The sequence below is a fragment of the Apaloderma vittatum genome, unplaced genomic scaffold, assembly GCF_000703405.1.
Source record: "Apaloderma vittatum isolate BGI_N311 unplaced genomic scaffold, ASM70340v1 scaffold3953, whole genome shotgun sequence".
Lineage (NCBI taxonomy): Eukaryota > Metazoa > Chordata > Aves > Trogoniformes > Trogonidae > Apaloderma > Apaloderma vittatum.
In genome coordinates this window covers 3,317-75,405 of record NW_009706247.1, presented here as the reverse complement: position 1 = coordinate 75,405, position 72,089 = coordinate 3,317, and the positions used below count along the sequence as shown (strand labels likewise).

The window sequence follows — 72,089 nt, the reverse complement described above, 5'->3', positions numbered from 1 at the left end:
CGTGAATGTTGTAAGAAACCCTGCTAGAATGTTCACAGCTAAAGTGCTTTTATTTGTTTAATTTTATAGCGGATGGCACCATTTAAAATATTTTAAATTCAGTTAATCAAATAAGACTGGACCAAGTTGAGGGCTTAGTTGTATTCTTTTCTAAAATCTGATCTTGTGGCGATGTATCCGTGGGCACAGTTTGATCTGTTGTGTTTAAGTAGGATGCCTGTCAATAGAAATGAACATTTATGGAAATCTTGAGCTTCTATTTTTACATTTAATGTCTTTTATAATGAAATTATATTTAGAAATTCACTACTACCTTACTTCAGTATATAATATACTCTATCTTATTTATAGTAGTGAGAAGGGTTTAAATCAGAAAGAAGCAGACCTGTTAGTAGCAGAGAATAAATAAAGCTGTGTTTCTAGAGATAGAGGTTGCAGTTCACAAGTTGGGTGTTTATTTGATCTTCTGCGGTTTAAGAACGACACTGCAATAGGATCTTATGCATGAAAATGCATGTGGTGATAGCTGCCTTGTATTAATATAGTTGTTTTCAAGATGAACATGTTCCAAATGTGACTCTTCATTCTCCTCTTCTTCGCTGTTCTCATGAACATCATCATCATTGGTATGAGTCCTGCAGATGCGTTCTGGAGGGACTGTCCTGTGACATTGTGGGAAGAATTGTATTTTAATTATTCAAGGTAACTCATAACTTTGTAATTTATTTTAGAGATGCTGTGTATTTATAGATTTGAAAATGTTTATTTAGCCAGCACTTTGCATTCTCCCAATAATATACTGAGGACTTTTGGACGTCATTCTTTTTAAAATTCTCTCCTTGTGTTGTTTTCTCATTTATATCATATACCTATTTTTTTCTGAGGAAAGTATCGCCACATGTTGCTGAATGAAAACTTCCTGTATAACACCCACAAGATCCTCTGTTGGTCATTCCTTCGCTCTGTGAACAAACTAGTGAGGAACTAGAGAGTGTGCCGGACTGCAACTGAGGCTGGCCAAAACCTGCTGAAAAGCCACTTGGAGCGGTCAGCAGCAGCTGATGACTCCTTCAGGTTGTTTTGTAATCAGTTTGGGCTCTGCTCCAAGAGCAGAAAAAGCTGGTACTTGGCTGTGCCTCTCAAATTGTAGCTGCCCCTGCAGGCAGTGTGGCCCAAGCAGTATTAGAGGTTAATGTCCCAGAGAGAACTGGTGCTCAGCATCTTTGTGAGCATTTTCAAGAGAGGACGGGTGAAATCTCACTTTTCACTTAGCATACGCAGGAATACTACAGTAGAAAACTGAGGATTTAGATGCTCTTTAGGAAGTTTTAAAAAAATATTTACTTAAAAGTAAAAAGTTCTTGAAATAAAGCATGTCTGTCACATTTATTTTAATGCCATTAATGTAACAAAGAGCTTGGAAATTACCTTATCTTATTGTTGTTCAGTCTTAGAAAACGTAATTTTCTCATTTCGTCAATTCCAAATGGTACAGATTTTAATTCATTGTGATCCAGAAATAACTCTCTCAGAGAGTGATATGCTCCGAAAAATGATACTGGATCTATTCCATCATCAGCCAGTTTGTTGAAGGACAGGTAGAGATACTCCAGCCCTGGCTTCATGTGACCAAAGACATATCCTGGAATTCTTTCAATCTGATTTCCAATAAGTATCAGATGTAGTAAAGATTTTGGCAGATAGGAGGGTACATGATATAACTTATTGTAAGAGAGATCTATTGATTCCAAGTTCCTGCATTAAAAGAGAAAAACAAAGGGGGAGGGGTGAGAACATCACAGTGTGCTGCATTGTTAATGCTACATTCAGTACAAAATAGTGCTTAACAACGTGGTTCCAAGAACCCTGAATTGCAAAGGGAGGTTTGTTTCTGTTAATGGAACTGAATGCATTTCATGGAACATGGTCATGGATAATTGCTCTGGGAATAGAAAGCATTGAAGTCATTAATTATCAATCAAGCCCAGTGATTCAGTTGATGGGAAGAAATCTACTGTAATGAGCACAGAGAGAACGTTGACTCGGGGAAACCCAAGGGATTAATTTGTGATCGATAAGCATTTCTGAACTGCAGTAACGAGTTACAGTGGAAAACACATGAACTTGGGACTTCAGCAGTTATCCCATTGACATGGAGCTTAAAATTTTGTTCTAAAACCCATTTGAAAATAATTGTTTTGTGAATGGCTCCTTTAGTTTCATTTCAATGCGCGTCACTTCCCGAGATGAGAGAAGCCGTTAGTAACAGTGGGATGGATGGTTTACAAGTCCAGAAGTCATCTGATAACCTACATAGCTTAGCAGATCATTTACGAGAAGAATCAAAAGCAGTATCGTCTTCTGCTTCCTTCATTCTCACTGCTTGCTCTTATATTCTACTCTTACACAATGTGGCGGCACAGTCTTCAACTTATTTTTTTTAATTTTAATCTAATGGGAAATTAGACTAGGACAATATTAAATTAGTTTTAAATTACCTCTGAGATAATTATATATTAATACCAAATTATTGTATCATTGAGTTGTATGGCATATTATTGATAATTAGTGTTCATATTTTTATTGGATGGTCAGAAAAATATTTAGACTTACGGTAATATGGTACAGATTTGAGGTATAAGACTTTTGTTTGAAAGCTGACTCGGAATACTTCCAAGATTATATAATTTAAGTAAAGGAAATTAAGACTAATTAGCTAAGGAAAACAAGAAAATTAAAAGATAAATACAATTTCAAGTTAAAAGTAATGAAGTGCAAATATTTCTTTCATTATTTGATTCACTAACAATGAAGAAAACCAATTGTATTTTAAATGATTTGTACTTACTCTTGGTTTATCCAAGCCAAAGGTGCTATTCTGTGCTCTTCTAGTTTGTTATGCTTTAGCACAATGACATTTATGTTTCTTGTGTGGTTAAAACAAATTTCTGACACTTCTTCAATTAGATTATTTTCAAGGTATAACTCCTGTAAGTGCATTGGGAAAGAAAGTTTGTGAGAGCAAAAAATGCTGTCCTTTCTTACAGCAAGTTCAAATATAGCTGTTGCCTGTCCTCCGCATTACCTGACATATCTGTTAGTATCTGAATCAGAGTCAGTTCGTAGCTCTAGTGTGACTTTAGGAAACATAATTTTTCAGAGCAGTTGTTTTGTTTTCTCAGTTGTGAGAATATAGATTGCTTTAAAAGATCAAAGAAAAAAAGAACTGTATCTTTTGTCTTCCCTGAAATTATACAGTGTAACAGTATATAATATGACAGTGATAAGATTGACAAGGAACACTTGCAAGCTTTGAAATTTTCACATTTGTAGGATATAAAATGTTAATGTTTTACAAAACTTTGTTATGAGTCTGCAATATATCAAAGCTGTGTATTTTATACAGTTTAAGTTCCTGATAATGGCTTGTAACGTAGGATAAATAGGACAACAAGTGAAACTGGAGCTATGACTGAAATATATATGTAGGACCCGAAATAGAAATCAGGACCTGTAGAGGAAGACTTTGGCAAAAGAGAAAAACAGCTTTGTAGCCTGAAAATAATTGTGAATTTGTTAGATGTTGGTTTAAAATTAAATGTTGCTAAAGCATATGAAGTATAGAAAAATGTAACATAAGAGTGGATGGATGATGGAGAACATCACGCTGAAATAAAGTTCCAGGCAGTAGATGCAGAAGAAGCTAAGGTTAGGTTTTCTTTCTTTTTTCTTTCGCCTTCTCACATTTCAGATTATGGAAGATCCCAGGGATAAAAGGAAAACAATACGAGAACACTGAAATGAGAGAGCAAGAGGAGAGATAAAATCAAGAGAGATGCTGAAGTAAATAGGCATTGAGAATTATCTTTGAAGTAGATACTGAGGTAAGCAGAGCATGAAACTGGACAGAGATTTAAAAGCAGGAATAGAATCCCTTCCAGATAACACCCCTGAAAAAAACATACCAAACTACTGTAAGAAATCCCATTCAAATTCTGGGCAGAGGAATGGGATGGGATACTACCAAAAGAAGAATTTGCCTCATTCCTCAACTTTTAACTGAGAAACTATTCAGCAAAGAGAAATAAACCTCCTGTTCAAACATTGCCTCCCACCCCAAATGAGGTAGAATTAAGCAAGGGCTTTGAGAACCAGGGAAACTGAGACTTAGACTAGCCAAAAAAAGAGGAAGAGGATGGTTAGAAATTGCCATCATAAGAGCACTTGTCTCTCTTTCAGACTAGACAGTCTTTGTTCCTTTAGTCTTTCCTTATAAACTACTTTTTTAGATCTCTCATTATCCTTGTTGCCGTCGCGTGAACTTTGCTCTGTGTGGTAACCCGAAGTTTACAATGCTTCTGCACTTAGACATTATCTACATTAAGAATATTTTGTGAATGATGTGTAACTGAACAGATAGAATTGTCAGGATGCACTGTTTTATAAGACAGTACTAGATAAATTCACGCTTAAAAGATACCTTTTGGGATAGACATTAGTATACAAGTTTCTAGAAATAATGATTTAGGAATAATAATTACTAGTATATCTAGAAGCAAATTTATGATATTTGTCTTTATCTGATGATAGTAAGGCAGTAAGCAGAAAAAAAAAGATAAAAACACCTGGAAAAATTAAGATGCTTTCTTTTGGTTTGGGTTTTGAGTTTTGTTTCGGGTTATTTTTTGCTTTCTGGTTATTTTGGTTTGGTTTTACCTCAAGAGTTGCGGGAAGGCCTTGTGGGATAATTCTAAATTTGTTTCTTCCCAGTCGCAAATAAGAGAGGCTTTTCAAAGGGTAAAAGGCCAAAGGGCTGACATTTGCTTCGCTAAGTTTATTTCCTTCTAGTTCCAGGGTGACCAAGTTCTTTAAATCTAGGGAGAACAAGTTGGGATTTCTGTTAGTTGATGCCATCTCATAGCTTGTTAAAATGCGTGAAATGCATGTTTAAAATTTAAACTGTCTTAAACATTACTCGGATCAGTTCAGAACAACGAAGAAATGCAGTGGAAGGTTTTTCATTTATTAACTCATAATCATAGAATTATATTGTTTATTAGTTTGTAAAATTTACGAGATTGACTAGAAGTTTATTTACAGCTTTCTCCCACTTGGAAATGAGAAGGCGGTGGCTGTAAGGTTTGTGGATAGTGCTGCCATTTAGGTCTTATTACTTCATGGTGATGTGCAGGTGATGTTTGGATCCCTTCAGCCATCCATGAGAGTGGTGAAGCACTGGCACGGGCTGCCCAAAGAGGTTGTGGATGCCCCATCCCTGGAATTTTTCAGGATCGACAGGGCTTTTGAGCAACCTGGTCTGGTGGGAGAGAGATGATCCTGCCCAGAGCAGGGAGGTTGGAACTGGATGATCTTCAAGGTCCCTTCCAACCTTCACCATGCCATGATTCTATGAAACCAGTGTTGATCAACATATGTAAGCAGGAAATAGTGTTTCATAACAGTAAGTTCCTTGTTCACACATAATCCAAATAACTTTTTTTGTTTGTTTGCAGTTTGTTGGTTTATTTTTTTCTAATGCAGAAGCTTTGCATAGCTCTTCCTAACAGTTTAGTCTGATTTTAAGCTAAAAGGCTTTTGTAGCCCTTACCCTATGTTACCTTTGTCTTAGCTCAAGCATTTTTATTGCTCCATAGTGAGCTGTATTGCTAAACTGCTGCAGTTTTGATGGGGACCCTTTTGGCAGGAGAGGAACAAGAGTGAAAAAGTCAGTCAAATTATTACTTGAATGGCCTTTTTTTGATCAGCTTGCACATTTAGCTTGGCTTAAAATGATCACAGTTGACTCTAATTATATTCTGCCTTATTTTTCATGTACATCAAATTCAGTTCACTTTTATGCAATTTCAAAAGTAATTAATATGGTTTCACCATAGGTAAAGCAGTCAGGTTATGGGTCAGGAGAGTAGGTATCTTCAGCACACTTCAAATCCATCTCTACTTAATAACCTTAAATATAAGCTTCTTTGGGAGAATGGCAGTTACGAGAAGGGAAAAAACAATTAAAAAAAAATCGTTCAAATTTTTACAGTTTTGTTTCCTTTTGAAAACATGACATTTAGCTAGCAACAATTTTTCAAACCAGATGCATTTAGTTGAACGTTCTGTTTTTCAAATTTATTTTAATCTTTTAATGCCATTGATATTAGTTTTCTAAATACCTTTTAAACCATCTTCGTCAATGGCATGAAGGTGGTTGTCATTTATTTTTATTTCTTCCAAAGTTGATGGCAGTTCAGCGGGAATATGTACCAGCATATTTCCATCCAGATACAAACGTTTTAGCTTTTTCAGCATCTGAATCATAGGGACAAAGAGAGTTTAGATTATCAAGGTGTTAAATACATGATTAAACATGTAGTATAGACATAGTTAACATTTTCTTAAATACACACGTTTTGTATTTTTTCAGCAGCAGTGCACTACTACCCAGTGTTTTGAATTTAAAAAAATGTTTCTCTCTTACCAGTCTAATTAAATCGGTTTCTTTATACTACCTGTTAACAAAGGTGGCAGTTAATGTTGTGTGTAACCACAAGAGCTTGATTTGCCCGCATCAGCTTTTTCTGTGGTCATCCTGCATCTATCCAGTCATAACGGTTTGTATTAATGCTAGTGTGCTCGAGTCACATAGATATTACCTTACTGCATTACTGCAGGACTTAGGAGTTCAAAGTACATGCATTTATAGATTATGCATTTATACTCTTCATTTGTGAGCAAATAGATAGTTTTCTGTAGGCCGGCAAATTTACTTTACTCAACATAGCAGCAGCAAATTTTTCAATGACCTAGGATTTTTATAACTTCAAGGCACCTTAAAAACTTGTCATGAAAAATTATCATAGCTTAATTTTGATAAATGTGTATCAGTAGTCATGCAGTAGTGAGCGTTTCTTGAAAAGATGGAGTTGTTTTAGCAGTGGATCCACTGAAGCCTGCTTTCTTAACTGCCTGGTGTGATATAAACTTCACTAAAACTTATGTCGTGATTGAGACACTTTCCTGGTCTGTCTTTTCCATCCACTTTGATTTCATAGCAATTGAATCATAGAATGGCCTAGGCTGGAAGGGACCTTAGAGATCATCTAGTCCAACCTCCCTGTCATGGGCAGGGACGCCACCTCTCGACTAGACCAGGCAACACATGGGGACCGAGCGGGAAATTGTAGGAACGGAAGTTCTTTTGGAGTCAGCCAAAGCTGTTCATGTTATATGGAGAGAGGCAGTAAACAAAGAGGACTGATTGCATATGGCAGGAAACAAAATAAAACCATACTGTGGTTATTCAATTTGTTGTTCATTTGATTTTTGTATTCATCTTGCCAGAAAAAGCAAGACCTTGATGCCTTCCACACTTGAATTACTCCCTGTACATACCTTGCCTGCATGAGAAATTATTATGGGACGAATCAGTTTTCAAGTGAGGAATATGCAGATGCACTTGAACAGCCTGTTACACATGTAAATTACACTTGTGAAGAAAATACTGAATATAGAAAGATTCTTGGGCTATTTTATGAGAAAGCTGTTCTTTTAGTGAGCACTCTGCTTGAAATTTTCTCATTAAAGATAGTCGACAAAAAGCATACAGCTGGTTACATGAATTGTTACTGAATGGATTTTTATACCAAGACCTGGCACTGGCAGATCTTTTTGGGAACCTAAGAGCATAACCTTTACAGAGCTAATGTAGTGAGAAGGATGATACATAAATTTACAAATGTTGAGCCTGAGTATCCAAGGTGTCATTAATGGAATATGAGCTCTTCATTTGTGAAATCTCTCAACTGCAGCTGAAAAAAATATCAGAAAATTTTCTCTGTTTTAATGTTTAATACTTGGTGAATGTCATTCAGAAATTTCTAGATATTTGTGATTATAACAAGAGATTTCTTGAAATAACCAGGTTTAACTTTATTATAATTATACAGTGGTTACTCATACTAGGTGCAAACTGGTTTAGATCCATAGACTGAAAAGCAGGAAAAATTATAATTTGCAATAATTAGTCATAAGACAGTAGAAGAGTTAGGCTTTCTTACTTTGAATGCTTGTGGACCTATGCCAGGAGAGGTAATATTGTTTTTACTCAGGTCAATCCATTCCAAATTAGGTATCCCATTGAATGCTTCATCTGAGATAGAAGTGATACTGTTTCCTAGAACAGAATGGAAGAAAATAGCATGAGTTATGAATTACAGTATGTGTCTGAGTTGTGCAGTATTGTACGTGAAAAATATTACAAAAATAGGTATGAACAATAATTGTGTGTAGATGTATTCGTATTAGTATTTAAATACTAACTAATAAGCAAATATAACACTTTTAGTTTATTGTTTTAGAGGCTTTGCTGTAAAATTAATTTTAATACATTTCTATGATAAGGAAGAGCAAAGTATTAACACTACTGTTGCCTGCATTTGAGAATGGATAATGTTACTTCTTGAGAAAAATTGTGCAGCATAGACCCATTGTTTACCTGTAAGGTCTAGACTTGTTAGGTCTGGATCTGAGATTGGTGGTATTTGTTTAAGTTTGGCATTAGTGCAGCTTACTGTGGTGTCCGAGGTGGAACATCCAGATGGCAAAGGAGGAGCTTCTATGGGTGGAACAGGAATTGGGAAATGAGATGGCATTCTGAAAGTGCCATCATCTTCATCACTTTCATATTCTATTTCTTCTTCTGCAGCTCCCTTTCTTGTGGCAGGCTGCTTTTCTCTGCGATAGGCTTTGTACTTCCGTCGATTTTTTTTGCCTTTCCTTTTTCTTTTCTTTTCATCCTTTTTACGATGCTGTTTAATCTCTACCACTTCTGTTCCAAGCAGTTCATCTTTTTCAGTTTGAGTACGTGCTGATGACAGTACATTGGCAGTGTCAAGGTCTTTGGATTTTGGAGAATCACCAGAGAACTCGATTGTGTCATCCAGTGAAATAATACTTGAATCCAAGGAGACGGCTAACCAGAGGCAGTGAAAACAAACAAAAAAATAATTGCCCAATAAGAGGATATGAAACTAAAGTTTTAGTAAGCATTGTTCCCCTCATATAGTAAAAATACAGTAAATAGTTAAATAGTATTCCCCTTAGAATATGACTTTTGCTTGACAGAAGAAACATACTTTGACTGAGAAGTGATTGAGCCAACCGTACAGAGTAGTTTATAGACAGGTATGATTCATTGCAACTCCAGAAAAAGGGGAGAAGAAAATTACATGGCCTACATTATCTATATTTTTAGCTAATATATCAATTAATTTTTTGTTTTCATAGTGATCCTTAAAGAGGAAATAGAATGTGTCTGGGAGCGAGAGGAAGGTAATTTGACTAAAATTCACAGCGGTTAAGACTTGTTGTCCCATGCAAGAGACTGTCAGTTGCAGAGATGGCTAGAGGTGGGGAGCTCACCAGGGAAATGTGTTAACTCTACTACCAAAGTGCTGGTTTTACATGTGTAACAGGGCAATTCAAGTAACAGGGGTTTAATTGTTTCAATCAACATAACTTCTAGTTCTGAAGTTAATTTTTATGATGTCTCTCAGTGCATTACTGTGTCCATGCACACATGCACAAAGCTAAATAATATTTTTACAGTACAAGAAGGTAAAGTCCAGTACTTTACAGGCTTAGGGTATTGGATGTGGGGGAAGGAAATCACATTTCATCTTTATAGCCTCCATTCCTTTTCTTTTTAAAGAAAACTGATTTTATTTATATTTTTATGAAGAAGCATGATTGTAGTTCTGTTGTTCCTCTTGTGAGTTGACTTTCTTATCTCAATTTATATCAAATAGCTGCATGGTTTTACACTCTTAACAAAGATCTAACAGTCAGTAAACTGTATGATTTTTATTATCTATGTCTAATATATTAGTAACGGCCGGTAGTTATTGATTCAGCCTTTGTAAATGGTAATAGAATACAAAACTTAACCAGGTATTCTCTCCTTGTACATTTAATAAAACTTTGTAAAGGTAGTAGGGAAGAAGCAGAAAGGGTAAAATAAAAAAGAAATGTAATTATGCTTAATGTTGCATACTTAACATCTTTTCTTAAAATATATCAAATTCCATGTGTACCCTAGGAGACTGAAGCCAGCTTGGATAGAAATTACAAAGAACTGCTCTTATCGTGTAATTCGGGACTTGTTTTTTCTATAAAAGGGTAATGTGTAACTTGCGATCCTTGGTATCATTAAGTGTAGTGTCTATGTTAGATTTTGCATGAGGTAGTTTTAAAATAGTAAAAGTATGATGTACTGTACCAGTATCAGAACAAACTGGGCAGCATTCTCCTGCAGGTATAATAGTTCTGGGACATCGCAGAGGGTGGCACATGGTTGTATCACATATCACTTCTCCTTGTGAACAGAGACAGGTGACACAGGGCTTGGGAGACCAGACGGCCTTATCATACATAATCATCCCATTAGCTGTGCAGTGCCCCTTCTTTCCTAGGAAAAAAAAAAACCAAACAGAAAATCAGAGTTAAATATCTTAAACTGAAATAAACCTAATGACGTTTATTTAAAACTTTGGAAAGAAGTACTACCTTTTTTTTTTTCATTTGGAAAATATGTAAAATACACCCTATTCTCTCTTTCACTTACTCCTTTGTTTTCATAGCTGTATTTTCTTCAGCTTAGTAGTAGTCTCCAGTCCCTGTTTGGTTCTCGGCGTCTCCACAATGAAGGCGATCAAGGGGGAGGCACACAGCTCATGGGTATGTAGCTGTTACCCGCTTACAGCATCCTGGGGAAAAGAGGACAGGTTCTCTGTCCCTCTGATTGTCTGCTCCTTGATTTCAGGCAGTTATCATAATAGTTCATTTTCCCCCTCTTCCTAGCCTGCTGATGAGGACCCTTACCAGCTTTGTCTTCTGGAAAAATGCTTGGATTATTCAAGTTCAGAGATATTCCTAAAATGGGAAAATTAAAACTAGATGGTGAGTTTCTGAGGGTCTTTTGCATGCAAGCTCCTATTTCCTTTCCATCCTTAAGAAAAGGAAAGCAGAAATCACAGATCTCAATCCAAGTTGTGTGTAGATACAGCTGAGAAAGAAGCAAAAGTTTTCTTCATCACAGTGGAATTAAAATAAATCACGCAGAGCTTGAGAATGTTTTTTTCAACATCACTTTCTGTTTCTCTGTTGTGCACTAGACATCTTTTCTAATACCTTGCAAATGAAATGAAAACGTTTTGTTAAGGCTTTGTGAAACTGGGAGGGTAATAGTATTCACTTTATAGTTGACTCTTCATAGGCTTAATGGAAGTAAAGTCCATTCTGTAATGACTGGTAAGATGGCAAACATCTCCTCTTCCCTGTAACTTCCCTTATCCAAAAAAAATCTTTGCCAGGAAAGTAGAAAGCTTGAACAACTTGTGCTAGTAAATATTTTGTTTCTGAAGTTTCTGGACATGAATCTATATAAAAATTGAGATCTCCCCAGATTGCCAGTTGAAATTTTCAGACAGGAATATAGAAGAGATTTATTTTGTAAGCTATACTCAGATATTCAGTAGGCAAGTTGGAGAGCATAAAGACTTGGGAAGGAAACTATTCCGAGTCTCTTTTTCCTTCCAGTGATGGAGTCTACCTCAGCAAAAGTTTCCCTGGGCATTTTTCATCCAGGATAAACATTGCATTTTAGCATGATGCTTGTTTTTGGTCATCTGAGAGAAGGAAAGCCAAGGTTGATATTCTTCATCCCATGCAAATCTTTTAGTATTTTTGAGTGTACCTTTGTGTCTGGTGAGAACCCATGCTACCTACCCACTTTCCTTTTCCTCTTTAACGTAAGAATGTGTTGCTGAAATGTCAATTTCAAGCTGAAAATCCATTTTGAAGTTAGTTTGTACTCTCCTGTGTATAAATACTAAAAAAAAAATTAAATCCTCTTTTCCTATTTGGTTCGACTCCCTCCTTGAGATGAAGATTGTCTGATACATTGGAAAAGTCTTATCTCAGCTGAATTTACACACAAGAGACTTTCATCCAAGACAGATAAATTGTCTTTGGAGGGATTATTTGCAGCGTTTGTTTTCCCACACTCCGCCCTAATCCATGCTTGGTTGTTCAGTTTTAAAGGGAAGAATATTCAGGATAGCCTGACAAGACTTCTGTAAATATTTGGTCTGAAATGTCTCTGGAATTAGTATTTGACTGAAAATCAGGCATTTTGCAAAGTGCTTCAAGGCAGCCCTACTCTCAGCTTCATAACAAAGGTATTCCTTTGCCCTTCTATTTAAAGACCTTTGGATACAAACGTGTTTTCTAGAATATAAGTTAATTATCAGAATCACCCTAACTGGATGCTCCTCTATATTCCTTATATTTTAAAAATGCTTTTTTGATTTAAGTTACTCTCGGGATGGAAAGGTGGAGAAATTAATTTTTTGAACTGTTATGTCTTGGTTTTTGAGGTCCAGGATATGTATGCAGCATTTCAGCCACATAACATTGTCCTCTAATCAACTCAAGCCGTGTTAACTGAAGGAGGAAATGAGTTCGCCCAGGCCAAATGTTACTTGACTCTAACTCCCGTGTCATTCTACCCAGGTATCTGTAATCCAGCTGTTTGCTGGATCCTGGCTTCTGGTTTTTATGGGCTTGCCAGGAAGCCACAATATTTCTTTTAAATAATCTCCAAAGGAAACACAAAAAGAACACTACATTTTCTCATGTTCAACAATAAAATGTCAGCTGTTCCAGAGGAACACATCTGACTTGGGATGGGAATTCTTTTATGCTTCCTTAAATTCTTTATTTTGTTTTATCTACTAGACCGTCTCTGAAGTTGCTAAAAATCTTGGCTGAAGAAGCATAAAGACACAGGTTACCAGGCCTTGACCTCTAACAGATTATCTTGATTTTGTGTACATGAGTTACTGGGAAAAAAAAGGATGAGCGTGTGTGCTCAGAGGCAAAGAGGTACCTTTTGGTGTGTTGCAGAACTGCAATTTGGTGCTCTGTTGGCATTCACATAACCCCTCTGAGACAGAGCAAAGACTGTGTTGAGGTGCTTCTTAAACTTCCGGTCCACTCAATAACTTTGGGACGGTGGGCCAAGCAGGGAGAAGTGAGGTTTAGGAGATAATAGAAATAGTGCGAGTGCGCGTCCTATTCCGCACGGCTTAATAGGCAGCCTGTAGTTTGCAAAGGACAAACAACTGCGAACTCTCTTGTGTTGTGGATTTAACTTAAATGGTTCATAGGATTTTTATATGGAGGAAGGAGATATGTCTGGTTACTGTTAAACTTTTAATTAACTGATAATTTTCATCTTGTATGTGATATCTGTAAATTGTTTTTTAGGCTACTTAACAGCAAAGTAAGTAGCTAGAAAATGAAAATTAGTATTAGATTGCATTTTCTTCTGTTCTGAAGCATGATTAATAATAGTGTTCTATTATTTAATAGACTGTTTTTTCCAAATCTGACATTAACTTGAAAAAATTTTGAACTTTAAAAGCTAGACTAAAAAAATACCCTGTGGTTGAAGTTTTTGGCAGATGACCACAGGACTTTTAACCTTTGGAAATATGGTGTAAATTCAGCGTGAAGTTCCAAATAAAATGAGTTCAGTGGTTTTAACTCAGCTTTTGGATGCAAATCCAGATAGAAAGAAACAAATGGGGTGGGGAGAGGGGAAGAACCATGCATTATTTCAGCATGACTGATGGTTTCTGACAGAGAGACTGGAATATCTTACATGACATGTATGCTATTTATGTGGTATTTTCTTCTGTTTTAATTTAAAAAATATTTTTAAATTAAAGGTTTGACATTAGTAGTAGGTATTATAAGAATAATATTGTAGTACAAGCTGGAAATGCTGTAGTCAAGACTTTTGCTAGTTTTCCCATTAAAATTCCTTACTTAAAAACATTTGATTTGCAATGGTAAAGCCTTTCTGAAAGTAAGGACTCACAACAAATATGGTAATTGTTAAGGAAATGTGACCAAAATATGTTTTGCCATTTGAGACCTGTTAACCTAGTGATTGTGTCTTGTTTGACACACTCAGAGGCTTGGCTTTTTGCTTACAAAGGCATATTATTACTGGTTTATGTAGAACAGGGGTAATCAGGGCATTCTTATTTTTTTCATGAAATTGCATATGATGCTTTTACACAGTATTTTGTCTTGGTGCTGGAATGGAACAGCTTTATATTTATTAGCTGTAGAGTGGGCATGACCCTGTATTGGTTCTTCACAATATCCTAATGTCTTTACTTCAATCTTTGAACCTCTTTTTTATGAAAAAAAATAAAAATGAGGCATTATAACTTCTCAATAATTTTCAGTTGGTTAATAACTGGGATTTCAAAACTGAAGAATACTGATAGTAGTATTCAGAAGTTCTTATCTTCATAATGGATGTCTGATTTTTAGCCCCTTGTGAATTGTAATTTCCTGATTTGTGAGTCATCATTTCCCATCCCCCTAGAGCTTGGATATTGGGCAGAATTTGTTTACTGAGAGGGCTGTCAGCCATTGGAACAGGCTGCCCGGGGAAGGGGTTGAGTTCCCATCCCTGACGGTGTTTAAGAGACGGGCGGATGTTGTGCTGAGGAACATGGGTTGGTGGTGTTGGTAGGGCTAGGACAAAGGCTGGACTCAGTGATCCTGAAGGTCTCTTCCAATCATTCTAAGAGTTCTCTCTTTGCTGCACTAAGGACCAAGGAGATAAATAACAACTATCAGTTCTCAATCTGTGTCTGATCTTGCATTCTTTGAGGAGCCTGTAGAGGCCTGTTAAAATTACTAAGGCAGGTTTCAGTAAAGATCAATGAAATTATGGTTTTCGGTTTTTTGCTTCTTAAGATGTCAAATCCTTTTCCTTACATCTCCTTCAAAAACTATGAAATACATATTATTGCAGTAATGTGATCCCCCAAAAGTCAAATTTTATATAAATCATACTATTGAACTTCTTCTAAATAAATCTGAGTTATCAATGTAGATGGAGCATAAGTGATCTTGTGTGGAATGAGTGGGTTTTTTTGCTCTTACCTTCGTTTTCCCATCATAAAGACCTTGTTTGTAATGTATGTTTCACTTTGCAATTATTACTATGTTATTATTTTATTTACAAAATTAAAAAATATTCCTGAAATATTACATGCAGACGTAATTCAAATGCCACTTTTCAAAAATACAGCCAAAAAACCCACAAAATTTTGATCCATTTTAAATAAAATTGGTGGGTTTGACATTAATGTCTCAGTGAAATGTTAATTGACTTAGGAGATAAATTGAGCAAGAAATTATTCAAGATGGCCTTCAAATTTGCTACACATTTGAAGTTATGAAAATATGCCCCCTAAATTTTTTTAACAAGATGGAAATGCAGAAAAATTACAGAAAATACTACTGTGCTTCGCAAAGCAGGATTCTCTGTTAGGCTTAAGCTTACATGTTCAAAAAGCTTCATATGCTAACCACAAAGTTATAATAAAAGACAACAGAAGTAGGCTGGCAAAAAGGTCATTGCATTTCCTGTTGGTATGTTTTGCAAGTAGAGCTAAAATAAAGCTTTCATGAGTTTACATGTTTCATTTGAAATCAAGAGAAAAATCAGCCAGCTCTAAGTGGTAGAGGGGCTTTACTCTTACCTGGTAAGACACTGTAACTGGATTCGTGTCCACCCAAACCTATGAGAGAGTCAAATACTCCCATAACGCCGTCGTCAATGTTAATAAGGGGTATGCTGGGTGCTACAGCAGCAGGAGCTGGAAGCTTCATCCTTGGCTCTCTTGGGGACCTGTGCCGTGCCAAGCTGCTCCTCCTGAATCCCCTGGAGAGCATTCTTCTCCTTTGCCTCTTGAGAGGCACACTAGGTTCATTCTGAGAAAAATCAATGCACAGAGAGACAAGCAGGAAATAATAGACTAAGGATGTAGCCTGCATGCTTTTTTCGTGTGACCTCTGAAAGTATCCTGGAACAGGGAAAAAAAAAAAAAAGACAATTAGATACATAGAGATCTTTTAGGATTATGTCAGGGGTATGGTGAACTTTTCAAAGCAGGTGGACCAATACATGGTAGGTCAATATAAACAAGCTTCCTCTTGGAAAGAAATTGCCTTATGAGAGCTAAAGTAAGCAGTTTTAGGTCAGTGGTTCTCTGCCTTTACAGGCAATAGTTACGCTCGAAAGGTGCTAGCTTTGTATTTGTTGTTGTGTTTAAAGAGGTAGTTTAGATTTGCAGTGCCACCAGGCATTTTAAGTTTAGTAATTGGTACTGCTTCCAGCAAGCGCTTTTCCAGAGGTGTAAAGTGTTTCTTCGCAAATCAAAAGATTGCTAATATTTCTTCCAGGTTGTTGTAACTTCTGTACATTGGAATGACAAAATAACAGAAAAATGCCCAATTAATTTCTGATATGCTTCCTCATGGTTTGTCATTTCTGTGCAAGTATTTTTCACCATAGGTGAACAGAGATGTTGCTTTTGCTTCACTTCCTAGCCATCCTCTTCATTAACAGAATCTTTTTGGCTCTGCAGTACAGGACACCTTTTGGAAGTTTGAGCTGAATAGCACTGTTTGCGACATTGCACATCTGCTTTTCTAGTGGAAGTTTTTATTAAGCGTAGGTAGTCTCAAAACGTTGATCTATAATGGGTTGTGTTCTGCATTTACTTTCTAATAAATCCGAAATCACTATATATCTTCAGCCTTCTTATGCCTTTGACAGAAAAATTACATTTACAGTCACCAATAGATGGCATTCCAAAACAGAATACTCAGGAGTATGCATAGAAAAGCATATTCAGCAATGGCTACAACAGGGTAGAAATAAGACTTTGCAGAGGCAAAAGTTATTAATGATTTGTCATAGCTCTCTTGGCATAATTCTTTCTGAAAGGAAGTGCTCTTCTCCTGTGGCCTATTTTAAGTGAAGTCTGAAGACCCGATTATTCTTGTGATGTTGAGAATTAGTGAAGAACTTCAGAAATAGAGAGTTTAGTCTTTGTGTCCAAGACAAGGCTTAGAGTATGTCCATGTTTTTTCTCTAAGGAAGTCTTGAGGGAATTAAAAAATGCTTCTCCTTAATATTCATCATTCTGGCTTTATATGTAGTCTTTCACTTGGGAGTTAATTTTATTATAATTACTTATAGTGTATAAATACGGGATAGTATTATTTCAGGAACTTGAACTGTGGTTTTGCCTGAATCTGATTTTATTTTTTTTTAAAATCTGGGAATCTTGATATTTTCTGATGTTATACAATAGATCAAGTTTTTGGTACAAGCTGCTTAATTGTTCTTTAACATGAGGCAAGTGGCTGATTACATATTTGTCATGCCTTCCACAGCATAATTATTATATTCTGTTTTTAAATGGGAAGCTGTATGCTTTTGTATGCTTTTGCTTCTTTCTAATATTGTAGTTTCTGTGATTGACTCTTTTAATTTGAAAATGTTGTAGCAAACATTTGTGTTGAATTGCAGAATTTTGTTAAGCTAAGCTAATGTATTTCCATATGAAGAGAATTGGAGATGCAAGCATCTCATGCGAATCCACATCAATTGCCATGTAATTAATAGCCGTGGTCTGAAATTGATCCAGACTTTAGCTTATTGCTTTCTGCCCATCAGAAATCAGTTATTCCAAAATGCTGTATAAACTTCATACTGGCCTTTTATTTACAGAAATTACTGTTAGTTAACATATCGAAGAGATACAGAAGCTCGCACTCTGCCTTGAGGATAGCTGCTCTTTTTCAGAAAGTGCTTGTTCCCTAGGACCTCGGCTTGCAGGACAAATGACCTCATGTGTTTAGTTTCCAACTTGCTCACATGGTAATGACTGGCTATAAAATTACGCAGTAAACTTCTGTTCTGTAAATTTGAATGAAACACACAAAGAGCCCTTAGGGAAAAAGTCTTGAACGTGTGTATTCATTCTGTTGAGTTAGTGACATCTTAATTATGGTCACATTTTTATAGTATACTTTATAATAACGCCTTAGCTATGTAGTTCCAGTGCTGCTATGTTACATGTGCACTTTTTTTAGCATTTAACCATTTCTTCCTGTGACCAGAGGCATATAATGGCATGACTGAAATACTTTTCCATTCTCTATGCATATATTTTTGAAAGTAAGGAATAATATGGGGTGAATTGCATTACATTTACTGTAGAAATGATGTTTCAGGGTTTTGCTGTTAACTTCAGTAGAGAGTGAATAGAATTACTTGAAAGTGAAACTTGTTTCCATCAAATACTTAATACTTTAAATTTTTAAAATAAAAGCCAACAGAAAACAACACTCTCCAAATACTATGTCTCTATAAGTGAATCCTGTTCATATGTGTGAGTCTATATGCTATATTTTCACACCAAGTTAACTCTTCCATACTGAAAGCTTAATACTGCTGCTACTTCTAACCAAATGGTGTTCCTTGCATGCACAATACTGAGCTACATATCTAAGTTTCTTTCTTTGGCTTATTTAATAAGTGCTGTCTCACAGTTTAGGCCCAGACTGTGAATGCCATATAAGCAAAAGGCCTTAAATGCATTGGGCCTTTACTGCTCATGGCTGGAATCCTCAGATTATCTATCAGGAAGTTATCCTTAGTACAGTGCTGACCCACTTTTAATTTGGGGATAATTCAGCCTGTTCAATATACTTGACTTTTATAATAAGTGATTACATATCAAAATAAAATCATAGGTAGCTGATATAATGAAGTTAGATCTTTGTGTTGCCAAATACTCTCAACATGGCTGCATTGCTATTCCTTTTTTAATTTTACCCATAAATGTTTAGAGCATGCACAGTATGTGTAAACATCTTTATTAGCTTTACTTTTATTATGTAATGTGTTTGGTAGTTTGTAGCTTTAAAAATTTTATCTTCAGTAAGATCATTGTCTGTCATCTTGCTATTATGCTAATAGAAATGGTTAATTTTTAAAATAGTGACCCTTTAGAATACCAGTGTATCAGAATGTCTTAAATAATCTATCTTCATCTATTCAGTTTGAATTTAAACATGTTTCTAAGACGTCAAGGTTATTTCTCATTATATGCAGGGGTTAAAGTAATTTACCAAGATTTATCACATGCTCTTCTTTAAATTTATTACATAGAAATGAGTTACATTTAGCCACACCAGCAAAACTAATTGCACTTTCAGTTAGTTTAAGCTTGAAGTGCATGGCAAACATTCACACCAAACAAAAAGCAGATCAACTGGTATTGCATACTTCGTCTAGAAAAGCATTTATGTTCAGTATTGCTAAATATAGGTAATATTATTTCATACATATTTGCAAAGTTAACATGTAGTTTAAGCCATTCAACACCATGCTTCAAGCAGTAATTTAAAATTTAAAACATTTTACCTTGTAATCTAACCTAACAGCAGATTCTGCCTGGTGTCATTTAGCCTCCAGTTGCAAATGAAACAAAATCACAGTGATATCTTTAAAACAAACAGAGAAAGAGTAGGGATTGTTGAAACATGTTAGACGATTCCTTAGTTAAGTCTGAAATAGCTTCTTTCCCTGGGGACAAAGCGCTGTTCTGTGTGCAGAGAACCGGCTAATACTGTTACGCGGAGAACTAAAAAGCTCACTTAAGGAAAAGGAAAAGCAGCACAATATGCTCGGTCCGTAGGCTGACAAGGCACAGCTGGAAATTCTCTTTCAGTACTTACATAAGGAAAGGGAAAATGGAGTCTTTTCAAAACACACAAAATGTGTATTTTACTTAGTTCTGGTTTATTTATTTAGAAATTTAGTGGCATGATTTTAATGTAGATTTATTATTTTACAGAGATAATGCATTCTAGCAAGCATAACCTTAACATAAAAACATTTACAAAAATTAGAACTTTTTTCTTCAATTCGTATTTTCTTAATCCACTCCTGCCCTTATAGCCTATAATCTATAAGCAGCAACTCTTTTTGATGCAGTTTTATCATGGATTTTTTTTCCTTTGTCCATTTACAGCAATGATTTCACCATAAGTTTGTAACTTATGCATGGAAAATAAAACAACAGACGCATTTTCCCTTCATTTTTTGTGAGGCTAATTACATCCTGAAACATGATCCCGAAGCACAGCTATGCAGAAGCTGCAGTGAAGTTAGTAATCCAAATATGAGAAGCGAAGAGGGGGGGAAGGGAGGGAATAACGGTACGTTACCACAAGTCCTTTGTGTGCCAGGAGAGCCTTTTCCTTCCTCCCCAGATAGGGCTTCTGCAGAGTGTCAGTGTTTGATGAGGTGGTGGGTCTGCTAAGCTTCAGAAATGACAAATTTACCTGCTAGATGGAGTTCTTTGAGTTCTTCTGACATTAAAAATTTGTTGTTTGGTTGAATTCATACTCGGAGGAATGCTTAGACAGATAGTCATGGAGTGGTATAACCATTGAGCTAACCATAATTGTTAGCCGGTGTGTGGTGGAAAGATACTGGGAAAACACATTGTGTCTGAAAATAGCAATTCAGTTTCTACTGTGCTTTGCAGTCAAAAGAAGAAATATTAAAGTACTGTAGTTTATCTGGAGCTGTTTGAAAAGGATGGAGATAGTTATACTTTATAAATGGAGCTAGCATCTGAAATCAGATAGCGTGGTTCAGCACCTGTGTTAAAAGCATTGATTTGTAAGGGGTGAATCAAACAACAGGACAGCAGCTCAAGCTGAAGTGGGGAAAAGAATAGCAAATTAGATCATCTTCTCATGGTTGTGCATGTATTTAAATGATAGTGTATTTATTAGAGAGAAAAGTGACAGCGTTCACTTCATTATGTATTTAAATATGATTTCTTAAGCTCCTGGTCTCTGTTGCAGAATTATCTTCTGATAGTTTTCAGGCACAGGTCTCCAGAAAAGCTGCCTGGTTGTGACACAAGGTTGCCTGCTTGCAGGCCGTGAGGTGGACCTGGCCAGCCTTTGCTCACGTGAAGCTCTGGTTTAATGCATCTGCTTTGGATGTGGCATCTCTGATTGCTGAATGCTAGTAAATCCTTAAAGCTGGACTTCTTAGGTGATGTCATATCTGTATTTTTCGAAAGGTCAACATCTTCCAGCAGTTCTGCAGAACTGAGTGGGACCCAGTCTTGCCTCCTCTGTTAGATCGTACAGTAAAAATCTTACATGCTTTAAGCAAACTGAAAGACCTCTTATGGACCCCTTATGGAATCAATATAGAGACTTCTCTAAAATAGGTACTATAATACAAGTTGTGAAGCACAAAGGGTTGCTAATTTTAAGGATCTGAGATGATCTATTAATCTTAGAGGTGTATTCCATAGTCTGAGTTACTCACAGAAAGCAATTGCTGGTAAGCAAATGCTTGTTCTGATGACGTTACTGCTTCTAATATGTGAGGAGAAGTCCTCAAGGCATCATAGTTACAGTGGTATCAGTGTTTAGCCTTGCCTGAGGCCACCTTCAAATCACCGTCCTCATTTAATATGCATGCCAAAATGAAGTTTCTCCTTCTGCCATCTGGCATTTCTGTTACGCACATTCAAGTTAAAATATCCTCACAAAAGCCTGTTGTACTAAAAAAATAATCTAGTTTGTTCTCCTTCATACCTCTTGTGCCCTGGCACAGGAGCGTGGCTTTGTGATCTTGGGAGTACCTGCCATTAGTATGAAACAGAATGTTTATGAGGCCCTTGAATTTTCTCAGCTTGTGTTAAGGAAAAAATAAAGACAATCTGCAAAGACATAGTTCCCTCTTCATGGAATGACATTGTGCTTTCCTACAATGAATGATAATGTTTGAAAATCATACGAGCTGTTAAATGGAGTGTCCCATGATTACTTGATATCTGGATGGTTTGGTGTTTTAAACGTTTCTAAAAGTAGTATCTGAAAATGGACATAATCTGCTGCCCTCCAATAAGATATAAATGTTTGTAAGATGAATAATATTGTTTTAATATTATTTGCATTAAAATTTTTCATGCAAACTTGCCTGTCATAGTAGCTAATGATAAAATACTGTATATTCAGCTAAAACCTTAGACTAGGATACGCGTGAAGGTTATTCCAGACATACTCAGTTCAGGTAATTAGTGTTTGAGTGAAAATCATTGCAGTATCCTCACGGACCTGACATTTAATGTAGTAGCTGCTTTGTGTGTAAGTGCTGTCTATCCCACGTGCATGGCTAGTCATTCAAATGAGTTGCGCAATATGAATGTTATTGACTTTTAAGATGCCTTGATTCTGAACGGTCTCCTAAGAAAACAGACAGAGAGTAAACACCAGTGACTAATAATTAAAGTAACTTTTTTATATCATATGGCAAACCGGCCTCAGAGCACTGTTGCTTAGTATCTTGAACAAGAGCCATACGATGTGTGAAATGAGTGTGGAAGCCTGAAGCCTCTAGCATGGACTCTGTAAAATCTAGGCTGATCTCTTCCTTACATCTTGTTATTTGTAGAGGCACAAGGCTTTCCCTCTTACTTTGCTAAAATTGTACAGTGGAAATTATTTAAGGAAATCTTCTTTAGTGAAGAAGAAGGCTTAGTTAGCATTTAGGTTGGCATCAGGCTTGTTTATAGTGGTTGCAACAGATTTTTAGAATATCTCTAACTGTACCTTTTAGATGAGAACCAATAGTGGAAAGAGGCTTTTAAGCAATTTGATACAGTTCAGATAAAATTGTTTTCTATTTCTTCCTCGGAAGAACTTCCTTTCAGACAGTGATCTCAATCTCATTTCTGTGAACATGAAGGAACCCCTGAGTTCAGGCAGTAGCACTCCTGAACTCCTCCACTGGTATAAAGTATATTTTGAAAATTGAGGTATTTCTAATCATTCTAATTGATTCATTATTTCTGCTTGAGTTTTCTGATCTGTTGCCACACCAAGCAGAAATTAAATGTGGAATTAGAGTCTTTTAGAAACTATACTAGGGAAATGTGTAAGAGCAAGTGTGCTTTTTAAGATAGCCATGTCATATGAGCATACCTTATCTCCATATTGTGAAGGTAGTCCTGGCAATATGGAGCAATGGTAGAATACTTTCCTCTGGTATCCCAACAGAACTTGTTCACCTCAAGAGGGTAATGTAACTGTTGCCTTTTGTACCAAAAAGATGGATTCTTTTAAGTATCGGTGTTCTTGGCACAGGATGAATTGAAGCACAAGCTTTAGCTGATAGATATACTCAACAGATTCCCACAGATATTTATGTTTGGAACTACGTATAACATTGATGCTCTCCCCTGCATGACTATGTTTTCAGTCATTTTCTTAGACAGTAGTAACAGATAAAACTCCTCTGCTTGTGGTATCTGCTCCTATACTATGAGGGAATACAAGAAAATTTATGGACTAGACGATAGTGTTTTGTGGTCTTACAGAGTTACTGCCAAAGTGTGACTGGCAAAAGGAATCTTTTTTTGCCACTACTTCTTCTATGTCCTCTAACCATAACTTTCTACATTGCTTTTCCCCAGCATCAAATTCTAATTTTTCTGAGTTTCCTCAGGGCATCAGTAGCCTATTTTCCTTTCACAGCAAGCAGAAGTATTAGTCGGTGTACAATAGTACTATTGTTAATTTTCTTTTTACCGATTTTCCTTCTTCCTGCAGGAATGAGTGGTGGGAGGAAAAAATCAGGTTCCCTACTGTGGCTGTGTTCTAAATCTCAGAGGGGGGTAACATTAATGTATAAGTTAATATAGTAGAATCTGCGATGTTGAAAACAGCTTATAGATTTTCAAATTCTGTCTGAAAAGACACTTAAAGACATGGAGCATGCTGAAACAGAGAAGAAACAGCATCAGTTTCTTAATCGTCTTGAAAATGCCTGAAGTGTAATACTTTAGTCATCAAAGAAAGCCATCAGGCTGAAAGAATATGAGGAGGACATCTTAAATCAATAAATTAAAATAAACATTCTTAGGCAAAGCAAAGGAGTCAAGTGTCTGGGATTGGTCAGTTTAAGAGTGGAAATTTGAGAGATGAGATACGAGTATAGAAAGAAGAGCTGAAGTAACTTTCTATGATCAGAGCCAATCACAGAGACCATGAACCCTCAGTCCTACATCATACCTTTTAAAAATGTAATCTAGCTGCATAATGGCCAAAGAAAACACATGACTAGAACAGGAGTAGCCTTCACTGAGCTAATTCAGTGCTAGGTATAACCTAGCTTATCAGAGGAAAGAATGCATTTATTTTAGACAGCTGCTGATAACTTACGGTATTGCTTAAATTACCTTCTTAACTTACTGTGTGAGTGTACTCAGGAGGTCATATGGGTCATCTAGTCCAACCTGCTGCACAAAGCAGGCTGAAGATTGAATTCACACCAGGTTTTTGTTCAGTTGGTTTTGAAAGGTATCAAGGACAGAGTTTACACAAGTTCTCTTGGCTGCCAGTTTCAGTGCCTGACTGCTGTTGCAAAACATGTTTTCTTTATTTCTCAGCCTTCTGAGGATGCAGCTCCATGAAGAGCTGTGCTTTGGATTCTCTTTGGTATTGCAAAGCCACTCATAGAACTTCCTAAGCCATCTTTTTTCCAGGCAATACCAATCTCTTATTTCTTCCAGTAGTTAGGAAACTCTAAGGAATTTGCAGCAGGGGTATATAGCGTACTTGATTCTAAAATATGATTGAAGATGATATTCAAACAGGCCTTAAAAAAAGGAAAATCAATGCTGCTTCAAATGAGTGTATGCAATTTTTTCATTCTCTTGTTCCGTATGTTCTAAACAAGATTAGAGAAAAGGCAAGTGTTTTCATGCCGACTTTGTTGACTCTTTGGGTGCCCTCGGCTCTGAGATCTCCCTAAGTAGAGCTTAGCGTGAGGATTATTTGTAGGGCTGACTCCTGACTAGTGATGAGATGCTAAGTTATGGTTGTTCAGACAACATACACAGCAGCTATGCAGTACCTCTCCATCTCCTTATTTTGTTAGGATATTTTGCTGCTTTGCATTTCCTTTTACAGATGGAATTTTCTCCTGTCTTCCACATTGCAGCGCCATCACTGAAGGCTTCTTTTAGTTACCTGTTGGTCATGTCTTATGCTGCTGAGCATTTTCTTTAAATTGTAGTGAAGGTGTCAATAATCATAGGTACCTGCAGCAGAACTAGTGAGGTTTTATCTTGTAGGGCGTGCTCTCCAAAATATCCTAACAAGGAAAGGGGCACTGGCCTCTTGGGTCTTAGAAAATCCTCTCCTTACTGTCACTGATTAAACCTTACGTGAAGCCCCTCCAAAAGTGGCATGACTTTCCTGGTATTATGGTCTTCCTCCCTCGTCTTTAAATAGGGCTTGCAAATGAAAATCTCAGCTCAGTGCTCAGTACCAGCCAAAGCAGCATGTACAACGTTAGTAGTTATTAGGAAAATACTAGAGAACAGAACTGAATACATTATTATGGCATGGTTAGGTACTTGACTCTAGAATGGTATTCATGCTGTGTTTCATATCTAGACTCTCCACCTTTTTTTGGTGTTAGGATTTCAGGATACCCTGTTCCACCCATTCTGGTAGTTCTTCATTAATTCCAGAACAAGCGCCCCAAGTCCTTCTGACTGGCGATGGCAGTCGGGCATAAGTGTGGTCAGAACAGATCCAGCCTTCTTCTCCAGGCTTTATGATCAGATGCAGGGCTGTGCCCTAGGGTGTCCCTGAACAGCCCTGATCACATTCTTTTCTTTACCTTTTATTCCTTTATCCCTTTTCCTTCCCCTTCTCCCCTCACAAGTTCTTTTCTCAGCCGCTTCAAACTATGTAGCCTGCCAAGGTTTATAGCTTCCTGATGATGCAGTTTGGCAGACTTCTAATTCTGCGATATTCTGCCTTTTCGCATTGTAGTCTCCATTAGTGGGACAGGTCAGGGTGAGCCACCTGCATATACAGTCCCCTCCTTTTGTTCCCTCTAGTGTCCTCAAATCCTTCTATCCTATCTTTCTAATGGGGCTGCAGGCGAGCAGTAGCCACAGGCGTGCACGCCTTAGCATGCATTTATCAGTTTTCATATGGGGGTGGGGGACAGGAGGGAGCCCAACTCTGTACCCTCTCACCTGGTACCATGTCTTACCTAGTACCAAGAAAAGAGTGCATTCTGTAGCTTGAAATGTTCCACAGACATCCTTGGTTTTAGAAGCTTTCTCTCATGTTATCATTAATACACATTTCCTTACGCCTCCTGTTTTACGATGTTATTAAGAGAAGGGCTGTGTTGAAGTTGGATCTGTTATTTAATTTCTCCCTAAAATGCTGATAAAAATACTGTTTCAGTGAGTCAAAAAACATCCACATTTAGGAATATAAAGCTATTTCCGTTTTGTTTGGGAATTCAAAACAAATGACAGTACTGAAAATAACAGCAGCATTTTTTTAGACATTTCAATGAAAGAAAATAATGCAATGAATTTTTAAAGTTGCTTTACTCTCAGTTGTCATGATGAATCTTTGCAGTTTTTACTGGCTGGTTGGATCAGAGAAAAAGATGGGATCATAAACTTTGCAATTACTCATGTGTTGATTTTTTTTTTTAATGTAGGACATAAGTTTATAGTTAGAAGAAATAGCAATGGGGAAAAAACCCCAAAATTTATAACTGTTAAACTCAGCACAAATCATGAGATGGGGAATTTGGGACTGGCAGTACACTGCACTTCTAAAACCTATAGCAGTTACTGCATTCCTTTTTGTAATCAGTGGTCACCAATATCCTTGAGGAAGAAAACATGTGAGAAGGAAAAAATGTTACTGGGAAACCTTAAGAGATATTAAAAGCAGATTTTCCTCATGTATTTAAAAATATTAACAATGCATTGCAAAAAGCACTGAGTTCTTTACATGGGAATAAACCTAAAACTGCAATGTGAGATGTATGTGGCTAGAATCTATTTACATAAAAAAGGGGTTTTTGAAATGTAACTGTATCCTAATTCCAGTTCTTCACTGATGTGAGAGGGTTATATAAAATATTCATGTTCATTAGTATTAACTTTCTCAAGACACTAGTGCCACTACTCAATGCCTCTTGGTTATGTTTCCATTCAACCTCTCAGCACTATATTTAGTTTGAGATGTGTTTTTTCCCACTTTGTATCTGAAATACCAATGAACAGACACATGGAAGTAATTTGTAAAACCTTCCTTCAGCAACTACCTGAAATTTGAGGCCAGGATGTTTCACATCCTGCCTCTAACCATGTGCATCAGTGAAGAAATTTAGTATAACTTTTATTATTTCATTGTCTGGAGCCTGTTCTGTGGTGTTCCAAAACAAGTTTTCCACCTAGCTTGAAAAATACAACTTTAAAACCCTGACTGTTTTAAGTAAACGTGTGAAATTTGCACTGTCCCTCTGTCTTTCCTTTCAAATTGTATCGATTGTTTTTTCAGGTTCAAATGTTGACACTTCCCTGTGTATTGGGTGATTGTACTTCAGCTATTTGCTGACTTGGATTTTTCCAAAGTACTCAGTGCCTGAGCATGGCTTCGGTGTGTCTGAAATAGCACAATGAGCTTGGTTTGGGGTTTGGTTTTTCTCGTGGGTCAGTACTGAGTATTGTTACTCATCAATATAATTTTGAGGTTTCTAACTTTCTTCTAAGATAATCATATTTTGCAGCATAAATACAAAAGATGGACTAATTTTTTTTTTGTCCTTGCCATAGCTCACGTAAAATTATCTCTAATTGCTCTGGACTCTAACTTTATATAAACCAAAACCTATTTATACAGATATTTTTGCATTCATTGTAGTTAGTAGTCTCTGACCTTAATTTTGGCAAGTGCCCATTTAATTATGGGAATGTAAATCTATATCGAAGATGTTGCTCTAGTATTTTCAGACATTATAAGCTTTTCTTTTCTGAGGAAGCCCCATCATGTTACTAGTATTATTCTGACCAATTTAAAGTGCTCTTTTCAGTTCTTGTGGCTCAGAAATGCCCCCTAAGAGATTGTATCTGTTTTTTTCTTTCATAAAGATAGTTTTCTCCGGTAACTTATGAAGGTTTTGGAATAGCTTAGAAGAGGCTTTTAAAGGCCGTAGCAACCTAAACAGTTGCTGAGTTGCTGGCAGACAGGCGAGTCTGCTACAGGCTTTCATTCATGTCCTGCAATCACTTCTTATATACAATTCCATTTTCTTCAACAACTGTGTACATTGTACCCAGACTAAAGAAACAATGCTTTTCTTAATCTGCTTAAATAAAGATTGGACTAAAATGAACATACAGAAGAAATTTGTAAATTAAATATAGAATATTAGTATGACTTTATGTGTAAATGCTGAAAATAGATTGTTCAGAATACATTGAAAATAAGAATATATAATTATTGTAATGGTCTTTCTCTAATTTCCTTTCCATTTGTTATTCTTGGTTGCACTTTCCATTTGTAGGCCAAATGGCAAAAAGAAGCATCCATGTAGAATGCTGTATACTTCTCTAAAAAGTGAATGCAATTTTTTATGAACTTGTTTTGTGTAGTGTTGCCATCTTAAATTGTATTAGAAATGAAATGAGAAAATTAATACTTGATCTTCCAGATGAACGCGTTGGTTGGAGATTCATCTGGTAGATGATGTTGGGTTCCTGTGGCTTGCTTCTTACGTCACTTTTGTTTGTTGCCCGAGATGTTTTCACATGGGTTTTAATATTAAGTAGAAATTAGTAATAGGATGCCTCTCCACTGAGAGACTGTCTAAGGAAGAAGATGTAAACCAAGAACACAAATATTTTGAAGCTTTTTGAATATTTTGAAGGATTTGTTGGCAGCTACTACAAGAAGACACTTGAAGGAAAATAACAAAGTTTGCTTGTGGTTTCCTTTTAAATCTAAAAATTAGTTGTCTTTGCCTGTTGATTCTTGTTTTCCCCATTACAAATAGCGGCACCAAAACGGTTTGTTTGGGTAAATTAGTGGACAATGGCTAAAATTATTTGTACAGAGATTCTGCAGTGTGCTACTGTGAGACTTTGAAGGGAAATAATGTCAGGCACATATATGTGTGTGTGTGTTTATGTACACATATCTGGTTTTTAAATTTAAGTTTTAATACCACATTGGAATTTTTATTATTATTGCATTTCTAGAGATTTATAATACCCCAGTGCGCAAAATTTAGGATTGAATGCAAGTTGAATGTTCGCTTTATGATCTGACTAACATTTGTGGCCAAACTTGAGCAAAATGAGAATTTTTTCCTGAACATTTCCTGAAACTCCAGGACAATTCCCCCAGTGCCATCTTGATGAGGGAAAAATGCTAAAACTGAAAAAAAATCATCCGTTTCAACAGAATAAGTTATTCTAGAGGACTCTGTGTATAAACATGACTTGTTCAAGGGGAGAACCATAGTGTTCTTTGGGTTTTTCCCAGAGCTCAGGGAGATTTTGCCAGTTTACCTCTTCATTGTTAATTTCTATCTATTCTTGCATTCTCTTTCATCTCTTAATTGTCGGACTCCTCAGATGACTGAAGAACAAGCAGAGTCATTTCTGAAACACCAAATGTTCACAATAAAGGTCATTAGGAAAGCTTGCAGCTGAGGAGGGGACTGGTGAGACAGTGGGAGGAGGTTCCCTCTTAATTGATAGTTTACTGCTACGTCAACACGTCCTATCTACTGAGCCTGCAAACCTAGCTTAGGTCTTGCACTACCCTGTGTCTAAATACTTGCACAGGATGGGGCTTTTTGTTTCAAAATCAAGAGCGCTTCTGGAAAACGGCAATCTGGCTAAAAATCAAACATTTCAGAACCGAAATGTTCAGCTGCAGTAGCAGGAACATCAAAGGTTTTCTGTTAACGTTGTATCCAAACACTGGCTGTGTCTGGATGGCAGCTTTCACAGAGAGATCGGGCACTGGTCCTACCCAGAGCTCCTTTCTTCATAAAGGTATTTTGTCTTTTGGCAGTACTGATTAGAGAGCAGTTCCATATAGGTGTTGAGCAGAGTTTTTGACCTAAGAGTGTTTGAGTTTCAATGCTCAAGTGGTTTGAGAAGCACTTGAGCTATTCTTTCATCCTGCTTGCTCACTGTATGGCAGCTGTTGGGGTGGAATAGCCCTGTGAGGAGATGAAGTCTTCAGCGGCAGTGTTACGCATTCCTGTCAGAGTGCTGGGCTGTGCTGTCTACAGATTGTTGTCCTGCTACTGGTTTTGTGGCTGTGCTATTAGTCATACTGAGAGAACTAATGCCAGTTTTTTGCACATTTTGCTTTCTGCTCAGACACCTGGTGTTGCCAGCAGGACTGCTCGGGTGGCTGAGATGAGCAGGCAGTAGCTACCTGGTGGAGAGAATATGGAGGAAGGCAGGGAGGGCAGGAATAGCTTAAGCTGTTCCTGGATACTTGTTTTATGAAACCATACTTTAAAACAATGCATCTCCATGCGGAAATAACCTGAGAGGTAACTGCCTGTTCTGTGAGAAACCAACTGCAACAAGCTATTTCTTTTTGCACTAAATGAGAAATAAGGTACAATCTCCCAGTTACTTGAAGGGAACTTGATTTGAATCATCCTACATGCTTTGAATCATCCTAATAGCTTTTAATGACTCAGCAGTTTTATTTTATTATACTTACCTTCATTCCTTTCTTGGAACGATCTGTACTCTATACAGAACTGTGCCTCTAGTCCAGCTTCATCCCAGACGTGGGAGGATTGGATGACCTGTAATGTTTTGCATTAGGGCAGCCTTTAAAGGTCTCCACTGACACAGGGACACCATGTACTGATCTTCTATACTGAGACACGACATGCTCAAGAGCTTTTCAGAGTTTTCTTGTACATATTAGCCACAACCTGTCTAACCAGTTTGTTCCAATCTATCTTACTGTGACGGATAAGTATTTTTTGCTTTTTCCAAAAATTGTTAAATTTTTATAAAAATCTTTGGAGTTCATTTACTTGAAGTTTTGCTTCAAGTAGAATGCTTTTCGTTGATGTAATTTGTCTCTTGTACAAGTGGAATTTGGCTGTTTTCCTCAGCTTCTGTAGTCTAAAGAGTTTTGAAAACCATAGAAATACATTCCACACGTAGCAGACCAATTCAAATTGCTGTTAACCTGCCTTGTAATTTTACTAGTTATAATTTTAATATGACACAGTTATCTATGTCATGAATATGAGAGCAAGAGAGTTTTTGTAAATCACTTGTCTCCAAAGAGTAATAGTTGTCTGATTATGATATACCACATGTGGAACAAAGCTACGTTATCTAGTGCGTTGACATGAGATTTTACTCCATCACCTACAGGTTTAAATTATAAGTAATTCTGTTTATATTAATGCAAGCAATGTAGAGTGAAACCAATGTGTGGAAGGAACCAGTTCATGGATATTCGTTACATGAAGAGCCTCTTTATTCAGTTCCACTGAATGTAAAGCGTACATTTCTTCAGCCACGTTGTCCTACAAAGTACTGTTAACCTAAAAGTAGTATTTTTTTTAATAATTCTAAATTATCTGAAATATTGAAATTTTTTTTTTTTTTTAATATGTAATTCAGTGAGGCGAAGACTGAGCTGAGCTACTTCTGCCTAGTGGTTAGAGCAGCAACTCTCAGCCAAGATAAAACCTGTTTTTCTCATGAAATATGCAAGATGTTTTTTCTGTCTGTCTTCTGGACTGCAAAATGAAATGATTGTCATTAATGTCTGTACTTTGCTCTTACGGGATGAAAAACAATTCATAAAGGGAGCAAGTATTCACCTGCATCAAAGAACTGGTGCTTTTAACACTAATTTAAGGTGTGGAAATGCTCCAACATGTTCCCTATGATAGCGCACCATAAGCTTGTTCCCAGCAGTACAGCTGTGCAAAGTGCTAGAATAAGGGTAGCATTCGTTTTGTTCTGCAGGCATGCATGAACTTTACTTTTCAATAATCAAGATAAACAAATGGGAAGAAATGGCAACTGTTGCCTCCAAAGTTATGTCTACATTAAAAAAATGAAGATGTAATTGCATCCAGTGCTGAATTTTTACAACTAGCTTAAAGAAAGTTAGCATGACTGACAATAGTGTGAAAATAAATGAAAATATACAGTATTGCAACTGTATGACTGACTCAATGGAAAAGGCTTTTTTTTTTCCTACATATTGCACTGGTTATAAGAAATTGGGAAGACGGACTATCTGTGTGTGATTTTTAAACTGTACTTTGAAGCAAGCATTGGCATCTAATTCTTTATACACTACTTTTTCTATATTTCATGGCCTTTGCTCGTATTGCACACTGTGGTGTTGTACAAGGTGGAATAAACTGGTTTTGTCAGAAGCATTTGCTAATTTTGTTTCAGTGAGTTGGGAGATTTTATAAAGTACGTTCACAGCGAGTACTTCAGTAATGGAATGTTTTGACATCTTGGTCTCGTAGAAATTAGCAGGAAAGATCATCTGAGTTAATAACTGTTTAATTGTTGGAGAGATGGTATTTCTGAATCCGTAGGGCAACAGGATATGTTAGAAATGAGAAATGTGATTTTGGAGTTATAAGAGCTATAGAGCTATCATTGGGATTATTTTTAAGAGGCATAAATACGTATGGAGTCTAGACAGTGCTACTTTTGCACTGGCAGGGGCAGCAGCAAGTAAATGCTAATATGAGAGCTGGTTCCAGGAGAGCTGATTCCAGAAGAGCGAGGGGAAAAAGTAGAAAAAGCCAAAGATGAAGAATATGCTGGAGGCCTCAAATGTTAGTTTGCCATGTGTTTCGGAAGAGTCATCCAGAGGTCTTTCTACAGGGGAAAAAATGAATATTGAATTAATCCAGACCTAGTTTTTCAGCATTTTAGTGCTTGCCTTTCTTCTCAATCCTTTCTTACCAAACAACTGGATTATCTGTGTATACCTTACAGTTCTGTTATGAGACTCAGCTTGGGTTTGGAAATGTAGCCTGTCTTTGAGAGCGCAGAGAGGGACTGGGGGGCTGGTGCTCCGGTACCTGCCCTGCAAATGTGTGTTACTCGATAGCTCTATGTCAGTGTTAGGGCTAACCTTGTTAGTACACAGCTGCAAAAAGGAAAGTTTTAAACACATGCTAGGTTTATATGCCTGAATATTTGTGCTACTTTACTTCCTTAGAGCTTTAAAAACACAGGAGAATTAAACTGGTTGTTTGAAGAACAAAAAAAGAGAAAGTTAAGTGTAATATTATCTACTTTTCTTTCAACTGGACTTCTACAAGAACAGAATTTATTGTTACTAACAGTTTTTTGAGTTGTTTCTTCAATGGCAGCCATTTAAATTCAGATTAAAAAATGCCTCGGGGTTGCATTGAAAGTGAACGAATTATACTGGCAGCTAGTATTAGCATTGCTGTTACTACTTTGTGTTGTAGCAGTACCTAGCAATAAAACAAATATTTATACACACACATCACCATACATTCTTGGTGACTGCAACTTTGGCTTTTAAATACCAAATAAGGTGGAGCATAAGAATATATTTTTGCCTGGCAGCTGCATGTGATTTCTTTTGGTATCTACACTAAAGGATTCTCATCACTGCCCTAAATTCTTTTGTACTTGGCAGTATGCAAATGTTTCAGTCAAAATCAGCCTTGTTCTGAGAGACTTAAAGTATGCTTTGAAGTTACAGAGTGAATAGTGTTACTGTTTTTCTGTGTAATGATAGATCCTTCTATTTTGTTATTTGGTTTTTTGCTGCTTTCTTCCTGAAGTAATTTAGAAGATCAGTTTGAGGATAGTTGACCATATTATAGCCATGCACATACAACAAATATAAATTGTTAAATGCTTTTGTGTACTGTAAATCTCTTCTTGTAGAGGCTTGGGTCTCTTTTTTTTACAAAAAATGCATTTGATAAACTGAAATATCATGCTTTTGACAGCCAGATTTGAAGAACGATCTTTGCGTATTACATGAAAGGAATTCAGTGAGTTTAAAGCTTTCAGGGGCTTTTCAACTCATCTTTCTCCTCCTGTTGTTGAGACCCACAGGCAGAGTCTCATGTAAATATTTATTTTCACATAAGCAGAATATTTGAGGCAACTGATTAAGCATTAATAACCAGACCAATTAAAGCAACCAGTTGGCAAATTTTTGCTGGCACTGACCTACACATAATGCTTTGCAGAACCGTGACAAGAGGACACTTTGTGGCATATGTTTTTTTAGAAAGCTTCACTTTTCACCTAATGCAGATCGTAGAACAGTATTATTTGGAAGAGACCTTCAAGATCATCAAGCCCAACCTTCCTCCTATCCCTATCAACACAGGAATAATTGTAATAAGCACAATGCTGTTTGTGAAAATAAGCAGTGAGAATTCATTTTACATGCATATCTGCACATATTTAAGGAAAAGTCTGTTCACTAGATAAATGATTATTATTGTACCACAGGCCATAGGGTATTATGCTGTGGACATTGGCATTAATCCACTGATATCAAATCTGGGTGGAACTAAAAAGGGAATGTGTCTTTTTTCTGGACTGCAAGTCACACAAGAAGTTTTTTGTTTGTTTCTGTTCAAACTCAGATTGTACCTCTGACATTGGTGTCCAGTAAAGATTACAGTTACTTCCTTAAGATATGAAGGTGACAGTGCAAGCAGAATTGAAGGCTGCTAATTGACCAAAGGCCTCTCTGCTGTTGGACGGTTTGCTCTAAGTGACAAGAGATTGATCTCTTAAACAGTTCATTTATATCTCTTGGTGAGAAATGAAAACTGCTATTTCAGATGTTCCAGGTAGGTCTATGGACATAGGTGTCTCTATCAGGTAAGATAAATGTTTGCCCACATAGAAGCAAGTAACTCTTCAGACTCTTTCAGAAAGGCAGTTCTCTAAGCTTTATTCAAACAAGACTGAAAATAACTTCCCTAAACATGATCTATTAATTGCCAGTCAGTGTTAATATGTAAGCAGCAGTAACTGAAGTTCATTAGATTATTTTATTCTGTCCTCTTCTGGGTGACATCTTTCTCGCTTTGAGTTTCCCTCTGCAGAGTCTGTAGTATAAAAAAAGAAAAACCTTGAGGAAGGGATGAAAGGGATGCCACACAACAGCTGGTAATACATATTTTGAGAGTGTTGTGTTTATGGTGATTCCTGGCTGGTTACGTGAATTGATTCACTGGCTAACGAAGTCAAAGGAAAAATTCTCTCATCTTTATAGATATAAAATGTCTCAAAGAACTCCAGTTATTGTACTGATGGGCAGCTGTTCTTTTAATTGTAGAAATTACTGAGGGTTTGATTAACAGTAGTCCACTGACTCTTGGCCTTAACTGTGCACTTTTCTACCAGATCCATAGTCAAGATGGAATAACCACAACAGTAAATGATCAACGTAAGCTGAATATCTTTTCTGAAAACTTTGAGTCATGCTTTTAAGAAAGTAAATGCCTAACTGAGCATTTAGATGAACTTGATCATTTTTGTTGTGTCCTTTGATTTTATTTTTTTTTAAATTAATCAGAGTACTTGGAAAAAAACTAACACAGCTTCAGAGCCAAGTCATTAATTAAGTTCAGATGCTGTTATTTATATTATGTTTAAAATGTGCTGTCTGGACAAGCTTGATAATGTAAACTGTACAAAACCAAGTTGGGTCATGCTTGATAATCAACTTTTCTGTCATATTTCAAATCCAAGTTGCTTTATGTAATCCTGGACCCTTTTACTGAGCCATTAAAAAGCCTTAGGGAGAACCTTGCAGCATCTTCTGTACAGAAAAATATTTAAAGATCTATAAAGTAAATGTCTTCTGTTGTAATTGAAGAAAACACAAATTTAGCCTAAATTTCTCTCAGGAAAATACTTTTGCTTCGGTCTACTTCTGTCAGACTATTGAAAAATAGATTTATTTTTACTTCTTCCACATCATTCACTCTTCATGCTATTCTGTAATATGGCATCTTTTTTCCTTTAATAATTTTTTTCTCTGTAGTGTCCTTGACTGCCTAGTATCTCTTTTGCTAAATTAGACGTACCTGCTGGTTTCCACACCATGCTTTATGTTAAATTTATCAACACGAAGTGTTTAATTATACTTAACTGCAAAGGTAGGGGTTTCAAAATACAATATAATGAAAACTAGCATGTCAAAAAACTGGTGTAGGAAGAACAGAATTTCTGAGCTTTACTGGTTTGTTGTGGGTTTCCACCGAAAGAACTGCCCAAGTGCAGCATTAATGATCTCCTGCCAAAAAACAAACGAATTCCTGAGTCCTGGCCTTGGAACAGTGCAGGTACCTGTGCAGAGCATGGCTCTGCAGCCATCGTAGGACTCAGACAGTGTATTGTAAAAGTTAAATAAAATAACAAAGAGATTCTTCGGTTACAGTGGATAGTCAATAGTATCTGATACAGGGGTAAATGCTGGGGAGTGTGATGTCCCCAAGTGGCATATGGCAAGCTTGTTCTCTGCGTATTCTTACACCGATCGAGAAGGCTGGCAGGGTTGTTCCCAGGGAAGGACTTTTGTGAGCTCTGCAACTCCCAGGCAGGCAGGTCCAGATACTGCATCTGCCTGGACTGCACTGGATCCTGTAGCAGCAGAAGCATTCTTGGTTTCTGGACTCCTTTCTGGCCTCTTGCCGCAGCCCAGCAAAATCTTTAGGTTTGCCGGCATCTGTGTCCAAGAGAGCAGCACTTGTAGGTGAAGTAGTGCAGGGTGGCCCGTGTGGAAATGCAAAGTCTCTGAAAGCAGAGCTCTTCTGGAGAAGTCTATTCTAATTTCCAATATGCATATTTACTGTAGAAACAAACACAGAATAAAGTAACTTGAACTGTTGCTTTTAGAAACGTTGGTTTGTAAATGGGCACACGTCATTGGTCAGGAGTATAATTTTTTATAAACTAGTGCGAGTCTTTTGCCTTGACAATTTTAAAGAAATATAATAGAGGGAAGACTCATCTCTTTCCTAGCAAGAAAAAAAGCAAAGAAAAAATGTCTGCAGCTTCTGAGTTCACTGTTTATTATGTACCCCTTTCTGTTCTTACGGAGGCTTCATTTTCATTTAATTCTATTTTTCCTCATATTGAAAAAATAAACCTCTAGTATGTATTTAATTTATTCCCAGTCTGCCGTAATCAAGTTGCAGGTAAACATATGGTTACCATATGGCAAAGTGATATTGAAAGGAAATGCTTTATAAGAGACGCAGTAGTGTGTGTACTTGGCCTAGGTAATGCTGGTTTAGCTTTTCTGTAGACACTCAGCCTCCAACCAATTTTGAAAATAAAATACTCTGGGAAATTAATAGTCACATGCGACTAGTGACAAACTGAACCATGTACTATAGAATCATGGTTGAATCAACCATGAGAAATCACGTTATGGAAATGTGAAAGAAGGAGAATAAATGGCAAGGGAAATAGAGTAGGGGCCAAAAAAGAACAGCTCTATTCAACTGAAGACGAAAAGAACAGAGCAAAGAAACTTGGTTGGCACCTTCCTGCTGTTACACGGGTTTGGGGCTGGTGGTGAGCGAGTTAGTGTCAGGTATGAGTGTATAGCATTGACCTGACCTTAAGTGGTGTTAGTAAGATTTAGTCGTAGCAAACTGATCTGTAACTCTAAGTCTGCTGAAAAATACAGGTCTTGAAACAAGGTGGATGCGGAGCAATTTTCATTCAAGTAACCAGAGGTACGTGTACTACTGGTGGAAAGCAGGCACATCCTGAGCTCCTGAGGCAATTTTGGTAAATACTTTCTGCAAACGTTTCCCCTGTGCAGATTGGCATTCATACTGTTATTCCTTGGGTCTGGCTCCCAAATTCTCCCTTCCTCTACTAAAAAGGGAATGTGTGTGTTGGACGTATCGCTTGTGTGTGAGCTGTGATATAACTGCCACATAGACAAAACTCCTTTTTCATTGTGCACTTCTTTTTGTAAACTTGTACTTTGGTTCTAATCACACGTGTAGTTTTGTGTAATTTACATAACACAGATCACCAGCAGGACTGTTTTGCTTGAGTAAATTGTTTATTTAGATGGCAAGATGGAAGATGTGTTTATTCTGAGACATAATTGAGTGGTGAAGTTTCATAAATCCATTTTGCAAAGACGGTGTTTTCATACTGTGTAATTTAGTTGAAGAGGGAAAGTGCATTATTCTTTCTTGGCTTCAGTTCCTTTAATTGCACAAAATGAGAAACTTCATGGTGACTTTTGAGATCCTTTGTGTTTAGAAGTTCCAATGTGCCATTCTTTGAATATTTGAACATACAATTCTAGGCCTTGCAAAGCATTTTAGATAGTTCTCAGTGTAGACTTTAAAAAATATAGCACGCAAGAACACACTTATAAAGTGGTTCTCTTTTGTAATTCTTTAATTCATACTTTATCATTTAAAAGCAGGTTTGGTCAAAGTTTTTTTCCTGCAGTAGTAGGTATAACAGCTTATTTTCATAGCTAGAGTTTATTACATATCCCTCTGGATTCAAATTTACTTTTATGTTTATCCAAAAAGAAAAGTATACTACCATCTTCCTAAGCCAATGACAATGATCTGATGAGAGTTGATCTCTGGTTTGCACCTTTATGCTTCAACTCAGATTTAGTTAAACACACTGTTGCCTGGAAAGATTGACATGCTTTAAGTCATTGACCTTAGGTGACAGCATTGTTGTCTTTCAGGCACAGACCAAACTGTCTTTGTCTTTACAAGGCCTTGTAAAATGGTGATGCAGAAACTAAATGTACACCCCAGCTAAGCATCTTGTCATTACAGCATGTTGGTTTGGACACAGATGTGTGTGGTGTTGAGGCTTCAGCAACACCTGCTTCCTAACACGGATAATTGGGCTTAGTCTTGAAAAAACCTCCGTGTATCTGGTCAAGTAGTGCTGTGGTGATGTGAGGTTTCCTCAAGTTTCTGCGTGTTACTCAGCCCAGAATCTTATTATGACCAAACGGCCAACAGGAAAATGTTATATAAGCACACACAACCCTCCCCAAAACATCAGCATTGTTAGTTCAACAGATAAGGGACTTGGCCATATTTTTCTTGAAAGCAAAGTATAAAAGTGAATCGAATTTATACAACATTATTAAGTTTTTTAACATCTTAAACATTTAAAGTATGAATAGATCTCTGCATGCGAAGAGGCGATAGTGGAGGTTTGCATCTTGTGGAATTACTGTAAAATTACACTAGAGTGCAGAAGGTGGAGTTGCTGAACTGGGTTTTGTGCAGTACTAGCTCCCATTTAAGAAATATGGAAATACTTTCTCTTGCATTAAGTGTTTCTAATGTTCCATATGTTTTAGCATTGTGGGAAGTTAGAATGAGAGGAATTTTTTTTTTTAAATCTAGATATTCAAATTATCTGTAGAATGCTACCTCGGCAATTAATGATTTCACTTCTTGCTCTAACTGCACAAATTTGTGGCGTGGTTTAGTGGTGGGTTTGGCAGAATTAGGTTAATGGTTTGACTTGATCTTAAAGGCCTTTTCCAACCTAAATGATTCTATAATTCTCTGAAGATCTATCACAAAATCTGATGATGGACAGAAGACAGGTAAAGCAGGGAGTAGGACACTGATTCCCAAAGTATGCTGTTATGAGATATTGCCATAACTGGGGTGCTGTTAAACTTCCTTGTTCTAGAAATTAAACTTAAAAAAAATAAAAATACTGATTTTTAGTGAGATCCCAATTCTGCATTGCTCTTGGGGAACAGCCATAGATCCAGATATCAGTAGACAACAATGGTGTGACTCTGGATGAATTGCTTTCTAAATGTTCTTATACTGCTGTAGTGGAATTCATTAACTTTGAGTGTACATCAATGCTCAGAGCACTGCTCTTGCCCAGTCCGGCAGCGGAGAGGAAGGAAAGGACAAAAAATAGGGTGCATTTTGGTTTAGTGTTACCCATTTCTTGATTACATTGTATTGGCAGACTGGTTTGGCTTACCTGTTGAAGTCCAAGAGGTGCATGTTGGTACCAAAGTTAAATTTCTTGCGGAAATTTTTCATTGACTTAAGGCTCACCACTGTGCTTTAAAAATACAAGAAAGTATAAATCCGTGTTATACTTTCACGTTAGTGAAAGCTGTTTTTCAGGCTAAGTATTTTAGTTAATTGAAATGCGTTGTTGTCCAATAACTAAAAATAAAACTCATCAAAGCAACTTAAATGACATTTCTAGAAAGGTTATTGATTGAAAATGTATATGCAACATTCAGTTTATGACAGATTAACGTGGTTTGTGACTTAAGGATAAGAATCTTGGTGAAGCTGGTACCAAATATTTTTGCAATGTGCATAAGAACAGATAAATACCAAGAACAGATCTCATAAACGGAACTATAGTTATCTGGGCTAGCAGAAAGCTTAGTAGAAGTAGAAATACACTGTAATTTCCAAAAATGTAGTTGCTGCATTTTGACTTTTTGGGCTGGTGATTGCTAGTTTTAAGTATCTGTAGGATTTGCTTATGGTAAAACTATTCCTTTCGTTGTTAGTTAGGCTCCGGTCCCTTACAAACCACGTTGCTGCTGTGCCCAGGGAACAAGGCTGCCGGAGAACACAGCTGCTCTCGCCTCAGCCCAAAAGGGGCGGTGGGGCAGTACGCCAGGACGGCTTCCCCCAGGGCTGCTTTAGGGACTGACCTCAGTTTTCACAGGGGGTAGCACTGAGGTGGCAGTGGGCTTGATTGTTTGATGCTTCGTGTCATTATTGGTATTTTGTGGTATCTTGGATTTTCATTGGTTTTGCAAATAATTTGCATTGGAATTACTGAAGTTCTGTTGCTGCTGTTTAAGGCCTTGGTGTTACCACCCTGTGTATGACTGAAGTGGATGATACTGTGGTCTCAGCTGAGCAAAACAGGCATACAAATCACTCTGAATCAGAGCCTAAATAGAGCATCTTTGGTAAATTTAGAAGTAAGTTACACCTGTGGAGGGGATTCATATCAATATGACCTGCTTAGCACTTTATATACAGTCCTCCTTGCAGAATGCCAAGTTCAGAATCAGTAGTAAGTGTGAGCTGTTGTTCTAGCAGAGCAGGATATTTATATACTCATAGCATATGAGTAGCATATTTATATACTCAGCAGAGCAGAGTAGCGTATTTTCTTGGTAAGTAGGTTAGAAGCAAATTTGTCTGCTTTTAGCATAGCCTCTGCCTTCCCAATTTTGCTTTGCATTCTCTTAAGCTGAGTAACTTAAGATGTTTTCCTTAGAGGAGTTCTAGTATACAGCAAGTTGCAATGCAATTTTAAACAGCTGAAGAAGAATATATTTTGTTTAAAAATAGATAGTCCAAATGTATTCACTTGGATGGCGCTGTGTGTATGTAAAATCTGTCACGGAGAAAGGGCAGAACTGTGTATTCCATCCCGATGGCCGTCCCTTTGTGATTTGAGACTATTTCTGTTTCAGACAAAAGTTCCCATAAGATTCCCTGCTTGGACTCCTGAAGGAGCTGGAAAAACAATTTCCGTCCCGAAGTAATAATAGCACAGGCTTTTGGTTTTGATCATAACCTGACATTTAAAAGTCATCTGAGGAAAGATATTTCTTGATTAAAGTCAAGTTTTGCTTAGTGCAGTTGTAGCTGATCTTACCCATCTGGTGTCGCGCTTCTTTATGTGGTACCTCTCGTTCAGTTGCCTGGTGTCCGCTTTACAAGACCCCATAGGAGTCCCTGACCTTCCCACGAGACCTTTCAGTGGATCGGGTCGTTCTTTTACCCTGTGTTTCGCTTGGCTTTTGCTTTCCCTGGGGAAAACTTGAAAAAGTTGCACAGAAGAGAATGAGGTGATAATCTGGCACTCACAAAGCGTATTTGGAATTGTGGCTCTGTCAGGACTATCACAGCTTGCGCGAATGGCGTGCCTGGTTTTTCATGGACGTGCCAGATCCCAACATTTTTACCTGTGGGATTACAGGCGTTATGTTTTATGTGTGGAATATGAAAGCTGAATCGTGACTGCATTTCCTGGGGTTTATTCCCTAAATTGTCAGTGTTTACCATTGCTTGCTTAATCCTGGGTGTGTAGTTTCACTTCCTGCTTCTGCTGCATGATCACTCCAAGGAGTCGCCCGTAGGTGAGATGGGCAGAGATCTCCTTACACGGATCTGGGTGAGGTACTACTTCATGCCACCGTTACAGCAATTTTAGCATGTAATACGCCCAAAGAGAGATGTAGGTATTTGTGTTTTGGCTTTCTGTGTGGTTTGTGGATTGCTAAGATACCATCTTTCCAGCTAAGAAGCTGGATTTCATCCCAAATCCTGTGAATTTCACATAAGATCAGATTCTGACAGCATTCAGACGGATTGCCAAAACTCTGGCATTCACTGAAGGCCCAGAATAATCATTTCCTGTGCAGAGAACTCACCGACACCCTCCCAGGTACAAGGAAGCTTTTAGACAACAGAAAATTATACATTTTGAGATTTCCTTGAGATACCTGTGGTTCCTGTACAAGATAAAATACCACCGCCTAGCTGGGGGTAAGTGCATTGATGATGGCAGCTACACAGGAGCTCCCAAACAAGTCATGGGTGCATTTTACAGCGTCTTGAAGGTTGGAACTCTTGTCTAGTCCCACTGGTCTGTTTTCTCTTGAGACTCCCAAAAGGCTCAGTAGGAGCAGATGAAGGTAAAACATGACTTGGTGTTTAGCTGTGCTATACTTGGGATCTCTTGTAAATGAGGAACTTGGGAGTTGAGTTCACCAGATGTCACCCACTCCGAAGTTTCTAGAATTTGCAACCTGGAGCTAAAGAGGTTGCTAGATCCTCCAAGATCTGTGATAGCAGATAAACAAAGGCACGTAATGAATCTCAAAGACATGGGTTATTGAGAAGGAAAGCCTGAAAACTTTTGTCAACAGAGTATAATTCTACAGGGAATGAAGCTGAAGAAAAGATCACTGTCCTGCTAGGGAAGTGACCTTCGATCAGCCACGTTTTCATGCTGTAACTACTGTGCACGTTGTTGCCCCTTATGTGCCTTTGTTCCCAGGATAGATCGTGGCCTTTATCTCCACAGTAAATACAGTACTAGATACTTTGTAGAAATTAAAACTGGCAAATTCCATGTGTTTTATGTCATTTGGCGTTCTGCACAAACCCCGCTTCAGTTTGTCATAAATTCCAAAACCAGAGCAAGGTCACATCTGGTAGCAATTTCAGTCTGCCAGATGAGGCGTAATCCTATAAAACTGAACTGTTTCTCCAGCGCTTTCCAAAGCCCAGCTCTCCTCTCTGGCTCCCTTTCCCTGAGACAGAGCACTTGCCCTGTGAGCGCTGCAGAACGATTTAGGCTGACGGACTTCTCACACCTTATAAACTGTAATTTTTGGAACCCAGCTTTGTATTTGATACATAAGGTGGTAAAAGCAAGTAAGAGCGTGGAAGTCTTCATGCTAGCAGGCTGCGCTTCGTAGTTGTTTTCCTTTGCAGTAGCATGGCCCTGCAAGATGCATTCACCGTGTTCTTCCTCAGTATTTTGATGGAAGCGCATCTCCTCATGCTCAGAGCAACCTCTCACCTTACGTATGGCAGAGCTTCTAAACAATCCATACAGAGATACTCTTTGGCATTTTTTTTTGGAATAGTTATAGCAAAAGTTAGGAGGTTTAATTAATTAAAGATATACATGTTGAAGATTGTAAAATATTAGATGCATTAGCAAAGTAATGGAACAATCATCAAACTTTGTACACTTCTAGTAATGGAAAATCCCTCTAATTCCCAGTCACGTGGAAGTTTAATAGTAGTCAGTGGGTTAATGCGTTTTATCATGTGCCCGTTGTCCCATTATATTTTGGTAATGGTGGTTCTTTTGGTACCTCATTGCCTCTATTACTTTAGGCTTTGTGATCCGGTTTCTCAGAAGGAGCAGCTTACTGTGACTACTAAGGGTCTGGTGGTGTGGCTTTGACTCGGATTTTTTTGAAACTGTGGTATGTTATAATGTGTTAATAAATCAACAGAACTTAGTTAAAAAATATTCTTTTAAGGTTTCCTAGGTCTTGCATAAGGCCTTCCAAGGCCTGTTTGTGCAGGTGCATGGCAGTGTTTTTTTCTCCGAGGTGGCCAAATGTAACTATCTCTTGGTATCACATGAATGATACTAAAAAATCCAACCATCAAAACTGAAAAAGCTCATCAGAATTTTAAACAATTAGTATTGTTACTCTTTACTGTTGCAAATGCAAGCAAATAAAATCCATTGCCAATCACCTTGCCTATTCTGATTTTTGTGACCTAATTTTTACCCTTTTGAACCTGTTTATTCACAGGGCAAATATCCTGACTTTGTGACCCTTCCAGAAGGACTGCTGGGAGATCATATCATTCTGAGGAACCCCAAACCTTCTGGGTAAGCCAATAAATACTTTTCTTGATTTATGTGCATAAAGGATTGTGAAATGCATATTGACAATCTAAATATAGTCGTTCTGCTTGAACAGTATGTCACCCTTAGCTTTATAATGCCTCTAAACACAGAGATTAGATGATGTGTGTTACATTTTAGGGCTATAACCACACCTCCAAACCCCTAGGAGGAAAAAAAAATTAAAAAACTAAATGTACAGCCACATGCATGTGGCCTTGTTAGACAAGTCAATCAATTGCATTGTTACCATGTGTACTCACTCGTTTTAAAAGCTAGGTGGAAAAAAATAAAGGGCTCTAGCAGGCTTTTCATTTGCATTTTAAGAAAAATGTGGCAGGAGGTGCCATGATGACAAATTGCTGAAGCAAAGCACAGTTCTTTAGTTGTCTCGCCATGAAAGAATGGAAAGAAAACTGCAGTTACCATGTTACTGAAAGCAACTGTAGCTCTTTTTTCCACGGTTTCAGAAGGGAATCAGTTAGATGCCGGGATCATTGCGCTGCCAGTCATTATTACTCTACCACACAGGCTGGATTTGTTTGGGCTCCCTGCTAGACATATTCTGGCAGGTTTGTGTTTTTAAATTGAGTAAAAAAAAAAAAATCCTTGAAGCTTCATATAAGACAATATTATCACTGTCAGGAATTCTGTAAGGGCCAGGAAAAGTAACTGTTTTGTGAAGGGATCAGGCCATTCCCTTCTCCCATTACATCTTCCCTAGAACATGCATTAATTTGTATGGAAACAACTGGAAATAAGGCACAATTCCCTCTGTCGTATTTGTTTGGGGAACTAGCAAAAAATAAACCTTCATAGATAGCGCTGTCTCCGCACTGTAGTGCCAAATCTGCCATTTAAAACTGAATGCTTTAACTTGGGGTTGCTGAAATTAATTGTTGTTAGACCGTCACAGTTACAAACTAAGCTGCTTTATTTTACAGTTCCTCTTCCATGTTGACAGGTGCCAAGTTCCATCACACTTTCCCTCTTACCCGCAATCGTGTAGTAGAAAAACTTTAAAATTATTTCAGTGGGCTGGTAGAGAATTCACTTGCATATCAGTTTGTTTGCAAAATCCCAGAACAAGCTGCGTGCAAATTCTCAAAGGATTTTTAACAATGCAGTGGGCAAAAAGCTGACACGTCCCATTTTAATAAAAACGCTTGCAGTCGTGATTGGTCTTGTAATGCAGATCAGTTTTGGATTAGGAAAGCCTTCCTTTCAATAAGGAGAATACTCCTAAAAGCAGGGAGTGGAGGGGAATACCAAATACAGTAAAGCAGGTGGGATGGTATAAAGCAGCACATCTAATGTGAATATTTTTCTAGAGTAAGCCCTGTGTACTTGACTAGAAAAACTTTTCCCCTGCAGAAACCCCTTGCTTAATTGTGGTGTAGTCATCTTGTCCCCTTGCCAAAGCTGGAAATAATAATTAGCCTTGCAAAAACACTCTTGAAGGAGTAATGATGGTTAAAGATGGGGGGCAGGTTTAAGAAAAATTACAAACAAACAAATGCAGGAATCCAGGGCTTGGATTTATTTATCCCTATGCATTATTCTAAAAAGGCTATGAACAGTATCAGGGTGCCCCTTATTCCAAACCAAGAACTATTGGTGCAAATGTCTCTTCTGAAAAAATTGTCCTTGTTTTCATCCTGTATCGAAGCACAATACCTGACCACGGGGTGCAGATGCGATGGAAAGGGCTGGCCAGGGGGATGGCTCGCTCTCTCTCTTTTTCTTTCCTATCTGATGTTTTACCATTGCAAACTTACCATTGATGGGGGAAAAGACAAGAACCAGGAAAAAAAACTTCCTCAGGGTGAAGACTTGAATGTACCTGGAACCCGTTCCTTGTCAATATATTACTGGTTTTCCTTGTATCCTTGTATCAAGTATTTCTGGTTCCCGAACACAGAGACGGGTGAGCTGCATGGAGGTGAACTTTAAGAGCATAATGAACGTGAACCTCCCCAATCCTGTACTTTCTGCTTTTAAAGAAACCTTAAACACAGTTGCCAGGTTAACACTTAACTAACTCTTGTGTGCACATGATGCAGGTTTGAATTAATGATTATTTGGAAGATACACATAGATAAAGAAGGGAGAACTACGCCTGTTCTGGACCTTCTGACTAAAGTACCGGAACAAGGTAATATCATTGGCTCCTGTGTCCATTTGCGAGCTATCGGGTAGAACACCTGTCCCCTTTTTTTGCCCAGTGTCTCTTTAGATTAAAAGCAAATACGTCTTGCAGAGCTCAGCGAGGCAAACAAATCCTAATTTAGCAAGCAGCTACGCTGCACCTCCTGTATTGTTCCTCTTCTAGACAGCAGATAACCAGTTTTATCTGAAAATGCATTGCTGAGAGCTCTTCCAGAATAGCACGACTGATTGAAAATAATGTCTACTCTTACATTTTCCTTTACAGTCTTGGAGCAGAATATGGCAACTATTGAAGATGCACCTGCCCGCTTCCGAAGCATGCTGCTTCTGTTTGGGATCGAGACAGCCATTGAGAACCTGATCAAAGTGGTTGGCTTGGAAAAATGAATACCAGCATGACTTACGACAGGTAGCAATTTCAAAAGTAGTTTTAATTAAGATATTGTGTTACACAGTCTATAATTTTATTGAATATAAACATTAAGTTATTTTCCATTTAGAAACCATACTCATAAAACATGCTATCTGTACAATTATGGCACGTTATATATAAATTGTCATGACATGAAAATAAATACAGCCATTTAAATACAAAAATGCCAAATAAAATAGTTACATGTACAGAGTGATTTCATTATAAATTTATCTTTCTGTATCATTAATGTACCAGAGTGGTTTATCTTCTTAACATTTTCTAGATACCTGGAAAGTGTTAAAAGATCATGCACTGTCAAAATCAAGTCCATAAAAATCCATTTCATTTCACAGCTCTGTAAAGTACAGTGATTTTAAAATGACAATAGAACAGTAAGAGACTCCTAGAACAAAGAGTTAAATAGCTTTCTCATTAAATTAGGGTGGAAGTAGACAGTTTGAAGATTTCAAAGACATACTATGCAAAAAAAGGAGGGAAGGGAGTAACTGTATAAAGTATTTTTTTTCCACAATGTAAGTGTTGAGACAGCGTTAAACTAAAGAAGAAAGGATCACTACACTTCCATAAAGAGAGATGGGTGGGTTAGCTACTGCTTACTGCAGTGCTTTATTTTGCTCTTCTACTTCTAGAGGAAAATTCTAGTAGGTAAACACATTACGAAAGCATCACATTTCATACATTCATCCCTGAAGAAACAAAACAGATGAGACAGATGTCTTGTTACCTTCCTTCACTTCCGTCTGATGTACCATTAGCTCATTTATGAACTCAGCGGTTTTCAGGAGAGGTCCTGCTCTGCACTAGATGGCACAACCACATGATGGCCTTATGCAAGCCAAACCGATACGATTTTAAGTCATGTCCTTCTCAAGCAGGGAGCAACTGCTGTTGTTTCTGGAATCAAGGGGTTAAAACCACCAACTGTGGACTCTTGCTATTAAGAGACTTCCTATTCAAGTCCACGGCTGCTCTAACCATGCAAGCAGCACAACTGCCTGCTCTGTTTATGAAAAAATATTATATAGCAATGGTGAAATAAGAGGAGAAATCATAGACCTAAAGCAACAGTATGTTTGTAAATACCAAAATTTCAATAATCTGCTATTTGATCACTGAAATAGTCTCCTACTGTTCTGGCAGGTCAGGAAAAACTGACAGATGAGATTGGCTTCTGTCAGAATCTACAGCTGAGCAATGCCAGAGATTTAAGTTTCAATGAACAGCAACTCTACAATAAAGTATCTTGTTAGATATAAGGCAGACGAATTTCAAGTTTGGAATCCAGTAGACAGGCAAAAATCATTGCTGCTTTATCGACTGACATGTTACTGGTTCAGCTAGTTTTGTGTAACCTTTAGATTATTTCCTCTTTAGCTCCTTCTAGCATGAAAATGAAATTGTTCAATCAGCATGTACACTTCTCTTTGCATACAAAATGTGTGTAAGGTACAGCAGAAAAGCCTGAAAACCTTCTGGGTGTCGATAGTTGTTCTTTCCTCCCTTGTTTAACAGTTGGAAGATTTTCTGGATTTAAAAATAGCTTGTCTCTCTTCCCCAGGTTTTCTTTGGAGAGAAGGGGTTTTTACTGCTGTCAGCTCCCAGCTTATTGCACTGTTGTAGTATCGCATTTCAGCGAGAGCAGCCCAGGACCCTGCCCTGGAAAGGCACCAGGAAGCGAGTAGAGACTGCTGCTACTGGGAGTCACTGCCCACCCCAACGCTCTGCTGCTGTGAGTGGTGTTACCCTGTATTTCTTATTTCTTCCTCCAGTCGTGCCAATATATATACAGAGAGTTTTCTGGTTTTACATTTAGAATTACAGGTAAAATTCAATTCAAACACTACACTGAAATTCTTCTATAAATATATTCTTTTAAATGTTAACCTGCATTATTTTGAAAAAACCATTACCAGTAAGCACGCACTGTATCAGGGTAACAGCAGTTCACTGCAGCTTGAATAGCATCTCTCTGCACATTTTGGGGTGTGTAACCCCTACGTGTACAAGAAAAGCGCCTGTAGACTTTATCCTACTACCCTCAGGTTATCACATACCCTCAGTTTCCAACTCAGGATCTTCCCTGAGGATGGCTTTTACTACATCATTAAATAGCTGAAGTACTGATACAAGCTTAACTCCAGTACTCATCATGAGACAGCGACTCTCTGCAGCTTCAGGAAAGAAAATCAGATACTGTCACCTTTTTTCTGTGTCACTTAAAAAGAACGAGCTTGAAACAGCTGAGCCCGCTACGCAGGGTGTGGCATATCAGTGAAATAATGCCAGTGTTTGACACAATCTGAAAGACCTGAAACAATCTGTAAAACTCCAAATGTATTATTCTCATAGCTTAATTGAAATTAGGGTAGAGTGAGCTGTGGTTTCACCTTCAATAGCAGCATATAATATACAGAAAATAAAAGACCAGTATGTCAGAGGAGTTAGCCCAGCTATCACATTTATCTTGAAGAGGCTTACCTTTAACCCCTTTCACTTAGTTTCAGAAGCTTTAGGTAGATACAAGGTGATCACAAAACTTCTGGAGGCAGTCTGGCGTTCTCAAGCTCATGCATTAGTACTTAAAAGTGTTCTGCTGTAACACGGTACTTCCACAGATCAGTAACCCTTGAGCAGCCACTTTGGTCGTATTTTCAGTGGACTTAATGCTAAAGTTGCATTATTAGGTTTTGTCAGAGGACTCCCTCTTTCTGGGAGGCATGAGGGAGACTCAAAGCATAAGCTCCAAGGCAATTCTCTTGTTAGTAATTAGGCTTTCTATGTTAGTGCAAAACTCAGGAAACCTTTAATTCTGTGCTCTTTCAATTCTAAGGAAGTAGACTTTTAGTATTAATGTGATCTGTCCTCTAGTTCCAAGGTATGGCACATTATCTGTTCTGTCATATTAAATACATTCATTAAGGTTATATAGCAAATGTGTGGTTTAGTGCTATTCCATGTCTTTGAAAAGGCATACTGATTAGAAATCATTTCTTAAAGCAAAAACATTCACAGCTGAAAAATGCACTGAACACGATGGGGGCGGGGGGGGGGAAATCACCATAATTGTATTCCGTTAATCTTCCACTTTCTAATGTGTTTGAATAAAAATAACCCTAAGTAACAGTTAAACTTTATGGAGAACTAATGTGCAGTCTTCATTCTCCTTGAAGAGACTGGACAAAACTGGGTCATCTTTGGCCTGTACGTTCTTCAAATAATAGTTTACTATCTTGCCATCAAGTTTGTACTGGTGAGGAATGCTTTCATATGGTTTCAGATCGAGGTCCAGGACAGAAACAGAAAAGGTGAATCTTGATTTGGAAGTTAGTACCACAGGTCTTTGCTCAGAGCTGGGAAACAAAACCATATTGCACATCTGAGTCACTGCAGCTAACATCTGTATATCCTGAATCCCCTTGCAAAAGTGACTCTAATGTTTATCTCAGAACCTTTACGGGAGCCAAAGAAATACATTTCAGCTATGGCAGCATTTAGGAAACGGTAGCTCCAGCTTAACCAGTCTTAAAGCACCTGGCAGCTTTTCTGATTATTTTCCTTTCAATTTCCACACAGTTCAAGTCAACACATTACCCTCAATTACTGTGTCTAATCTAGGTGATCTGCAGGCAAAGCAACAGCTTTATTAACTTGCAGAAGCAGAAAGGATCACTGCAACTCCTACTTACGTTCAAAGTAATACAAATTAAGTATCAGAACTAGTGTCAAACACACTGAAGGAAGGAAGACTTATTAATAAGTAAGTCAACCACTGCACAAGTCATCTCCATCATGAGCATTTTATTCAAGAACTGCAGGGCAAATGCAGAAAACAATATTCTCGCAAAATAACAAGGCTTTGGTAAAGGAAACTCTCCTACAGAAAAGCAGACTATTACTGCTGACACAGCTCATCATGGATAAATAATACTGTGGCAAAGGCTCCTGCCTTACACTGAAAGATGTCACTTCTTTTTTATTGCCTTGTTTTAATTCTAATTAGGCAGTTAAAGGCAACTCATCATCAAAAATCTCATAAGAGGACACCAAGGCAGAAAAATGATACCTAGTTTAAACCATGTACATCTACTACCAACAGTCAATTCAGATTTCAAGAAGGGAGTAAATATAAAACTTTATTCCTGTTTATCAACTTAAAACCCTTCAGAAACAGACATTTATCCTAAATATGTTAAATCAGAACTCTACCTTATCAGTATGCTCACAGCCAAATATTTGGACACAACCCCCCCTCAAGAAACCCTACTTTTTTTCACTGTTAGTTGAATTGACCGAACTGTGCGAACGTATCTTCAATTCCTAAATGAGTAGGAGTCATGTAAGACAGGTCTCTCTTACCATTCATCTTGTAGACAGGGTGAAAGGGCAATCATGATGGAGCAGTCCTTAGCAGTCATTGCTATTCTGTACTGCTGCACCTGTACCACATAAAAATAATCTAAATTTTCTCTTATGCTTGTATTTGCCTTTCGTAAAGCATACTGTTCTTTATAAAAGGTGTCGGTATACTCAGTGCATTAGTACGCTGGTACTTCAAAAGCTGGAAACTATCTCTACGACAGACAGTTAGCAAGAGCTAACATCCTGTATAAGAAACATGTTTATTTCCTATAGATACTATTATATTTCCTAGAGATACTATTCCTACAGATCTCTCCTGGCACAATTAAAAACTTTAACCTTACAGACCTGACAAGCCAGCAGTGATACTAACAAACGTGCTATCCATCCATTTGTGTGTAATGGATGTTTATTAAAATTAACAGAACAAATAAGCTTCAACATCACAGAAGTACCTTTGTTAACGCAAACGCTACTGTCCCATCATCTTCTGTTGAAAGATCTATCAGCTTCTCATAAAATGCTTCGTTGTAAGGTCCATCTATCTGTAATGTACTTCTAAATAAATTTTAAAAGAAAATTCACAGACAGGCAAGAGGCTGAGTTTCAGTGAGATCTCTCTTCAGCAGCCCATTACAACAAACCAGCACCACCACCAATACACACGGCAACAGGTGAATACTTGGAGATCCAACACCACGACCAGTCCCTTTTATTCTCGTGTCACTCAAGATTTGCTGCTGCTTAGGATTTGAGTTGCATTTTTTTTTAAGAGGAATCATTCTTATCCAATGCAAGAATAGTATTTTTAGCAAAAATGGGTACGTTTCACAAACACTTCACAGATGAAAGAATATATTTCAAATCATTTGATGTATGAACACACAAGCCAGCCACGCGGCAAGGGATTTATGCGGAACTCAAGGACAACCACAGCGTCTGGGAAGTGAGGCCAGAGCGCCCTCGTGTGAGCACCGGCAGAATTATAGGGAAGTTACAGCCCGGGAATGCAAGAAGCATCCGAGTCACAACTTTTTATGGCAATTATTATTACAACTAGTAAGGCTTCATTTGAGAACAAATGCAGCAGCTTGAAATGTCCAGTATTTCTTCACCAGGCAAGAAATACCACAAGGTAAAGATTCTTGTATCTCAAATACAATTTGATCACTTGTGAGTTACAGTTTGGCCTTTGGAGGTACTCTCATCCTGCAACAAGTGCCTGTAGAATGACTGTAAAACTGTATTTATTGCTGCAGACATAGGGCTAGCTCTGCAGGCATTGAAGGCAGGAGAAACCAACCATCCATTCTACTGTCTCCCTCCTCAAATAGACAACCTCTGCTACTAAGGACCAGGGCATTTTTCTCTCTTAGGTGTGAACCACCCTTAATCATTACTTAAAAATTCAGGGCAAAGTGACTGATGTCGAAACTTTTCACAATAAAACTCATCTGTTACATTACCTGGCATTTCAAGTTTGATATATGCAATATCATGAAGGAAGGCTGTATACAACAAAATGGAGAGATACCTACTAAATCAGAAAAGAAAAGCTATCAAGTCTTACCTCTCTTCAGGAAATTCCTCTAAGTACTGTTCAACTCTACTGTACAAAGGATAGAGTCCTTCAATATCCAGCATGTCGAGCATCTGAGCCTGAAGGGTTTTATAAAGGAGACAACCCCTCGGTAAGCCAGAGCTTTCCAATTTATGTTTACCTAGAAGAAAATGCATTTTCAAATAAGACTGACGTGAGTGTCCTCCTTGCTTCATTTTGCCATTCACTAAGCAAATCCAAACACTCTTCAGACCAATCTTGGGAGGGGGGGAACCAACAAACCAAAACACTTCAGAAACACTGATGTGCCAGGTGCATGGACTAACCTACACCTTCAGGCACCACACATTGCACTGCAGAATAAAACGTCTGCATACAACTCAAAAATATAAAATCTCAAAGTACACACTTCCGTTGCAATCAACTTGTGTCTATAAGAGAAATTTGTCCCGAGTTTGAAGCCACCACAAATTCACTTTCAGCAGTATGAAGCATTGGCAGGGAGTAATTTAATATTTCGGCTATCATGTCTTTTTAATATAGTATGAAAAGGTTGTATTTGCTATCATTTCTGTAAGATAGCTCTTTCTCCACACAACCCAGCAAAACCAACCAGCAACGAAAAAGATCTTCCTGAAAAGCAGACTAAGAACCACGCTGTTTTGTGTAATCAGATAACTAGCAGCATCTTGAATAATTAGAGCTTTACAAAACTTACACTCTGAGGAATTAACGTGATTTAGTTTTCTGACTTTCACTTCCCGTTTCTTTTCCCCCCAATCTTCATACCTTTTTCTTTACCAGGAGTAGTAGAAGAGAACAAAGTGAGCTACCCCCTAGCTGGGGAGGGTTGACAGGAGGAGCAGGGAAAGCAAGAAACAGATGTCATGTAACAAACCAAACAGAGCAGCCAGACTTCATCGTGTACAACATCAACATTGCCCACTCCTTTGAAATATCTATGACGGTTGTCAGCTCAAACTGGTGTTTTCTTCCTCCACCACCTTCTGAACTTATTCCTGTTGCTGTCAGTAGGTACAGAGCTACAACTGCTCACAAGATCGTATTAAAAACAATGATCTAGCACTCATGCAACTCAGAACTCATTTTAAAAATGTGTCACCAAAACCCCACGGTTTCTATTCTCTCATCACTATTAAACACCAAACAAAGGGCAAGGATCTGAATCATTACATCATTAACAGCTCATTAGTGACAATGCTCATGAAATTATTTCTTACCATTTCGTACTAGCTCCTTATTAAAAGCACTTGCTTCACAGTAGCTCCTTCCTTGTGAAATGGGAACTGTCTTCATATCACCTGCCCTGCAGGCGTCGGTACTACTTAGCAGCGTCATCGTTATAACGTGGATCAGTTCTTTGACAATTGTCCGTGTACAGTGGGGCCCACTGACCAAGCCATTGGAAGGAAAAAAGAAAGGTTTCAAGTGACGAGCAAGTTCGTTCCAGTCAGAGACACAGTCCTGGTCATCTTTACAGCCATAAATTAGTTCCCCATTCTGCAAATGAGAAAAAAATAAATTAAAAATTTAAGCATGTAATGAAACTTAGTTATTCATACTTAATCAAAGCATCAGATTTATATTTTAAGACACACAATGCAGAAAAGTGCTATTAATTTAATAGTCTGCATATAAATACACACTTGCCCCATCTCTTAAGTCTTAAACTTGCCCTCTTAAGTCTAATCAGATACCAGAGGTAAAGACCTTCAAACGGGCAGCAAAAAGCCAATTTACACCAAATGCTATTCCCCAAGGTAATCAGCTGTAAGTAATCAGAACAATAAAAGTGAACTGACAGTACATTTCCCTATCACTTCTGTCTGAATAAAGTCAACAGTGAAAAAGCACCACGTGAAAAAAATCTTTTGAAAGCCAGACTGGAAAACCGACAGTTATAAAAAAGGAAAAAAAAGGCCTGTTAAGTTCCTTGTACTAACAGACAAAAATAGGACAGTTCATACAAGTTTAAAGAATTCAAATAGTTCAAATATTTGGTTTAATACTGAAAATAAATTGTAAGGAATTCTGTTTCCTAGAATTAATCTGTAAACCTGCATAAGCCATCAGTTACTGCTTTATATTTTTCCTGCATTAATGCCATAGAAAAGGTAACTTGTTATTTCCTCCACAAGGCCTGCTGTGCATCTAGCCTGCACAAGAAAAAAAAACAAAAACACATTTGCAGCTACATGCAAAGTTCTCTATCTTCTTCCTCCCGAAGGAGGATGCCAAAGTCAAATTGTTTAAAAATCAGGGCAAAAACCAAAAAAAAATGCAAGCAGGGAGATTTTTTTACCTTAAATATTTTCAAGTTGTTCTGTGCCTCCTGTAACAAGCTCTTCAGAGCAAAGTGCATTCTCTGTTTATTTCTAGGGGAAAAAAACCAAAAAAATAATCTAATACAATGTTTTATCACAGCTTTCAGATGTTTACACCCACACCAGGAGGGCTCTAGAGAATCAGAACTGAGCACCTGAAGCGAACACAGCCTTTAAGTGCATTGCGCTGACCTCACTGCAAAGACAGAGTGTGCTGGCTTGCAGTCAGTAAACCAAACAGCTCTGCAGTTTTGTGTTAAGTAGTGCATTACTATGCAACTCTTATTCCTGAAACAGGCATAAAGAGGTAGGTAACACTGGAAACACGCACTGTGAAAGTCAGACAAGCAGGCAGTGATCATTCTTATTATTACAGTGAAAATCTCAGAAATCTAAGAAATTTGTGACATGGATCTTTTCACAAAAGCACAGCATCAAGTTACACACTTCCTTACCCTGAGAAGAGATCCAACGGGCAATATTTACTTGGTCGCTTCCATTTTCCGTTCGCTACCTGTTGAAAACCCACACCACTGCTGTTAATCGCTCTTCCTGGAATAACTCCTCTCAGTTACTTTAATACTTTAATAGTCAGGCACTAACATCCTCTCTGCAGGAGTCCCATGACATTTAAAAACCCTTTGAATGTAAACTCCACGACTGCAACAGGCCTTCCTTGTCACATTTAGCTCAAGTCACTCCAATTGCATTCCTAAATGGAAAGCATGGAGAAAGGCCACACTAAATGACAGGAAGGCACGGTGACACAGCTTCAGACACACAATGGACACGAGTCAAATGAATTCCATGTGCGTCACACGCTGGTACAAGTCGCAGAACGTCCCCGTGTGTTTGGTGAGCTGTACTTGAAATTTGACATCGGAGTTTACCCAATCAACAGCATTAACAGTCCTCCAAGACTAATATTGTATTTGTTTGCTTCCAGCTTCCCACAGAACTTGTTCCATCTCTCACTAAATAGATTCACACCTAGCAACTCAGATGTGTATCCACCTACTACCTTTAGTCATATCAGAGATTTAAGCAAGTTTCAACAGGAAAGCAAGACTGGAATAGCAAATAAAGCAGAGTGCAGTCAAAGGAAAGCAAGATGACTTAAAATACAAATAAAAATTACCTTTAGATGCTGATGCATACAGTAACGACACACCTTGTGCTTTATCTCCTGGGAAACATGGCTGGAAAAAGGAATGAAGCCACACTTTGGCTAAAACAAACAAACAAACAAAGATCATGAATACAAAAGTATTTCTTTATAGAAATATAAGGGCACACAGTATGCAAATCGTTCCAGTTAAAGGAGAAAAAACAAAAAAAGTCAACATCCAGCACTTTAAAGATGTATATACTTCTCCATTATTTTAAAGTCCTCAAGAAATAAGGGCACACAAAACTTCTGTGGCCTACCAAGAAGCCTTGTGATACCTGGGAATTTCCCACATTTCGAAAGACCTTGGAAGAGGGAGGAGGATATGTCATCCTATGGGTCACAGCAAAAGCGATAAGCTCTGCCTTACCCCACTGCTGCATTCCTTCGAAACTGCTCTGGTCAGTACATACTTAAAAAATGCAAACAAACCCCCCAGAGGATCGGATCCTCTCTGACTCAGTACCTTAATCTCTATGCAGAGGATCGGCCGGTGTTCCACAAAACGATAGGTCTGCAGCCTGGTAAGGTTAGGAAGGCACATTGCGTAACCACTTAGCGTGTCCATATCTTTATCACAGCGAGACTCTGAATAAACAAAACAAAAAAAAACACAAACAAGAAGATGAGGTGCGTGGATGTCTATTTTACTTTGTAGTCTTGTGGGGTGGGAACAAACTTAGACTGTGCAGGCTGTAGCCCATTACACACTTGCATAAATTTGCCCTCCCCATTACCGATGCCTGTTCCCAGCTTCCCCAAAACTGTGATGGGCCTAGAGAGTGCGTCCAGGGCTGCTCCAAGCGCCCGGCTCAGCCCCGCACGGGGGGCAGCGAGAGGCTGGAACAGCAAAGGAAGGCATTCAATTGGCCGACAACAGACGTAGCACTGCATTTAAAGATGTGGTTCCCTGTTGGCTTACAAAAACTGCAGGAGCTAGCAGCCCTCGGTCTGGTCAAGGGGAATCTGTGCAAACTGGCAGGTATATCATAAAGCGTTCAGAAGGTAGAGAGAAAGTGTTGATCTAAACTGAACTGGCAAGTGGCTTCGCTTAAATCCTTGGCCTGTGTGCAGTCTCTTCCCAGCTACCCCAGTGTTCACATCAAGTAATGAACAAGTGAAAAGAAGGAACAAAAGTCAGCTTCCCCTTCTCACGAGCTCACACCTTCTAACAAGAATTTCCTCTGTTACACCTACCCTTTTTTAAATAGCATTTTTTAGTATAATCCTGAGAAGCAACAAAGTAGCAGAATGGTTTCAGATTAAAATTAAGAGGCATTATGCAGCTAAAGCCTTTAAATAACCACCCTCCACATGCATCCTTTGGGATAGAGAAAGGTCTGTGCGATCTTAATTTAAATTTAAGACGAACACACACTCCCACATTCTTAAATATCTGTCTTACTAAAGGACTTCACAGCAAGGTGAAAGCTTTTCAAGAACTAACACACACAGGTCCCAACCTAATGAAACTACTATCAGATGCAACTTTTAATCCTACAACACACAAATTTTCAACTTCTCATTGTCAAAATATTAAAAACAGTCTCCTCATATGCCGAGGTATGATGCTTTTTTACTTTATAAATAAAGCTTTACAGCTACAGGAAGGTCCCCTCTTTAATGCCATCCCTGACACTTACCCGGCCTCTCTGGCTGAATTTTTAAACAGAGCTGTCTTACGAAGTCTAAAGGCAGCTGAATGATTTCCTATTGAAAAACAAACAAAACAAAAAAACAATACATATATTTCAACACAAAAATTAATATCTAGTTTGGTGACCTTAAAATGGAATACCAAAGTTTAGTGGATGTTAACAACAGTTGGCTAAACTATAGAGTCAGCAGCTTCTCCCTGACTAATTGTCTCTATGAAGACCTGTACGTGCAACTACAGGCAGTACTTACTTATCTACAAAAACCAAGAACCAATTTTAAAAATGCATGAAAGGAGCACTTTCAGTGAGAGTTTAACGTGCACAAAGAAACCGGCACCATTTTGTCCTCTTCACAAATGAAAGAGTCCTATTTCATCCCGTCCCATGTCTCACACCCCACCCTGACAAGGTAAAAATTGTGTAACTCGAGTTTCAGGCGTACATTTTCCACTCAGGTTTCTGGTGCTCAGGTAACCAAGTCCGGCTGCCCCGAGAAACAGAGTAAGAGGCAAGAAAAAAAGGTTACCTTTTGACTGCACAGAAACCTAGATAGGTCACATGAACCCGGCTTCTCCCCTTGTTTTGCAGTTAGTCTAAAAATCCCTCCCACCCACCTCTCATCTCATGCTCTTTTCATTAGTTGCTTGAAATAGCACAAACCCCAGTCGCCTCATCAGCTCAGAGCAGCATCTTTGTTCTGATCCAAAAGCTCGTGTGTGTACCTTGTTTGGGAGTATCTGCAAACCCCATTAATTCCTTTTACTGGCATTCAGTGTTCCTCAAAACACCACAGTGTTTACAACGCGTAAGCCATTTATTAAGAATAAACTATTTACCCCATGGTGAACATAGTTCTCCCCAAAGAACCGCTTCATGACGTGTTTTCCGAAGTCTACGATGTTTTGCAGATGATGTAGTATTTCCTCTGGGGTCTGCAAGACAGAAACATGGTTATTTAACTGTGAAACAACGATTAACAACACTCAAAAATCAATACACATACTAACAGATGATTTAGCAAAGTAGCTTAATTGCTCTACTGAGTTGGTAGGTCAGTACAGGCTGAAATTAGACAGATCAAACGTGTGCTGCTTGTTTCCCTCTTGCTGCCTGAGACACAGGGATAATCAAGAAAACAGTCAGAGGAGATGATGGTTCTTAAGTTTCAGGAGGAAAAGGACAGGCAGTATGAAAGAGGTGAAAGAGGGGGAAAGTTACTCAAGATCTACCCTGTCTTCAGCCATTATTCTTAAAACAGCTCAAGGAAGTGTGATAGTCAAAGAGCTGCAGGGCCTGCCGCCTCACCTACAGGAAGAGATTTGGAAGTGAATGACCGCAAGGACACAAACCTCTGCATGAACAGGTACAGAATTTGCCATCCATCCTGAATCCTGCCCCGGACAATGAAAATTCTTATAAGGTCTTCCTCCATTAATTTTACATTATGTGTCTATAAGGAAACACCAAAGTTGTTCTACAAGACAAAACTGCCAAGCTAGAGGGAAACGAAGCAAAATGAGTAATGGCCTGACTGCCAGACCCCTGCTCAGTGCAGAGGCAGTCGGGAAGCTTAACACCAGCATTATCCCACTCCCAGCACTCTCTGGGTCTCCACACAGTGTTTTATTGTTAGGATGGATGAAACACCGCTTTGCCTACCACTGCACACTGTGAAACACCGAACCATATAGATTTATTCTCTGGATTAAGTAACAGTGGAGGAAGAAAAGGCTCAACACTCGTATCCAAGTTAGAAAATCAGAGAGGAAAAACAATGTGAGCAGGAGAAAAAAAAAAAAACAAAACACACACACACAGAGCAGAGCAAGATAAAATGAAATGCTAAGGACGGAGGTCAGAAAATGACAAAGTCTAGAGAAAGGAGGAAAGAGCACATCCAACACAAATACGTTTATGTGTCAAAGGAGATTGTCACTAACCAGGCAATCTTACTAACGTTGTTCTACAGAGGGTATGTTACCTAGCAAATTTACACAAGTCGTGTAAGACTGAGGAAGATGAGTTTGTTCCTGTAACACGGGGCTGCTAAGGCTGTGCACCGAGCCTAATATTCTTGCTCTGGCAGGATTCATTTTCCAGACTGAAGCAGCGACACACAATGCCACAATGCACAGTAACACTTTACAGAAAGAGAAGTCACTACAGTAACATCCGCTTCTACCTGCTTATTTCAGTGACATACTGCGCTACGGACCGTCACTTCCGCGTGCAAAGCACTAAGCAAAAATCCCAGCGCTCTGGAGCAAGTAGGAAAAGTACAATCTTTCAAAAACACTTACGCATTTCCATCACCCTATAAAGGCCAGGACAGCGTTTAGTCTTTAGAACACTTGGCATGTTGATTCTCAGAACAGCTTTCCCTTGTCAAGAGAGACAAAACAAGCTCAGAGCCTCTTCACAACCAGGAACCTTCCACCACTCCAGTCTTAGAACAAACCACACATTACGATACCAGAATAACTTTCTCAATTGCAGTCATTTGGTCTCAAGAAGTGTGTTTAAGAAAAAATAATTAACACGCAACAAGATTTGTGAGCAGGCCACCCACATGGGTCTGCAAAAGGCTATTTTAGAGCAGCGTTGCTCAACTGGTGCTTCCCTGAGGGCTGCTGGCAGCCCCAACCCTTCGCTCCTCCGAGGGTAGAGGAGACCAGCGCGGGGCTGGCTCTCCCTACACACTTTCTGCTCTACAGCTATCATGCTGCTACATCCAAGTGTAGCAAAACTGTGATTCCCCAGGACTTGTTTACGGATCTGAAGATAAAACATTTAGTATTCTGTTCTGCTCCAAGAAAAAATGATCCTTTAAGAAAATAATAATTAAAAAACCACTATGTATTCAAATTACAAAATCTTCTGTTTAGAGGACAAAGCCAAAAGGACTGGTGTGTCACAAAGCCCACACAATCACAATACAAGGCAAACGCTGAATGCTGGAGCTGGCCACAAGCCAGCTCTCCTCACAATGCAACACCTGTACACGGCGCAGGGGGTTTGCTCAGGCAGCGTGCATTTATCAATCCGGAGCACGAGCTCAGTTTAGAGCACTTGCTGAGGTACGTTCCGCCACAGCGTCCATCCACAAAGAGCCTTTTTGCTGTTACAGCAGTGGCAAGCGTGTTGGTCTGGGGCAATTCAGAATGGGAGTTTTGCTAACAGCTCCTAAAAAGCAAACTCGTGGTGCTTCATCAGCTACAGCCTCTGAGAATACCTGCTGCCATCCACCTCTCTGCCTGTTTCTGAGCAATTTTACCAATCTGATTACACAGGGGAAAAAAGAAAAAAATATTCAAGAACCTGACTAGCATTCAAATACTAACAGAACACCACGGCCGGGAGATTTTCTTTTTCCCCTTGTGTTTCACTGTCCCAATCCAAAAAACTATACGCACGTTGAAGCAGTCCACAGAGGGATTACCAACTTCCATGCAGTGGTGCGTAACTGCAAAGTCACTTCCTGGCTCCCTCTGTGACTTTGTCATGCTGGTTTTTTGGGACACAATTACTATGCAACAATCTCTTCGGACTTTTTTTTTAAAAAGTGTTTTGTTTCCTTAAATAAATGACAGTGACTGACTTTTTACTTAGACTTGTGGTTGAATCCTGAGATAGGCTCTGTCTTCCCTTCTTCTGAGCCACTGAGTTCTTCCCTGTTCTCATAAAAACTCCAAATGTTACTATCGTGGACTGCTACAGAAGCACTGGATACATTTTTTTTTAATCCTTCCCCTATAAGCAGATCAAAAACTTATTTGAATCACACACTTCAGCTCTACCAGACTTTTTTTCCCCAAGTAAAATAGTAGCAGAAAGGCCAAAAAGAAGCCCCTCATGTGCTCTGTGTTCACGGGTTTTACCTTCCTCTGATCTACTTTAGAAACTTCTCTTTTGTCCCTAGTTAAACTGGACACGTTTCACATTCATCTTCCTAATTTAAATGAAAATACCCTTCCTATACATTTACTTCACATTCATCCTTGTTTCTTTTTTCCCAAAATTAAGCACTCACCCCCAGCTCTCAGCACAGCCATAACACTTTTTATATTTCTCATGAGAACAGCCCGTCACTCGGCCTTACAAAGCCGCGGCTCAGAAGGGGCCATAACTCAAACCGCTCCCTGCACCTCTCAGGTAACACAATGAAGACTGCTCACAAGGGTGAGGAAAGGGCAGAATTTGAACCTCCTGCCTCTTGGGCTCTCTTTTCTTTCCATCAGAGCAATATGTTCACACTTTGATTTTACTCTCCAACTTTGATTCGTGATTACTTTTTAGTATTACTAAAGCAAATCTAAGGTAACTCGCTCCAGTTCCTTCTCAAGAAGGTTTTCTGCTTCATGTCTTTGTCTGAGTTCCACAGCTTTTTAGCTACTGAGTAGGTAGTTAACAGCAGACCTTTAGCATGACACCAGTTCTGTGGTGCGTCTCCTCCGTCCCACCTAGGGAGAGTCAGTAAAACTCTCATTTCTTCCTCAGCATCTCTGCCCTCTCCTACGTTGACAGGCACCATCAACACTCCCTCTGTCGTCACAGCTCTCCCTACACAAAGCCCCACCTTCTCCACACTGCAGTCCTGCGTGTCCTGCACAAAGGTCTTGATATCAGCAGTCACATAATCTGAGTTACGCAAGACCACCTCGAATTTCCTCCTGTTGCCAAAACTCCTGAAACACTGGCACGTTTCACAACATCCCTTTATTCTTACCCCCATCAGCCACAGCTCTTTCACGGGTGTCCTGTTTCACTTCTCCCCAGTTGTTACCTTACCTGGGGGGCTTTCATCAACAGCACACTTTGAATCTTACCTTGTTCTGGTTTGGGGGGGACTTCAAAAACCGCAGCACCACACAGCGCTAGAGAAAGATAGGAAAGAACATGGATTCATTAGCATTTAAGTAGGAAAGAACATTGTTTCATCAGCATTTAAGTACATCATAATTTCTAAAAGCACAAGTCCCCAATCTACTTCATCTGAGAAATTAGGAACAAAAATTTAAAAAAAAGAAAAGAAAAAAGCAAAATGGGCACTTTAGATGGTTATTTCACTCAATCTGCAATCAAATACACCAATGTCTGTTCCCAGATTTGCCATCACCATCATAAGGCAGCCACCCTACGTTTCCAGCCACCCAGTGCAACAGGAAATATGCCCTTAGCTTACAGCACTGCTCTGGAAATCTGGTAGAACATGGCTTCAGACGAAGTATATTTGGTGTACTCTAAACAAGAAACAAATAGAAAAACACCCTGTCGTTTCTGCACCCAAGAGCTTTGGGGAAAAAAAATTCAAGACCCAATTAGGTATCTTCTGCTTACAATATCAGCACAGCACGACAAAATATTTAAGGAGACGTTGATCAGTTACCAGCAGTACTTATACAGCTCTAGTTACAAACACTAAAACTTGTTCCTTCTAAACTTCCAAACAGTGAACATATAACAAGGGAACAAAAGCAGCAGGTCTCCCAAACATTTTACCTTTAAAAAAAATAAATCACTAGGTTTTGTCATTTTTACAATTTCTATCCCTCAGTAAATTACAACTTTCTCCTTATGCCTATTAGGGGAGTGTCTTCCATTACCAACATCACCTGAAACATCTCTCAATAAAATGTTGTTTAAATTAACCATTACACTTGATATTACAGTTACATTTTGACACAGTATTAAGGAGCCTGCAAGGCTACTAGGCAAGACAACACAGCCCAGCCTCAGACCAGTCAGTCCAAATATCTGATCCTTGAGATATTTACTCCCACTGGTGTAGTTGAGCCTGTTCAGGTAAGATGTGCATAAAACCAACTGGGCACCACAGCAGGTCACTCAGCGTCTCCATTTGGACCTTTCCTAGACACGCTACAGAAGATTATGTTCTACTTAAAGCACTACCAAGCAAAGTACCAACGCCCAGATTCCTTGATGAAGACAATGCAGACAAAGTGTCATAGCTACGCTTCAGGTTTATGGAATCTGAGCTTTACTTTCCTTACTTTTTTAACTTACTGTTAAAAAACCTCCCATAGTACACTGCTAGGAGATATATTCTGTATGTTGGGGCTCAGAGCTGGCTTTGGACAGTGCTGAGTGGGAGAGAGCTGCCATTATCTCCAATTACTAATATATACAGAAAAAGCAGGAGGAGAAAAGCAAAATAGGTGAAGATGTGGACTCTAAAACACTAACGAAACCAGATCAGGATTCAGATGTTGCTAGTTAAACCCAGAAACAATCACTCCGATATCTAAAAAGTCTCAAGCCAGCATAAATCTCATAGTTCACCTGCATCTGGAAAACACTCTCTGGTAAAAGGACACTTCACTGAATTTTGATTCAACTCGTCCTGCAAGATCTGAACAGCATGGGTGTGACAAACAACAAACTAGATAAATCGAACACTGAGTCTAATCATCTGCATTTGGCAAGATCCCTGGGTGACACTCCGTTTCAAACAAACGAAATCAAGACACTTTTTTCTTGTTTGGGGAAGGGTTTTCAGCTAGATCCATCCCTCTGTGGAATTCAGTACCGGGTTACACAAATACCCTGCCTCAGTCCAAAGGGTAACCGCCCAGATGGCAAAGATGCCAACGGCCTCACAATCACTACCACTGACAATACTGGCCCACGTTTTTCATGCTGTTGCGCTACTGATTGATCCTTTACTTGGAAATATTGTGGGTGGCTGTTGCCATGAGATTTTTTGTCAGTTATCTTAAATGCCTTAGATTTTTTTCTATATTTACAGATTGAACATCAAAGATGTAACAGGCTCATCTGCGTGCAAGAGAACAGCCCAACAGAGAACAGATTTCTCAAGAGGTTGTCACTACTTCTTAGCACTCCAAGAATCAGCTCAACTCGGTCCTAACGCTCCCTGAATATCATTCTCTGCGTGCACCCCTGCGAGCCCGTGCACTGCTTAACACCTCTGCCATCACTGCACTAAAACCATGAGCGCTTAGTTCATTGGGTAACAGTCCCACACAGACAAAAAGATGAAGAAACAGGCTGCGAAATCAAGCAGAGATAAAAAAAGAAACAATGTATGGAGGTACCAAATGTAACATATGAAACACTGGGAGGCTTCACATCTTTTGAAGAAGCCAGACAAGCTAGAAAAGTAGTGAATTTTAACAAAGAATTCTGTCTATTTTTTTTAATCCTGTAGTCTTTCTTTCCAAGTACATTCAGTATCAAGTTAGTGACAAAAGGGAAAAAAAAGTCATCAGAATATCAAACATGACTGCTCTTACTCTCCAAGTAAATTAATTTAAGCAGGACTTTCACACAAGAGCAGAGCACTTTGGTAACAGCTGACAACATTCCTCCTGGTGTCCAGGACCACACTAGGGCTACAACAAAAGCCATTTCCAATTGTTATGAAGAACTCAGGACAAGGATACCGAAAAATCATGTCTCAGAACTCATTCACAGTCACTTGGCTGCCAGGATGATGGCAAGCAGGCTGTGGAGAAGCACTAGCTCAAGCCTCAGCATTACGGGACTCCAGCTTTAGGCTTATGGTCCCAGCACGCAAGACAAGGACTTCTTCAGAACCCTATCAGGAAACTACTGTTTTAAATGAAACAGTTGTATTACATCATAACCAGAAGTTAATGGTTACCAATAAGGACACAAGGAGCTGTGAGAGGGGCTGTGAAAATGTACTCGAGGAAGTCACTGGCATCACAGAGCCACACAGACACATACACACACCACTCCTGTCCTCATGTCTCTTGGGAAAAAAGTGTTTGCTGATCCTAGGCCCCAAGAATGGCATCTGCAAGAATTTTTCTTCTCCAAAGCAGTTACTACAGCTATTATTTTAATCTTCCTTAGTGCAATCCAAAAACAGAGTAATCCTTGGTAGTTAGGCCAAAATATGACTGGCGTCAGTCCAGGTACTTTGGATTAGACAGTAGCATTACGAAACCAGGATAAAAGCTTACATTTATTTCTTCTCAGCCTGATGTTCAAAGATCAGCTATATTTTCCCAAAATGTCTTCTAAGCTTCATTGTTGTGAGATAAAGCTGCCACGCAGGCCTCCTGAACTGGAGAGTTCTCACAAGCTAAACACAACTGGGGCAAATCTACAATCTTGATACTCCCCTTCAGATAAAAACCTTGCTTGCATCACCGAGGTTTTTTCAAGTTTCCGTCTCTTGCTACATCATTAACAAAATCTGTATAAGAGCTGGTGCCAGTAAAAGAAATAGGAAGAAACTGCATAAAAACAAGCTCAAGTGCTAGTAAAACTGTTTAGAAGTGCAGAAAGACGTGTATTTTCCTCCTGCTGTTAGCACCTCAGCTCACATGCTTTTAAAATAAGCTTCTGTATGAAAAGATGAAGAATTAGCCTGTCCAAACACAAAGCCTGGGAAACTTCACTTCGGCTTCTGCTTTTCCAAATAAGCAGGTTCACATCATTTGTTATTACTCTATTATTATTTTAAACTGCTTTTGTCTAGAGGCAAAGTGTTACTCTGACATCAAGTTCTGCAACTGCCCAGCACAAGCAGAGAGGATTCTTACCTAGTGGATTAGCAACTTGTAATGCAAGACCTACAGCTAGAAACCAAGCACTCTGGGAAGCAACTTCTTAAATCCCGAGAGGAAATCCATCCCTCTCCCTCAAGTCTACACAGTCTTGTGAATAACTGCTATCTAAAAACTCACCAGTATTTTCATAAGCACTAGACACAATTTTACGTCACAAAGTTACCTACCTGTCCACCACACTCTGTTGCCAACACACTGATTTTGAAAAGGCAGGCGGCTCACAAACAGAACAAGAAAACCCACGTTTGTTTTAAAGTTGTCTGCATAAAAGTCATGAGCTCCCAACTGCAAACAGCATTAGGGATAATGCTCTCAAAGACTGGTAGCAAATCTTTGCCTACAATTACTACTCTACTAGTTGTCGCACCCAGTTACGCACACCAGTGCCACCTACTCCTGCCTAAGGAATGAAGACATGAAGTTGACTACTTTTAGAAGGAATGGTGCCTGTAAATGGTCTTCAATTACTTCATACAGTAAAAAACAATTAACTCATTGTCTTTTGCACACTGGAGTGCTGTATATGCCAACAACAACAAAAAAAATCATTCCGACATTTTTCATTCCAAATCTACATTTCACAATCCCTTCAATTCCAACTCTAGTTTGAGCAGCCTGAGCAGAAAACTATGGTTTTCTATTCAGAAAATGCAATTTCTGGGAAGGAGGCAAATGAACAAAGAGGTGTCATCTCCATACATCAGAACAGACAGCTGCACAGAGGAGAGAGGTCCTTCTTCTGAGAACTAACAAAACTCGGTAAAACCATGCCCGCCACGCTGCCCAGGCACTTCCGTCAAAGCTTACCTCTGTGATACCCAACACAAGACATTTTTAAAGGTCTCCTCCTCCAGAGTGTCAGCATGCTGTGCAGTGTGGAGGGATGTGGAAGATGAAAACAAACTCAGCACTGAAAAATCTGCAGCTTTTCGATGCGGTACACATAGCACTTGTATACAAGTGTATTTTCCAACCCAGTTTTGTTCTGTATAAGGTGAGTAAGACCATACAAAACAAAGTGAGGAAAGCTAAATTTCCTGCCAGTATGGAGGAAGTTTAGCAATTGCTCACACAAAGTGCAAGGAAGCATTCAAAAATCGGAACAATACTTAGCGTAGGAGTCTCTTAAGAACAATCTTTTTATTTCTTTACATGAATAAAGGATTTCTGGCATAGCACCTGCCTTGACACCATTCAGCATGTTAAACCGTTATTTGGAAGCAAACACCACCACGATACTCGTTTCCTTTAGCACAGAGCTCGCATCAGACTTCAGGTACTCATTCCACTCTTTTCTCCTCCTTGGTTACGATCTGGATTCCCCTGATAATGAAGCGCTAACTCAGGTTTCGCTCTATAGCTAAGCTTTGTATAACCTTGCAATACGAACATGGTACCAATTCCAAGAGAATTTAATGACTTCGCTGGCCAGGAGTGAGAAGGAAACGTGTGCCCTCCAGCTAAGGCACCTAATCGCGGTACCTGAAACACTACCAAGTGATACACCCACCAGCAGGAGGTGGAAACGTGCACCAGAGAGAAAACAGAACAAATAAACCTATCAATGCCTGGCCCTGAGCACACATTGCTAGTCTGGTGACCCAGCAGCTGCCCCTGGCATCCTAGCCTTAAAAACAAGCAAGAAAACTACAGCTCCTTAACTTTTAACAATGCGTCAAACACCTCATCCATCTGGCAAACAGTGAGTAACAGCCACAAGAACACGAAAACACATAGTGAGCTGCCTTCCTTTAAACGGCTCTAAACCTCCACCTGTCAGCAACACGTCCTTCCCAGCGTTAAGCCGCCCAGTCAGCTGCTGTTGTGTTGGGGAAACAAGGGAAGATGTTAACAGAGAGGGGAGGAAATGAGAAGTCAGAACAGCAAGAGGGATTAGAATGAAGTTAAATGATAAAACGGAGAGCCAGAACAAGTTAGTAATTCCAAGCATCCTGAGCACTTGGCTAGAAGAAACCTAAAGCAAGTCTTCGCTCGAAAGCAATGTCTGTTCCTTCCCGCACACAACCAGGAGGCTGGGACACTGTTACTGCCCAACTCAGAAATAACACCTCCTGTGCGGCTCCCAGGTCAGCCAAGGTGTTCTCACCAACATCACCAACCCAGCAGAGCTGTGCGCTCAGGGGAGGCCACACAGAAAAGGCAAAGCACAGGCTTACGAACTCCACCATCGCTGCACTCGCCAAACACTTCTAACAGACAAACCCCCCCACTTTTTAAGATAACACCCTGATCTCATCAACTGCAAAAAGAAACTCATTTGAGTTTGAGCTAGCACAGAACCAAAAGGAAAGAAGCACAATCATTTTTAGTCTCCTATGCTCCCTGCAAAACTGGGATTAGTTTTAGATTTTCATCACATATAGCCTTTGACATTCTCAAAAGTCACTCAGAAAAAAAAAGAAATGCAGGCATAAAGCAGAGTTTGAATTTCCAAAGAAATTCACCAGAAGACGAGTCTGCTCCAATGCTCTATTATTCGCAAAATAAGAAGTCATCTCTGAAAAAAAATATTCTGGGGGGCAGAGAGTGGTGTTGCTGCTGCTACAACTATCACTGTTGTATTACATTAGAGTATTAGACCCAAGATTCACAGTGGTTATGGGTTGTGTCTCCCACCTCCTTCCACACACATGCTACATTTTCCCATCTGCATCTACTGAACCTAAGGCACTAATACAATAAGAGAAGTTTTAATTACTGCCTTTGTACTCTTTCTCCTGTCTCCACTCAGCCCTGCTGCTACCCTTCCCTTTCACATCATGGCAGATATTACTAAACTGCACTGCATCCAGAGCACCCTTCCAGTGCAGAAACCTGCTAAAGCTAAAGTAAATTTAACTACACTTGTGCAATATGGAATTGCAATGCCAATACAGAATTAAAATTCTATATAGACATTGACTCACTGTTGACTTTTAAGGGGGTCAAAGAAAGCTTTGCAAGTAACCCACAGAGCCCGAAGTGCTTCCAACTTTAAATTCTTCATTTATAGTAAAAGCTTTGTAGATTGTACTGAAGTAGAGTCACTCCAATTAGTTATGACAACTGCAATCACAGCTGAACTAGTTTAGCCAAAGACCCACAAAACTGTTTTCCTTTTTTTACAGTGGCCATAGGTGTACCTTTAAGTATCAGTTAACCAAGGTTAAGACAAGGAAATAGAGTTTCATACAGTTGCCAGAAGGGTCCCAAATTCCAACTCAGTCTGGTGATTGCCTCCCCTTCCTAAAAACTTAATTGCTGTTTACAGCAAAGCAGACATCTCTTCCTTTCTTTTCCACTGATGACACACCCTGATCACATACTTGGCTTTTCAACTGGTTTTTAGAGCTGCTTGCTTCAGTACATTCAGGCAGAAGTTCCTCCATCGGCTTACAATAAATAATTTTTTTAAAAAAATTAAAAAGCAATTACAGCTAGGAAAGAAGGAACAAAGCAATGTATTATGTTTAGTCATCAATCAATTTTCTTGTCTTTTTTCCAAGTAGGCAAAGGGTGTGCAGGCGTGGGGTTTTTTTTGCTAGACAGTGTTCAGATATGCGTACCCCCCAAAAAGAACACAAAGCTGGAGAAACAACATCCTACAAAACAGTAAAACAGAGGAGGGCTTAGTGGGCCTTAATCCCCACTAAAATTCGTGCTGGAATCTTGGTCCAATTCAATAAGCTTTGCTTCCTCCAGAAAATTCTACGGAACCAGATGCAAATCTTCTCCCTGCGTTGTAGCGCATACCCTCAGTCAATCTTTCGGATACACCCAGAGCACAAAACCCACCAAAAAATCAGAATTAGCATTAGGATTGGAATTTAAATAGAAGAATCTCCTCAGGGACACAAAAATGTTTAAGTTCAAATCTTACCAAAACTATTAAAATGCAATTAACACAAGTTGCCATCCTACCTTTTCTGATAATTTCTTACTGTGAAAGAACCAAGACACCGTAAAACTTGGCCATATTTTAAATGAGAGCAAAATTCAGAGAAAGTCATTGCTGATAAGCTATTGTGTTTAGAGGCACAAGGAACAGCAACTAGTTTTTCAGCAATTTTCTCCCTCCCTGAAGATTCCTTAATACAGGAATTAAGTGGTCTGTTCTACATTTCCTCGAAATCAAGACATTCTTAGATATTAATTCAATATTGCACAGACATTATAGGGAAAAAAGCCAAACACAACAAAATCTGCTTTACGGTCAGGAGTCTAGAATTTCTTGGAAGTTTTGGGGGCAATACTTTACTTAAACTGATTTCAACATGACAAAATAGATTCGGCCAATTTCACAGATAAAAACAATGGAAGAAGAAACAGGACACACAGGTTTTTAAATGACATCATCAAAAAGAGTGCCTTAAGAGGATTCTCTCACCAAGGCAGCAATTAATGATCAGCATCACTCCCTTTCTGCGAAACCAGAGCAAATAGGAAAGCTGCAGCTGGCTAGTAATTTTGACAGAATGGAAAGTTTATGGTCAGAACCTTCTGTGTCTAAACAAACAACCTTGTTAACAGTCCTCTCTCAAAAGCAAGCTTATTATGACAAAATTTTCCAGCAAGAGTAATTTGTCAGTATTCTTAAAAAAAAACCAAACCAACCAGCCACAGGAAAACTATTTCATACTGCAAAAGCGCGGTTAAGAACAGGTATCTAGCCTTTTGACACAAAGCACCCCCACATAAGTCGAATTAGTTTATTTTGAAAACCAAACCCAAACCCGTTTCCCCCTTACAAGGAAAGCGCCTTTCTGCACACGCTCTGCAGCCGTCACATTGCAGCTGCCAGCAGAAACTGCTACAGATACAGTGGAATCAAAGGCCACCTTTAAAACACAAGATAACCCTCTCCCCTAGCAACCTCTGCTCTCCAGTCTCCTGCAAAGCCAGCACAAGGATCAGGAAGGACGTCTGCGAAAGCAGCACTGCGATACCCTCCATCTTTACCCCGTATGTCTCCAAAGAAAAAAAATTATTCAAAAAATCAGAGACAGATATTATTCGCTTACTACAGGCATGACCTTTGGGAGTCTCCTGCAAGTTTGATTATCTGACTTGACTCCCTCACCCAGCCTCCTTAGCTCTGCTTTATTTATCTTCTCCACGTTCCCTCCCGCCCCTTTTTTCTATTTTGTAAGCTTACATATGCTCTGGAGATGGTTTAAGCTAAGTCCCAGACCAAAACCCAAGGATATCTGCTAGAGCTGCAAGCACTCCAAGATCAGCAATAGATTATTACTAATAATCAAGGCACCTGAAGATACAAACCACAGACTTTTGCAAGCACCCATCAAGGTTCCTCTAGATCATCCCACTGAATAAAAAACCAGGCTGGGAAACAAAAGCCTTCTCTTTTCTTGGACCACCTCCCAGTAGTCACCATGAAACACAAGGTTAACTTTCAAACCTACTTTAAGATGAATCTTTTGGTTACCATAATATCCCAACATACAAAAATAAAAATGAGCAGCAATCAACTGC

At 38.6% G+C, this 72,089-nt stretch overlaps 3 protein-coding genes across 3 annotated transcripts; 1 reads left to right on the top strand and 2 right to left on the bottom strand.

The window, feature by feature from the left end:
• Positions 1-454: 454 nt before the first annotated feature.
• On the bottom strand, positions 455-19,508 carry ECM2 (extracellular matrix protein 2, female organ and adipocyte specific). Its single transcript, XM_009865697.1, has 10 exons — positions 19,376-19,508; positions 15,636-15,959; positions 10,283-10,471; positions 8,501-8,977; positions 8,064-8,179; positions 6,180-6,315; positions 4,717-4,874; positions 2,849-2,988; positions 1,429-1,755; positions 455-662 (listed from the first exon to the last, which is right to left on the bottom strand). Exons 2-10 carry the CDS (start codon positions 15,928-15,930, stop codon positions 455-457), a joined length of 2,046 nt encoding a protein of 681 aa, XP_009863999.1. The 5' UTR covers positions 15,931-15,959; positions 19,376-19,508.
• Positions 19,509-41,796: 22,288 nt separating this feature from the next.
• Positions 41,797-46,925, top strand: CENPP (centromere protein P). Its single transcript, XM_009865701.1, is given in 4 exon segments — positions 41,797-41,808; positions 44,224-44,303; positions 46,382-46,473; positions 46,753-46,925. Coding segments are annotated over 4 exon segments (357 nt in total).
• A 2,754-nt stretch (positions 46,926-49,679) lies between these two features.
• IPPK (inositol 1,3,4,5,6-pentakisphosphate 2-kinase) lies at positions 49,680-69,985 on the bottom strand. Its single transcript, XM_009865700.1, has 13 exons — positions 69,923-69,985; positions 62,841-62,888; positions 58,851-58,946; positions 58,000-58,066; positions 56,823-56,944; positions 56,327-56,416; positions 55,644-55,702; positions 55,167-55,239; positions 54,085-54,364; positions 52,853-53,003; positions 51,738-51,840; positions 51,280-51,359; positions 49,680-50,273 (listed from the first exon to the last, which is right to left on the bottom strand). Exons 1-13 carry the CDS (start codon positions 69,983-69,985, stop codon positions 50,048-50,050), a joined length of 1,458 nt encoding a protein of 485 aa, XP_009864002.1. The 3' UTR covers positions 49,680-50,047.
• Between the last annotated feature and the right edge of the window lie 2,104 nt (positions 69,986-72,089).

Coding starts and splice junctions, on each gene's coding strand:
- ECM2 (XM_009865697.1), bottom strand. CDS start 15,930: ATGCAGGCTACATCCTTAGTCTATTATTTCCTGCTTGTCTCTCTGTGC. Junction 8,978..10,282: donor CCCAGTTTGTTCTGATACTG/GTACAGTACATC, acceptor GCCTCTGGTTAG/CCGTCTCCTTGGATTCAAGT. Junction 663..1,428: donor CTGAACAACAATAAGATAAG/GTAATTTCCAAG, acceptor ACAATGTCACAG/GACAGTCCCTCCAGAACGCA.
- IPPK (XM_009865700.1), bottom strand. CDS start 69,985: ATGGAGGAACTTCTGCCTGAATGTACTGAAGCAAGCAGCTCTAAAAAC. Junction 51,841..52,852: donor GAGGAATTTCCTGAAGAGAG/GTAAGACTTGAT, acceptor AAATTTATTTAG/AAGTACATTACAGATAGATG. Junction 51,360..51,737: donor TAGCGTTTGCGTTAACAAAG/GTACTTCTGTGA, acceptor TATGTGGTACAG/GTGCAGCAGTACAGAATAGC.